At 42.6% G+C, this 72,089-nt stretch overlaps 1 protein-coding gene across 1 annotated transcript; it reads right to left on the bottom strand.

Annotated features, from left to right (window-relative positions):
• Positions 1–31,230: 31,230 nt before the first annotated feature.
• KLF15 (KLF transcription factor 15) lies at positions 31,231–61,668 on the bottom strand. Its single transcript, XM_077451754.1, has 3 exons — positions 61,499–61,668; positions 45,968–47,071; positions 31,231–35,556 (listed from the first exon to the last, which is right to left on the bottom strand). Exons 1-3 carry the CDS (start codon positions 61,651–61,653, stop codon positions 35,388–35,390), a joined length of 1,428 nt encoding a protein of 475 aa, XP_077307880.1. The 5' UTR covers positions 61,654–61,668; the 3' UTR covers positions 31,231–35,387.
• Between the last annotated feature and the right edge of the window lie 10,421 nt (positions 61,669–72,089).

Genomic DNA, 72,089 nt, shown 5'->3' with positions numbered 1-72,089 from the left:
AGGAGCGCACAGCTAGAGTCCTGGCATGGGGCGGCTGTACAGTCCAGAAAGACGAGTCATTAATTGTTGCCACGTTCGATAGCCGACAAGCAATTTTATAACACAAAGCCAAGGACTTTTTATTTATTGCATTTCTGATGTGCAAGATATGCGTGGGACGGCCAGACAGGCCACTGTTACTGGGCAGAGATGAGCGGTTCGGGATACAGTTGTTCCAACAGTCATTTTCAAGAGATAATAATACTTGGTCTTCCTCTAATTTTGCAGCCTCTTTTATAGGAAAGATGAGTGATTGTTCAATATCACTTGACCAGACTGGGCCAATGAAACTGATTGCCTTTTACCCACACATAGAATAAGGATATAATATAACGGATATGAAAGGGATTCAGACAGCAGTTTGAGGACACTCTCACTTCCATCCAGTATGGTGGTAAAGGAAGGGCCACCAATAGGGGAGTACAACCAAACGTCAGGTACTGGGCCCCCATTCTGACCCAATGAGGCCCGGACTTCAGCCTGTTCTGGGCCTGGATGTTATACTGGGCTCCAGGAGGGGGTCCTACATCATATCCATCCAATGTAAGCCTCTAGTGTCCAACAGAGATACCCCAGTCAGCGAGAGGGTGGTGGACATGGCCTTAGGAGCAAGTCGCTTACCAGTGGGTCTGTATGGTGGAGAAATGATGGAGGAGGCCGGGGAGGTGAATAATATTGTGCTGGAAGTGGGTGAAAAGGCCACTAGGGGTTGATTCTAGGGGGGACCGGCTGTAAAGGGTGCTGGCTGTAATCACAGATCCTTCCTTAGTACTGGCAGCTTTTTAGAGGTGTTGGCAGTTTTCTAATACTTATAATGCAGATTTGTATGTGTACTAATGACCTCTGCACTCGGTGTTCTGTACTACTGATCCCCTGCACTCTACGTTACTCCCAACAGGCACTGAATGAGATGGATACCACTGACTCCCGCACTATGCATAAACTGACTCCTGACCTTTGCAATGTGTGTTACTACTAACCTCTGCACTCAGTGTTACATGCTACTGACCCCAGCGCTGTATGTTGGTTACCCCTGACCTCTGCATTCTGTGTTACATACTACTGACCCCTGCACTCTGCGTTAATTACTATTAACCTCTGCACTCTGTGTTAATTACTACTGACCCCTGCACTAGGGTGGCCAAATTGCTTTTGCTGACCTCATCACCCTGCCCCCCAGTGATGCCGAACCTGGCCCCAGGCAGCCACCCGCAGCTCCCGGTGGCGGCAATAGATTTGTGTGTGACTATCTTGGTTACTTGGGGAGCCACAGCCCAGTCTGAATAATGTGCCTGGGTTTCAGACTGCTTGAAACCCGAACACTTGATTCAAAACGCAGACTGGGTGAATCCCGGACAGTTGGCAACCCTACCCTGCACTCTGTGTTAATTACCCTTGACCTCTGCTCTCTGTGTTTCATACTATTGACCCCTGAACTCTGTATTAATTGCTCCTGACCTCTGCACTTTTAGTTATGACTGACCTCTGTACTCTGTGTTACATATTACTGACCCCTGAACTCTGAGTTATTTATTTCTGACCCCTGCACTCTGTGTTACTTACTACAGACCTCTGAACTCTACATTACTCCAGACACCTGCACTCTGTACATTACATACTTCTGATATCTGCAAGCTTATGTTTGAACTGCCTCCAACTGTTGGTGCAATTTTTCTAAAGCCACAATTTGTGACATCATTCCTCTCCTCTGGGTGACCAAGGGGGAATCATGGCCCCTGCTAGGTAGGCTGTACAGGCCTCCATGATAGGCAGCCCTGGATATAGGAGCTGAGAATCATAGCAACGTGGATCTTTTTAAACACTTGATATGATATCATGATATGACCTCCTCCCGGAATGCACCTCAAGCGTGCCCCACGATATGTCTAGTGGCAAATGACAGATCACTGTATTGGGCCATTGCTGGTACCATGTGATCACTGCGGCCAATCACAGCAGATCACATGACAATTGTAAACAATGGATGTCTTCCTTTAATGCCATTCATTGTGTACAGTTGTGTTGCTAGCTGTAATTGGTCAAAATGATCACATAGTACAGACATGAAAAGGGGTTTCTGATAAAGAAAACTGTAGAGGGTGTGCCACATCCCAAATGTACCAAGAAAGAGGAAACAGCCGCCCCCTAGGGTGGGACTTTAAAGGCACTACCACATAAATATTGAGAAATAGTAGAAAAATATTGAACATTTATTAGAAAACATATAAAATATTGCACATGACCGTGGATACAGTGTATACAAAAATGCAAAGAAAGATATGACTTTCTGAATCCGATGCGTTTCAGAGATGGGTGCTGTCTCCTTCATCAGGGATAATGAGGCACCAAAAAAATAAGAAGAGTGTATATGAGCTCAGGCGAACATGTTGCCTGTAAGAAAATGCCCAACTACATTGAATCACAAGGTTTCCCCAGATTACTCGCTCTCCATGAATGTAGTCCAACGTCAGCCTCTCCAAGAATGTCCCGTCCAGAGCCCTGCCTGTCTGTCTATGAAGGGTTTAAAAAGCCCAGCACAGATGGCCGCAATGTCTACATAATATTATATCATAGTACAGACAGGGCAAATCACAGCCCATCTGTACCATGTAATTAGCTGTGGCCAATCACAGCTAATCACAATACACACTAAATGAATCAATTGTATTGAATACAAATGGTTGCTTATACCAGTGAAATTCACTAGTATAAGCAATCATTATGTTTAAAAAAAATCCTGATCACTTTCCCAGTGTATTACAATGTTACTATGGTAACACTGTATTGTTCTGGTCACAGTGTACTAAAAGAAATAGTTAAAACTAGAAAAGCTACAATTTCTTGGGAGATTGTGTGAAGTGTTCTTGCCTCCACCTGCTGGAGTGGGTGGAGTAATTGGGTGGAGTGGCTTGAGTAACTGTTGAGTGGTTGGAGTGGCTGGAGTAACTGTGAAAAGTGTTAAAAAGCTTAATATTTTAAAAAGTAGAAATAGTAGTAAAAAAAGTTGAAGAAGTCCCATCATTAGCTGAAAGAGCTGAACATTTTGTTCAAAAATAATATTTTTTTTTCAAAAAAAAATGTATTTAAATGTATTTAATTTTAGAATTTTTCCATAATACAAAAGAAATATAAAACAATTAGAATTACATTCAATCTTTAATCAAGAACCCCTGTTTTCCCCACCCGCCCTCAACCCCCCCCCCCCCCCGGTGCACCAAAATCTCTGTCCTATAAAACAGTCAAATCACTCTTTTCCCTTACTTTTCTTATTGTTATTCCAATTCCACTCTTCCCCTCCTATAACTCCAGTCTGCAAATTTTTTTTTTTTCAAAAATGTTTTTTTTTTTTTCAAAAATGATTTTTTCATTTTCATTTTTTTTTCAAAAATGATTTTTATTTTTCAAAAATGATTTTTATTTTTCAAAAATGATTTTTATTTTTTCCAAAAAAATTATATTTTTCAAATTTTTTTTTTTTTTATGGGGTGGTCATAATGTTTTGGCTGATTATGTTGTGGTCATAATGTTTTGGCTGACAATGGGGTGGTCATAAATGATTTGGCTGATTATGGGGTGGTCATAACGTTTTGGCTGATCATGCGGTGGTCATAATGTTTTGGCTGATTATGGGGTTGTCTGCTTTTGTCACCTCCCACTCTAGTTTTGAACATTTCGCCATTCATTCCTATGGGACCAATTTCGCTGCAAAAATGACGATATTTCGTGAACCATTCGGCGAAACATTCCGGGTATATTACTGTCTATGTAGTGTAAAAGCTGTGGGAGGAGTTAGGGTGGTACATTTGGCTATAATAATAATAATATATATGTGAGATAACAGTAAGTGGTCTTGCTATGCAAGAACACTTAAAAAAGGAAAAAAAAGTGTAATAAAAAAGAAAAAAAAATATCTTTTTTTTTAAATTTATTTTTTATTTACATACTGTCAGCAGTCAGTGTCCCTGATCACCTCCACACCGGTTATATGACAATGCTGTACTGGACTGATGACAGTATGTAAAATAAATAAATAAATAAATAAATAAACATTTTTGAAAACAATTTTTTTTTTTTACATTTCCTAATTTTCCAAAAAATTGTGCAAAAAGTTACAACTTCAAAAAACTTGCCATACCTCCTAATAAATACCTTGGACTGTCTGCTTTGCAAAAAGGGTTCATTTGGGGGATGATTTCACTGTCCTGGCATTTTAGGGTCTCAAGAAATGAGCTAGGCCATCAGTACATCAAAATTTGATCGATTTTCAGATATATACTATAGTTTGTGGACTCATTTTTGAAGAAAGGTTATTTTTCAGGGGTTGTTTTTAAGGCGTTGGGTTTGGCCCCTTAGTTCCCGTATAGGGAACTCTTACGGTGTCATCACACCAAGACATTTTGGACAATTTCATGTTCCCAACTTTGTGGAAACAGTTTGGGGATAGCTTCTTCCTATTATAACATGACTGCGCACCAGTGCACAAAGCAAGGTCCATAAAAACATGGGTGAGCGATTTTGTGGTGGAGGAACTTGACTAGCCTGCACAGAGTCCTGACCTCAACCCGATAGAACATCTTTGGGATGAATTAGAGTGGAAACTGCGAGCCAGGCCTTCTCATCCAACATCAGTGCCTGACCTCACAAATGCGCTTCTGGAAGAATGGTCAAACATTCCCATAGACACACTCCTAAACCTTGTGGACGGCCTTCCCAGAAGAGTTGAAGCTGTTATAGCTGTAAAGGGCGTGCCAACTCAATATTGAATTCTACGTACTAAGGTTCGATTCACACTAGCGCGTTTTTTGATGCATTTTGCAGAAATGCAAGGAAATTTTTTAACATGGGTTCCTATGGAACATGTACACATCAATGCATTTTTGTGCCTCTGCATTTTTGGAAAGGGTCGGGGACTTTTTTTCATGCAAAATGCAGCGTTTTGCATGTAATAGAAGTCAATGGACCTGCATCAAAAACGCAAGTACTGCGTTTGTACCGCTATTTTGCCGCAATTTTGCCACGATTTGCGTTTTATTTTTTTAATTTTTTTCACTGTATATATCTGGTTGCTAAGCAACCACAGTGTAAAAAAACAAAACAAAAAAACGCAAAACGCTGCAAAATTGCGGTAAAAACGCGTGTCCAAAAACGCGGCAAGCACCGCAAAAAGCACTGCAAAAACGCTCAAAAGCAACATGCATAGATGTGAATCGAGCCTAAAAGTTCATGTGTGTAAAGGCAGGTGTCCCAATACTTTTGACACAGTTTGACACACTTCTGAAACAAAGTATCAATACCGTGCTCAATACAAATACACAACTTTGTGTGATTTTTGTTACTTTGTTTCTCTTACTTTGAGCTGTTTTTGTTTTGTTTTTTGTTACAGATCTTGTTGTTAATTATCTGGGCAGGTGACGTCCATTGATGAGACGGGAGAACTGGACATCGGGAACAATGCGATAAGGAGAATTGTGCAAGATGAAAGTCAAAACTGTCTTGTTTGACATGGGACTGCTGACAGCACAGGACTGCGATCAGGTGACCGGCTTGTTTTTATAGTCTTCAGATTCCAGCGTTAGGGCCAGCGTGCAAACTTTATTTTTAAATCCAAATCATAACCATCATAGAAGCGCTAATATGTTCATTCCAAAAGCTCTCTTTTTTTTATATAAATCTGCAGCTTTCATTTAGGCAGAACTTCAGGACAAGTGAATGGCGTGTACACACGATTGGATTTTCAGAGGAAAAAAAAACATGGATTTGTTTTCAAAGGATGTTGGCTCACACTTGTCTTGCATACACACGGTTTCACAAATGTTGGCCCAAAATTCTGAACATGGGAATGCGGTGACGTACAAGACGCACGACGAGCCGAGAATAAGGAAGTTCAATAGCCAGTGCGGCGCCTTCTGCTTGGTTCCGAGCATGCGTGGACTTTTGTGCATCGGACTTCTGTACACACGGTCGGACTTTCCGACAACAACGTTTTGTTGGCGGAAAATTTGAGAACCTGCTCTCAAACATTTGTGGGCGGAAATTCCGACAGCAAATGTTCGATGGAGCATACACACGGTCGGAGTTTCCGTGCGCGCGTGTGCACGGCGAGAAATTCAAAGTAATGTACGGGTACATTACTTTGCTCAGCTGTGCCATTCTGCCGATGTAAAAGTACAGGAGTCGGTCGGCAAGCGGTTAAAATACCCCTATGATAAAAAAAATAAAGACTCTTCATTTCTTTGTAAGTGGGCAAACTTACAAAATCTGTAGGGGATTAAATCATTATTTTCCCTGCTGAACAAGCTGAAGCCTGTCTGAAACAGGCCTAACATCGGCCCAAGCTGGATCCAAGTAACTATGCAATAAAATAAAGTGTGTCTGTCTTTATCTTTTTGTTCTACTTATGGCAACAAAGTGACATTTGAAAACCAAATGTGTTGAAATTCTCTTTTTATCACCTTGTAAGATAGTGGGTTGCATGCTTGACCTCTGACCTGGATGTGCTTTCTTTAAGTAATGGCCGAATCTGTATCCTCATTTAAAGTACATTAACTGCAGGGTTGTAAAAGGAAAACTCTTTGACACATTGAGCAACCCATCTGCGTTTATTTATTTTTAAGGATTTTTTATTACACCCTGGAGCATGATTGAATGTTTGGAAAATGCCCCTTCTGGTTTGGGCTCAGCAGAAATATGTCACAACGCAATGGGTAAGGCGACTGCGGCATTACCAGAAAAAAAACGATTGTCTAACTTTAAAGAGCTACTGAAAGTAAATTACAGGTCAGTTTATTGGAAACATGTCCTCTTGGTCTCAAGAGCCTGCTGTCGGCTACTCTGCAGACCACTGTGGTGGTTCCACCAGGGACCATATGTGGATCCGGCTGCCCAGCCCTGGATGTGCCCACTTCTCTACTGACCATGGTCCAAGCAGCCCACTTAGAGTAGATCCAAACCTAATCACTAAAATCTCATATAAGCTTTAATACTGTGATCCCCAAACTATGGCCTGCTACTTGCCATAAACCGACCCTTCCAAAGAGAAGGTCATGTATGGATGTACAGTATAGTCAAAGGTCATGATGTCACAACAAGCAGCGTAGTAGAATATTCCCACTGACACCAGTTCTGGGGGCCTTTTACTACTCTCACTGACACCAATGCTACAGGGCCTTTTGCTACTCCCACTGACAACAAAACTGCATGGCATTTTACTATTCCCACTGACACCAATACTTGGGGGGCCTTTTACTACTCCTCACACTGATGGCAGTGCTGTGGGACCTTTTAATACTCCCATTGACACCAATGCTGGGGAGCATTTTACTACTCCTCACACTGACGCCAATGCTGTGGGACCTTTTAATGCTCTCACTGACACCAGTGCTTGGGGGGGGGGGGTTTACTACTTCCACTGACACCAATGATGGGGAGCCTTTTACTACTCCTACTGCCATTAAGACTGGGGGCTTTTTTACTATACCCATTACCCACCAATGCTTGGGAAGCTTTAACTACTCCTACTGACACCAATGCCGGGGGGGGGGGGGGGGGTCCTACACTACTCCCACTGAAACCAATGCTGGGGGGACATCTGTATTCCAACTGATACCAATCCCATGGGGCCTTTTACTACACCTGCTGGCATCTGTGTTTGGGGAGCTTTTACTACCCCCACTGACACCAATGAAGGAAGGATTTGCCACTCCTACTGACACCAATACTGGGGGGGCTTTTACTACTTCCAATAACAAAAATGCTGGGGGAACTTTACCATTCCCTCTGGCACCAATAATGGGGGCCTTTTACTCTTCGCACCAGCACCAATGCTTGGGGCCATTTACTCTTTGCACCAGCACCAATGCTTGGGGGCCTTTTGCTACTCACACTGATACCAATGCTGGGGGGGCTTTTTACATCTCTCACTGATACCAGTGCTGCAGAGCCTTTACTACTCTGATACCAATACCAGGGCACCTTTGCTACTCCCATTGACCCCAATGCAGGGGGCCTTTTACATCTCTCACTGACACCAATGCTGCAGAGCCTTTTACTACTCCCATTGACACTGATGCTGGGGGCCTTTTACTACTTCCAATGACACCAGTGCTGGGGGTTTTTACTACTTCCACTGATGCCAGTGCTGAGGGGGTCCTTTTACTACTTTCAGTGACCAGGAGCATAGGGGAATTCCTTTTTTCCCCATTAACCACCAATGAGGGGGTACTTGTTGCTCCCACTGGCAGCCAACATAGCAGTGTTCATTACTTCCACCATCCACCAATGCAGGTGCATTCATTGCTCCCACCGGTTACCAACTTATGCCGTGTACACACAACGGGACTTTCCGGTAGACTAGGTCCAATGGTCTTCCTAACGGACTTTCCGAACGAACGGACTTGGCCACACACAAGTACACCAAAGTCCGACGGATTTGAATGTGATGACATACGACCGGACTAGAATAAGGAAGTTCATAGCCAGTAGCCAATAGCTGCCCTAGTGTTGGTTTTTGTCCGTCGGACTAGCATACAGACTAACGGATTTTTCGACTGGACTCAAGTCCGTCGGAGAGATTTGAAACATGTTTTAAATCTAAAGTCTGTCTCATTTTTAGACAGCAAAGGTCCAATAAAGCCAACACATGATCGAATTGTCCGGCGGATTTGTTCCGTCGGACCTTTGCTGTCGAAAAGTCCGGTCTTGTGTATACGGCATTAGGAGTATTTATTACCCCCATTAATCTTGACATAGGGGCATTTATTACTCAAACTGATTACCCATTCAGGGGTATTTATTGCTCCTATTGATCAAAGATGTATGGGGTAAATGTTACTCCTACTATTCTCCAATGTAGGGACATTTATTAATCCCACTGACCTCCAACAATGGGGTATTTTTTCATTCCTACTGGCCACAGTCTGGCCTCCAAATAGTTTTGATTTAATGTGTATATGTCGTTTTAAAGGCTGCTTTCTTTTAAAAAAATAAATAAATAAAAATCATCAGCTTTATTACAAAGAAAGGGAAAAAAAAGGTTCATGTGCATTAAAAAGTATGTTGTGTTGCATTGGCGGGCCATATAGAATAATTGGCCGCCTTGTCCGGCTAGTGCATTACATGCAGAAATGCACCTTGACATTTTTCTAACTCTTTCATCGATTGTAATTCAGCTGGTTCACCAGGGACTGGCCTGGATTCATCCATCTATGGGCAGCCTGATTGTACCATCCATTGATCAACTTGGGTACAACCAGCCTGTTGGATTTTTTACATGATATTATTGCAATAACTGGAAGGAATGGACATCCCTCAACAGCCCCTGATGGACAAGAAGAGCCCCTAACCTGTCCACCTTTAGGAGATCCCTGAAAACTCACTTATTCAGGGAAGCCACACCCACCTACCACCCAACAACCCCATGAAATCATTCCCTTCATCTATTACCTTTTGTACCACCACCCCCTCCCTTTAGAATGTAAGCTCTATGAGCAGGGCCCTCCTGTCCCTTCTGTATTGCACTGTAATTGTGCTGCCCTCCCCTCTACATTGTAAAGCACTGCGTAAACTGTTGGCACCAGGGCTTTTTTTCTCAGAGAATAGGTGCAGGAACTCCGACCCTCACCCTTTGTTTCTGCTCCCTACCCGCCTCTAAGCACCGTTCCTTGGTGCCTCCTCCTACCAACCTCCCAGTACGGCCCCTTTTAGTGAATACAGAACCCAGTATAATTTTTGCTACTAAGTCATTTGCATGGAATTTGTTAATGATAACCAGAAAGACAGTAAAATAGATCCCCTGCAGTGAGCAACAATAGACCCATCCCAGCAACAGTAGCCCCACCCCTTCCCCAGCAATGATAGACCTCACCCCAGCAAATATATATCCCCCACACAACAATAGATGACCCCCCACAAAAAAATACCGCCCCAGCAACAATAGATGTCCCAGCAGACTGCATCAATAGACCCTCTAGGAGCCAGCAACAGTAGAACTCTCTCTCAACAGTAGATCCCTCCCAGAAACAATTGACCCACCCAGAAACATAAGACCCCCCCCCCACTCGCAACAATAGACCTCCACACAAAAATAGATCTCCCAGCAGCCAGCATCAATAGACCCTCCAGCATACCCCAGCAATCCTTGCCATTACGTACATTCATTGCTGGAGGTGCCGGAACTGGGTTCCCCCGGGTTCCTGGTGAAAAAAAGCCATGGTTGGCACTATATGAATCGTGAATAACAATAATAACATCGCTTGATCCGTTTGATCAGTTAATGTTAATGGAGGCATTCCTATTGTGTGCTGCCAGCAGGAAGGGGCATGGTGAGCTTTCCCTGCTGGCAGAACACAATGATTACTGCTAGAGTCTATAGTAATCAGATGTAAAAAATCCAACAGGCTGGTTGTCCCCAAGTCGATCTGTTGAGCACCCTACCTATAGATGGATTGAATCTCAGCCAGTCCCTGTTGATCCATGTACGGTTGGCTTTAGCACATGATCTGGTCAAGGCTCCTAAGACAATCTAAAAGGACCGCGCCATGCTGAAAGCGGTTGTATAGTCCAATTTTTGACTTCAACCTACAGGTAAGCCTATAATAAGGCTTACCTGTAGGTAAAATAATATCTCCTAAACCTGTACGGTTTAGGAGATATTCCACTCGCAATGAGCCGCTGACTTCAGCGGCGCATGCGCACAGGGGATTCTCCGCTGAAAGTCTTGGCAGACGCCAGACCTTGCTGGGAAGAAAACTCTGATGCGCATGTGCGGGAGTGACGACATTGTGGCTCCAGCCACTCACGGCGCCAGAGCCGCGATACCCGGAAGACATGCCGAGGGAACATGGACGTGGAGTGGACCGAGTGAGATGCCGGCGCCTCGTTCTAAGGTAAGTATTTCATAATGAGCTAGTATGCGGTGAATACTAGCTCATTATGCCTTTTCCCTTGCAAGTGTAAAAAAAAAAAAAAGTCAGCGGGTTTACTCCCGCTTGAAGTATGATTTGGACTTTGGAAGGGACTGCTTAGTTCTCTGTATCTCTGTGAAGGCAATCAAGAATCAGCGATTTAATCCATCATATAAATGAAAACATTTGGCTTGAGATTTCTGTCATTGAGATGCTTATCTATTTGAAGAATGGCTCTATAAACAGCAATAATTAAATAATAATTGATATAAAGCAACCGACAGCGGAAAAGGTCTCTGAAGATCGATGTTAATGCCATCACTGATGTCATGAATTAATGAAAGCAACGCCGGCCCTCAGAAACTCACAACTCATCCAAAACCCACCCGACCTCGCAGAATTTCCTAAAAATCTGTTTCATATTCATCTTTCAGCGAAGTGAATATATCAACTAATGTGCACCAGGCTAAACAAATTAATTCCGACCTCTTATTGATAGTCACAGAAAAGCTTGTGGCTTTCTAGATAGATTTTTGGAGCATATACTGTATTTACAAACTAGTAGAGCAGATCCAGAACGAGACTCCTTGTGGGGGTTTAACAAGAAAATTAAAAGCTAAGTTCACCTTTTGTTCACCTTTTTATTTATTTTTTTAAAATTCCATCTCCTCTATGTACCAATACAGTATTGATGTACTTTTGCAAACATAAAACAGCTTTCCATTAATTCTACACACGCTTACCTCACTCTCTTCATGGAGGTTTAAAAACACTGCTCCATTACTTCTGCCTTACTTCCTGAACAGACTGTAGGTCATGACACAGGAAGGAGTTGACCAGCTGATCACATTAGCACACACCCCCACATCATCTACCCTCAGCTGGTCAATTCCTTCCTGTTTCATGACCTGAAGTCTGTTCAGGAAGTAAGGCAGAAGTAATGGAGCCTGTTTGCCAGTTTGGCGAACACCCGAATTTGCGGGACGCTCAGGAGGATGTTCACCCGGCGAGTGCCCCACAAAACACTGTGCGCTGCCCAGTACATTCTAAGCCCTGATTGGGCAAAGCTTTGCCTAATCAGGGCACAGTGAGAAGCTGGTTGTTAAAGAGTGGGGCCAGAAAGCCGGCCACTGCGTCTTTAACAATAGATGAGTCATCAGCTGTCAACAGATTTCCCCGCTGACAGCTGAATAAAAAAAAAAAACATTGCCAGTCCCACCCAATCCATAGCAGACCCTATGCATCTGGTATGGATTTTAAAGGGAACCCCACATCAAAAAACAAACAAAAAAAGTGGGATAACCCCCAAAATCCATACTAGACCCTTATCCGAACATGGAGCCTGGCAGGACAGGAAAGGGGGGGAGAGGCAAATGCTCATTATCGGCACTGATGCCGATACTAGTATCGATATTGGTGCAACCCTAATAACAAGCATTCTTTACTGCATATAAAGACTGATTTTACTGTTGTGGGTTTAGTAACACTAATGTCTTGGTCCTTCTTTATTTAATAGAATTAGCCAGAAAGTACACTATGATTGCATCTAACAACGACTCCTCAACACACTCAATGGCAACTACCCTTTAAAATAATAGTCTGAATATGTAATAATAGCCAATCTGTAAAAAAAAAACAATTAATACGTGCCAATAATAGGGAAAATAATAAGAGGCAAGCTGTCAAATAATAAGCTGAATACTCACCTGTCCAGGGGGTGGCAGGGGAAATGTTTGCTCATTTTTGGAGCTCCTGATGCCACTGTTATCCGAGTGTGTTGGATGGTGTGCCCCCTGCTGGACGCTGTAGTGCCTCCTGAAAACCTACATTGCTTGAAGTAGGGGTAGTTGGGAGACACACTATCCAACACACCCAGAAGTGCTGGAGAGCAGCGCTATCAGGAGCTCCTAAAGTTCGCAAAGATTTCCCTTACTGCCCACCAGACAGGTAAGTATTTTTGATTATTTATGCACTGTTATTTTATGGTTTTACTTCTTCAGCCTTGTTTTTTTGGGGGGTTTTTTTTGGTCTGAAATTTTAAATTCTGCACAAATAACCTAAAAGGATGCGACTAATGAGGGGTAATTTTACTGTCCCAAGTAATCTTCAGGAGCTACTTTTTATTATAATTTTTTTGTCTTTATTCCATTACATTTTCATTCATTTTCATCATACAATATCTTTCCTTTTTTCTTTTTATTCTCCAGCAGTGGTGGCCTGTCCATTCGGGGCGCATGGGCACCGCCCCCTCATTCATGCACCCGGACCCCTGATCTACATACAGGGTGCCAGTCCATGGATTCCAATGGGGGGGGGGGGTGCTCTAATAGGCTTAAAAAAAGGTTGGGCTTTGGGACACAGGGAACTGTGCTCCGAGCCCATCCAGTCGCTATTATCACACTGATTCTCCTCCTGGCCAATCAGGAAGTGGATTGTGAGACCCGTTTCCTGATAGGCCGAAAGGAGAAGCCATCTTATTGGCCAAGGAGGAGGGTGGAATTGTACCGCCAAGGAGACGCATGGGCCTGACCAACGGAGCCGGGACATGGAGACTGAGGGGGAAAGCCGCCGCCGCCACCTGTCAGCAAGGTGAGTGAGCTGGCGACCGGGGGGGGGGGTGGTGCGGGTATGGTGAGTTCCCCCTCCAACCAATGGAGCACCAGCCACCTCTGTTCTCCAGCACATCAATTCGTTTCACCTATACTATTTTCACATATAACTTCACTCACATTCTCTACTTTTTTAAAACAGTTTATAACGCATAAGTTCCACATTGCTTTAAGTTCCCTCCTCTCTGACTAAGCCCCAAAGGGTGGGACGAAACGCGCCAGTGACGTAGTCTGTAGTTATTTTGGGAATTTTGATGTTTGTGACGTTATAATAAAACAACTTCTGAATTTGACCATTTTTTCTTTAGACTTTTCAGTTGATGTTTTTTTTCCCTTATTTGCTGTTTTAATTTACTATTTTTTTTTTTACTTTGTATGCAATACATTTTTTGTGCTAATTTAAACTAATTTAAACTTTCCCTGTTTTCTTTTGTGTTTTGTTAGTTTGTCAGCACAGCATTGCACTTTGCACATGTACCGCTCTTATTTATGAAGAGTTCCGTTACTTGTAGCAGGATATTTTCAGTTACTCATTAACTGTTTTCTCCTTCTCTGGCCTTCGCCTAGAACATTTTATGTGCCTCTGGAATGATTGGCAGTGCAGCACCAGGGACCTTGATAAGTGGAATTTGGAAATTGTTCCTGACATGTAACGAGCCCTTGAGACAAGGAAGGATGTGGAAGATCTGAGCGCTATTTAAAAAATTATATAAAAATATGTATTTCTCTGTGTTTTAAAAAAAGAATTTGGGCCAGTGTCAGTTTTTTTTGCTTTGTAAAAATTAAGCTTATCTAAACCCCAAATAATAGAGCAGTATATTGAAGCTTACTAGTCCTTAGTTGTGGCCGCTGCATTTGTTTTCTTTTTAAGACTTTTTTTCCTTTTATATATTTATTATACTGTGTATAGAACGCTTTAGTTTTCTTTTCATCTAAAACCAAGATGTAATATATAGCAGCTTACCAGTCCTTACATGTGATGGCTGCATTTGTTTTATTTTTTTCCCTTTATTATCAACTGGTGATCCTGCCAGTAACACACTTCCTGTCCTTGCTGTGTCTATGAAGGAGTATTCCCATAATCGGCTGCTCTCCTGATTTGACAAACACTTCCCCCTCTCCTCATTTTTATTACATAGGGAGGAGGTATCATGTAGCTTACAAAATTTAACTGGGAATTTCATATCAGTTCAGTACACAGGCAGTTACATGGACATAGGATTTCTGGCAGGATCAACGGCAGGATTACTATGTAACATCACCCGAGGCTATGTTACATAGTAACATAGTAGGTAAGGTTGAAAAAAGACACAAGTCCATCAAGTCCAACCTATGTGTGTGCTTTTATGTCAGTATTACATTGTATATCCCTGTATGTTGTGGTCGTTCAGGTGCTTATCTAATAGTTTTTTTAAATTATTGATGCTCCCCGCTAAGATCAACGCCTGTGGAAGGGAATTCCACATCCTTACTGTTCTTACCATAAAAGAACCCTCTACGCGGTTTCCGGTTAAACCTCTTTTCTTCTAATTTTGGTGAATGGCCACAAGTCTTTTTAAATGCCCTTTCACGGAAAAGTTTTATCCCTATTGTGGGGTCACCAGTCTGGTATTTATAAATTGAAATCCTATCCCCTCTCAAGTGTTTGTTCTTCAGAGAGAATAAGTTCAGTGTTCGCAACCTTTCCTCATAACGAATATCCTCCAGACCCTTTATTAGCTTTGTTGCCCTTCTTTGTACTCGCTCCATTTCCAGTACATCCTTCCTGAGGACTGGTGCCCAGAACTGGACAGCATACTCCAGGTGCGGCCGGACCAGAGTCTTGTAGAGCGGGAGAATTATCGTTTTATCTCTGGAATTGATCCCCTTTTGAATGCATGCCAATATTCTGTTTGCTTTGTTAGCAGCAGCTTGGCATTGCATGCCATTGCTGAGCCTATCTTCTACTAGGACCCCCAGGTCCCTTTCCATCCTAGATTCCCCCAGAGGTTCTCCCCCCATTGTATAGATTGCATTTATGTTTTTGTCACCTAAATGCATTATTTTACGTTTTTCTACATCAAACCTCGTTTGCCATGTAGTTGCCCACCCCATTCATTTGTTCAGATGTTCTAACAAGCTTTCCACATCCTGCGGAGAAGTTATTGCCCTGCTTAGCTTAGTGAAGATTAAATAGTGAACATAGCTATAAAGTTAATACCTGTTTAGATAAATTGACCACTAGTATATCATTATATTGAAAAAGGGGTAAATGATACATTTCAACCATAGGCTATGCACCAACACGGTTCTGTTTTAGGGAAAATAATTCCTCATCATAATCCTGACATAAATGCCTTTCATAAGGTGTTCATACATTTACAGAGTATCCCATGTGGGCGGACACCTTGGGGGGTTATTTACTAAGGGAAAATCCACTTTGCACTGCAAGTGCACTTGGATGTAAAGTCGCTGTAGGTCTGAGGGGGACATACAAGGAAAATAAAAAACAGCATTCTAGCTTGCACATGATTGGATGATAAAATCAGCAGAGCTTCCACTCATTTCAGATCTACCCCTTAGGCCGCGTACACACGGGCGGACTGTATGGCGTACCTAGTCCGTCGAAACACATTTCAGCGGACAATCCGCTCGTGTGTGGGCTTCAGCAGACTTTTTCAGCGTGCAGTCTGGCGTACTAAGTATTTCGGATTTTCCGTAATTCTGTCCGTCATACTTTGGTTTCAGCGGACAATCCGCTCGTCAGTAGGCTAGTTCGACGGACTAAGAATGGCGCATGCTCAGAAAGGATTTACACGGCGGAAGGGTGCATTGCTGTGTATTGGACTTCCTATTTCTAGTCCCGTCGTACGTGCTGTACACGTCATCGCGCAAGCTTTCGACGGACTGTTTGTGTATCCGTGTGTGGTCAAGTCCATTCATTCGAAAGTATGACGGACTGTCCGTCGGATTGTATGACGGACTAAGTAGGCCATACAGTCCGCTCGTGTGTACGCGGCCTTAGAGATAGACCTCTTTCACATCGAGCCGCCACCGGTAAAGCAGCGCTATTTTTAGCGCCATTTTACTATCATTTTAGCGGCGCTATTCGGCCATTAACGGGGTGGTTTTAACCCCCTGCTAGCGGCCGAAAAGGGTTTTAAATCCGCCCACAAAATGCCGCCAGAGTGGCGTTTTGCCAGCGTTATAGCAGAACTGCCCCATTGATTTCAATGGGGAGCAGCAGTGGAGTAGCGGTGGAGGAGCGGTGAGTTCACCGCTCCTTCACCGCCCCCAAGAAGCTGCTGGCAGGACTTTTTGTGACGCCCTGCCAGCGCACCACTCCATTGTGAAAGCCCTCGGGCTTTCCCACTAGAGTGAATGGAACCGCTTTTTTCAGGCGATATGCAGGTGCTATTTTTAGGGCTGTAGCACCTGAAAAACGCCGGCAGTGGGAAAGGGGTCTTAGAGCGACTGCACTTGCAGTGCAAAGTGGATTTGCCTTTTGTAAATAACACCCCTAGTGTCCGTGCGCCCATAGGTAACTGTAAATGGGTCGTCCAGGAATCAAGAGAGACATCCCACCGGTCCCTCAAAGGAAGGGCGCCGGTAAGATAGCACCTTATTGATTCCTGGTGGTTTGGTAGCCTCCAAGTGCTCAATCCAAAGAGTCTCTTTTTGGAAAATGCACTTGTCCCAGTTGCCACCCTGTGGGTCTTGGGGTATTACCTCCAAAACAAAAAAAGTGAACCATAGTGGTATCAAATTTGTGGTATAAGCCCAGGTGGCAGCTCACTGGGGTGAGCATTTTAGCAAATTGAGAATAATAGATATGATCATATATACGCTTTTTGAGCTGACGGATCATCTTTCCAATGTAGAAAGTCCCACATTTACACACCTTAAAGTAAATCACTCCTGGTGTAATGCAGGTGGTGTGAAAATGTAGGCTAAACATTTCCCCATTAGGCAGGCAAAACCTAGTGCCCATCTGTATCCATGGACAGTAAGTACACTGTCCACATGGATAGATCCCCCATGCCGGGGTATCAGTGTGATAATTGGGTCTATAATGGCTTGCTGTTAGCCTATCACCTATTGAGGATGTGCTGGTCTCCTGCTGTTTCGGCGCCTGGTCCTGTGGTCTTCCTCTCCTTTTGGAGAGGTGGTTGTTCAGCTGCTGTGTCGCACCGGTATGGTTGAACGTTGAGATCCTCTTAAGCACTATTCGTGGTGAGCGCATATATTTTATGTATATGGTCATGCATTTGTGTATCACAATAATTGTACATTCTGTCATCAATATCTTATTCTAACTGAAGTTTATTTCTTTAACCAGAATTACAGAATCTCCTGAAGAAGTGACAACTACAGTGGCGAAACATGTTGAGCAAATTGAAATTTATTAAGGACCTTCGAAAACCCAATAGTCAATGCCGTATCTCAGTGCAGGCTTTTTGATACGAACAGTATAGCCCCACGGGAAGCATACAAGTGGTATTCCCCATGGGTCAATCAATGGGTCTTTTTCTATGTATGAACTATGTGTTGTATTATTAATGTGTACTGTATACGTCTGTAATTTATATGAACTATTCAATTTTGTTATTTTTCTATAGGTTGCCGTTAAAGTAAATTTTTCCTCACTATTTAATCTTAAATTTGCTAGGATGTGGCACATGTATACTCAGGGTGTTTGATTGCCACCCCCAGGCCACAGCAATCAATCCTTACTCTGCTTAGCTTAGTATCGTCTGCCAATACAGAAATGTAACTGTTTATCCCATCCTCCAGATTATATATGAATAAATTAAATAGGATTAGTCCTAGGACAGAACCTATGGGTGTGCAACCACTTTAACCCCCTGCCACCAACCGTCCCCTGGAGATCTAAATGCCAGGAGGCAGAGGTGGGCTTTCCGATCTTATGACTGCTGTGCCTGACTGTCACAATGGACAAACAAGAAACAGTAAGTACCCCTCATTAGTGACCACCTGTGTCATGGTGGAGACCTCATGTTCTCCCATATAGAGAAGTATGGCTCCCATGGTTCAGAGAAGCAGGATCTCCTAGTCTATGGATAGTGTAGGACCCACTAATCATGGGGTACTTTGTCACAGTAAGTGGGCTTAAGCACCGTATAGCAATATGGTGTGACCAAATCCCCATATTTTTTTATAATATTTTTTGAAAATGTCTAGGTGTTTTTAAAAAGCCTTGCAGGAGGTAAATGTTAGTTTTGCATGTGTGCGCTGTAATATTTTTTTTCTGACTGTCACAATGGTCACATGAGTGGAAACTCCCCATCGCAAGTATGATTTGGGACTTGGCAATGACAGCTTATGCCGTGTACTCACGGCCGGGCTTTCCAGCAGACTAGGTCCAACGGTCTTCCCGACGGACTTTCGGTGGAGTTCCATCGGACTTCCGAACGATTGGACTTGGCCACACACGAACGGACTAAGTCTGTTCCAAAGTTTGTTTGTTTTGAACGTGATGACGTAAGACGGGACTAAAAAAGGAAGTTCAATAGTCAGTAGCCAATAGCTTCCCTTGCGTCGTATTTGGTCCAGCGGACCAGCATACTGACGAACGGTTGTCCCGATAGGAATTGAGTCCGTCGGACAGATTTGAAACATGTTCTATTTCTAGGTCCGTCTGATTTTTTTTTTACGAAAAACGATCGGATTAGCCCACACATGATCGGATTGTCTGACAGACTTATTCCGTCTGACCTAGTATGCTGGAAAGTCCGGTCATGTCTACGTGGCATTCGTTGCTGTTCTCTATGGGTGGATATATGGGGCTGCTCAGCATTAAAGTGGTTGTAAACCCTTACAACACACTTTGACCCACAGGTAAGCCTAGATTAAGGCTTACCTGTAGGTCCAAGAAATATCTCCTAAACCTACACAGTTTAGGAGATATTTGCCGAAAGACAGCAATGCGCTGTAGACAGCGGCGAGCAGGCGCACTGAGCGAGGCAACGACGAAGATGCCGAGCGTGTCGCTCCTGTGCGCATGCGTGGTAGTGACGTTATCGCGCCTTCGCTCAATGACAGCGGCTGAGCAGCGAGACCCACCGAGAAGATGGATGCGCCGGAGTACAGGGGACAGCGGTGACATCGCTGGCTCCTGTGTCAGGTAAGTGACACATAATGGGGTAGTATGCGATGCATAGTAGTCCATTATGCTTTACCTTTGCAGGGAATGAAAGAGGAAGTAAACTCATCAGGGTTTACTTCCTCTTTAAAGCCCACCGCCCAACACCCGCCTATACACTTACGACTGGTGGGAACAGGTTAAGGAAGTTAAAAGGGCAAGCTATGCTTGTCAGATGAGATAGTAGCGATAACCTGAAATGTTAAATGACCAATCTTAGTGCTTCTGTTTTGTAAGTAATAAAGTTCCCTTAGCTTTCGCCACGCTCTTCCATTCCGTTCAACTTTTAATCTTGTTGGCTGGCATTTAAGAAGGGGAGGGGGGACAGATTATTTCAACAGTTAATGAAGTATTTGGTGAAGTGTAGAAATTACGGATATCCATTTCCTGATGGCGTGCCAGCTGCTTGTCGGCAGTTTTTTAATTGAATCAGATAATTTGAAGAAAATGGCAAGTGAGGTACAGGAGGTACAGGGCAGAAAAGGCAACAGCTGAACCTTTCGGGAGATAACACTAACAAGTTTTGGCTTACCCATGACCCAAGATGTGCAAGATGGCCAGATAAAAGGAGGCACATTGTGTGGCCTGTCTAATCAAATAAAACCTGAGATGTGTGTGTGTGAGTATATATACAGTATCTCACAAAAGTAAGTACACCCCTCACATTTTTGTAAATATTTTATTCTATCTTTTCATGTGACAACGCTGTAGAAATGACACTTTGCTACAATGTAAAGTAGTGAGTGTACAGCTTGTATAACAGTGTAAATTTGCTGTCGCTTCAAAATAACTCAACACACAGCCCTTAATGTCTAAACCGCTGGCAACAAAAGTGAGTACACCCCTAAGTGAAAATGTCCAAATTGGGCCCAAAGTGTCAATATTTTGTGTGACCGCCATTATTTTCCAGCACTGCTTTAACCCTCTTGATAATGGAGTTCACCAGAGCTTCACAGGTTGGCACTGGAGTCCTCTTCCACTCCTCCATGACGACATTACAGAGCTGGTGGATCTTAGAGACCTTGCGCTCCTCCACCTTCCGTTTGAGGATGCTCCACAGATGCTCAATAGGGTTTAGGTCTGGTGACATGCTTGGCTATACATGGACTTAAACATTACATCACTCAACAGCCTCATACACACGACCGGATTTTCCGAAGGCTGATGGCTGAAAATCCGACCGTTTGTACGCTCCATCGGACAATTGTTGTCGGATTTTCCGCTGACAAATGTTGGATGGCAGGCTTTAAAATTTTGTGAGAACAGCGGTCTGTTGTCAGATTTTCCGATCGTGTGTACAAAAGTCAGTCGGACAAAAGTCCAAAGTACAAACATGCATGCTCGGAAGCAAGGATGAGCCAGAAGTGGTCGGTCTTGTAAACTAGCGTTCGTAATGGAGAATTAAGTGACGTGGCAAATTATGACATCTTGAAATGCAGCGCACATTCTCTTCTTTTTTTAATGAAATAATAATGAAGTTGCTTTGCTGGTGATACTGATGGAGTTATTGCTAACTAATTTTGAAAGGCTTTTTTTTTCTAGTGATATCAAGAATAATAAAATGTTGTTTTTTTTTTTGTTTTTTTTTATTTGGGCAAGTTACCACAACACCATTATCCCGTAGTTTAAAGATCAAAGATACAACTATGTTGGTGTCCCTTGTTAATTTTAGATTGTATTTTTTAAAATGTAACTGCCTACTCCCAAACTGTTATTTGAAGTAAAACACATAGCCAAGTATTATTCTACACATTTTTCTTATTGTGCATTAAAAAAATAAAAAATAAAATTAGACATGCTCTCTGCCAATAGAACTTAACCAAAAAGTGCATTCTATGCATCCAAAAATATAGAAAATATACCAAATCAAATAATTATTCAACCAAAAAAATAATGTCAAAGCAATAAATCCAAGGCCAATAATAAATAACACGTTATCTCCTCCGATTCCACAACATGGCTGGTTGACGAAATGAAAAGCGCGAAATGAAAAGTGCAAAATGAAAAGCACAAATCAACACTCACCAAACTTCTACCAACACAAAATTAGCAGAAGGAGCCCAAAGGGTGGCGTTAAAGAGCTGAAAAACAACATAGTACGTCACCACGTTCGTAACTGTTGGCCAACAATTGTGTGGCTTTGTGTATGCAAGACAAGTTTGGGCCAACACCCTTCAGACAAAATTCAACGGTTTTGTTGGCCAACAATCCGATTGTGTGTACGAGGCTAACCTCTTACAAGCCATTGGTGGACAAACCTCTCAGAATAAAGAACAGTTCAAGCACTCTCTTATAGGGCGCAGATTATTTTGAACCTCATCGGTCAAACTGCTTTGCTAGGAAAAAATAATCCTCTATAGGTCAATACAATAAAATATTAGCTTGAATTTTTATTTTTTTTAACATTCTTTTGTTAATCTATATATATATTTCAGAGTGACCTTCACCCCTTCATCAGGCTACTTGAACATGCTGCTAACAGATTCTCAGCAAACTCATTCACTAAAGTGATTCTAAAGGCAGAAGATGCACCCTGAAGGTAAGCAACCTTATGCATGAAGCTTTCCCTCTCAGCCCCCTAATACTTACTTTAGCCCAGTCCTGATTCAGCGATGTGCACAAGACCAGCTGCTTTCTCCCTCCTTATTGGCTCAGAAGCAACAGCAAGAGCCATTAGCTCCTGCTGCTGTCAATCACAGCCAGTGAGGAGTGAGAAGGGAGCGGGCCCAACCCCACTCTCTGTGTCTTATAAATACACAGAACTGGCTCGGCAGCCCCCTAATACCTTAGCCTGATCTTAATTCAACGTTTTGCATGAGGGAAGCTGCTCTCTCCCTCCTCATTGGCTCAGAGACAAAAGCAAGAGCCATTGGCGGGGAGGGAGCAGGGGCAGATCCAAGCCCTACTCTGTGTGTCTTATGGACACCAGTGGTGGCCTGTACATACAGGGCACAAGGGCGCCCCCCAATTATTATGTGTCTAGCCCCAATCTACATGTAGGGCACCAGACACATGGATTCCAATGTTTTTTTTTTTGTTTTTTTTTAGAAGCACGTGATTAGAGACAGAGGTTCTAATTGGCTTCAGAGCCCCCCAAGCCCACCCAGATGTGTGACAATAGCAAATTAATATTCGCTATATTTTCTTCCTGATTCTCCTCCTGGGCAATCAGGAAGGGGGTCCTGAGACCCGATTGACTGAGAGTAGAAGGAATCGTATTGGCTGCCGAGGATGACGAGAAGACGCAGGGAAAGCCCGTCGTGAAGCAGAAGAGGAGGAAACGCAGGGTAAAGCCGATGAGGAGGAAGAACTGTACATGACCTAGATGGGGTAAGATGCAGGGCAGGTGGGCTGAAGATCGAGCGAAGGGGGGGTTGACTGACTAACATAGGGGGCGATGGTCAGTTTTGCCCCCCCCAAAAATTTTTTTAGCACCAGCTGAAACGAATGGACTCACAGAGCTGGCTCGGGAGTGAGCATGCCAAGTGCCCCTATAGCAAGCAGCTTGCTATGGGGGCACTCAGTAGGAGGGAGGAGCCAGGAGCACAAGCGGGGGACCCAAGAAAAGGAGGATCAGGGCTGTTCTGTGCATAAGTATAACATGTTTGTTTTTTGTTTTTTTTAATTCTAACTTTAGTATTACTTTAAATCCGTTTAAAGGTGGTGGAGTACATCCATGAAATTCATTGGTTTTTGTAAACAATGTATCTTTGGAATACCGATACTGTATAGCTGGACTTGAGCATTATGGTGTGGTACTTCCATGCTAGGCTCATCCTCATGACAACCCAAAGTGATCATTGCCAATACACAGATTCTCCATAGTAATAGCACCATCACACCATTGGAGGAAAGCAACAATATAAAATAAATCTATAACATAACTCCAGGCTTCCAGTGCCTCTAACCCACTTTCTCAAGGCTTGCAAGATGTTGTCCTCAATTGCTGGGCCGGAAAGAAAAAAACAATATAAAAAAAAAAAAAAAACAGGTAAAGAAAACAAGTTATTTTAGAAATAATTTGAATGGAATTCACAAAACAAGTTGCTGTTCAGCGCGGCACAGGATAAGAAGAGCTGGATAAACAGCTAAGGGTCAATGTAATGATTAACCTCGAAGGTCTGACGCCATAAGCAGCTCGGCAGATTCACCTGTTTGTTTGGATGAACCATGACTAAACTGAATTTTTTTCTTTTTTACGATGGAAAACAGAAGAACTGAACAACAAGTGTGCTGCGGGCTTATTAGCCTCCAGGTCAAAGGCTTCCAGAGATGACCTGCTTAAATGTATGGTAATCACGAGATCCATTTTCCTTTGGTGCTTCCCGTCATCCCAAAGCGATAGTTATGCTGTTAAAAACTTTGCTTTGTATATTGTTGAAGCGACTTTGTCTTATTAGCCTCCCTGTCAGAGGCTTTCTGAGATGACCTGGGTCACCAGAAGCTTGATCGTTAATGTATGGCAATTATGGAATCCATTTTCCCTGGTGCTTCAGATAATTCCAAAGTGACAGTTAAGTTGTTGAAATTTCACTTTGTATATTGCTATAATGACTTTGTTGCATCTAAAGAACAGTGACCGTGTTGTACTAAAAGTAAAAAACAACCTTTCTCAAACTTTTTACCTTAAAATAACTTTCAGGTCTTAGGAAACCCCTACTAGTGGTTATTTTATATATATATATATATATATATATATATATATATATATATATATATATATATATATATATATATATATATATATATATATAGAGCTCATTTTACATTAGCCTGGGCAGTAAAGTCAGAAATATAAAAAAATTAGTAAGGAATGTGGCATGATTAGCACATTTGATACCCAAGGTTGTTCTATATGGGAAAAATATTTTCAGTAATAATAATGAAATTAAGCAAAAACTAGAGCTCAACAATGAAAGAGAAACCATGAAAATTATAGTGTTCTTGCACATTGGTGATCCATGAAGAACTGCCAAGTTGGTGGTCGGTAGAAGAAGGACCTTCTTACATTGGTGGACAGCAGAGAAGGACAAACTTACATTGGTGGACAGTGGAGAAGGACCCTCTTACATATGTGGACAGCGCAGAAGGACCCTCTTACATTGGTGAACAGTGGAGAAGGACCCTTTTACATAGGTGGACAGTGGAGAAGGACCCTCTTAAATTGGCGCACAGTTAAAAAAGGACCCTCTTAGATGGGTGGACAACAGAGAAGTACCCTCTTACAATAGTAGACAGCAGAGAAGGACCCTCTTATATTGGTGGAAAGTGGAAGAAGGACCCTCTTACATTGGTAGACAGTGAAGAAGGATCCTCTTGCATAGGTGGACAGCAGAGAAGTAGCCTCTTAAATTGGTGCACAGTGGCAAAGGACCCTCTTACATTGGTGGACAGCAGAGAAGTACCCTCTTACATTAGTAGACAGCAGAGAAGGACCCTCTTACATTGGTGGACAGTGGAGAAGGGCCCTCTTACATTGGTGGACAGTGGAGAAGGGCCCTCTTACATTTGTGGACAGTGAAGACGGACTCTCTCACATTGGTAGACAGTGAGAAGGATCCTTTTACATGGGTGGAAAGTGGGAGAAGGACCCTCTTACAATGGTGGGCAGTGGGAGAATGTTCCCCTTACATTATGGACAGTGGAAAAGAACCCTCTTAAATTTGTGGACTGTGGAGAAGGACCCTCTTACATTGGTGGACAGTGGGAGAAGGACCCTCTTACATTATGGACAGTGGAGAAGGACTCTCTCACATTGGTAGGCAGTGAAAAAGGACCCTCTTACATTGGTGGTCATTGAAAAGAATGCGCCCCTTACAGAGAGCTGAGAAGATTATATGTGTGAATGGTTACTTACCTGAGAGACAAAAGTTGTCTCTAGAGGAACCCTAGTTAAGATAAAATAAACTAGATAGAGAATAACCTTTTTTAGATCTTGAGGAACCCCTGCTTTCAGTTATTATATTTACAGCTCATGGTTCATTAGCATTGATATGATTTTTTTTATAGATTTTTTTTAATTCTATTTTTTATTGAGTTTTTGTAGAGTACAAAGAAAGCACGTCTGGGACATTAAAGGCAAAAAGAATCAAACATAGATCTAGTAACATCAAGCAGGTCTAGTACAAATGTATACCAAAATAGAAGATAATACATAGGAGAATATTCAAAGGGCTATAACCAATATATAGTTGAACAATGACGACAAGGGATTATGATGCTGGGTAGGTATGTGGGATCTAGGTGGAGTCTAGGGGTGAGGAGCCAAACTCAGATTTGACCCACAAGTCCCAAGCTCTGTCAAATCTGTCCACAGCATCTTCTACCTGGGCTGTCATGTGTTCCATTCTACATATATTTCAGCAATGACCTGTAGTAATTGATCCTGAGAAGGGGGGGGTTGAAGGACAATGAACAGATAGGAATAACTTGCTTGGCGGTCAGTAAAATATAGGAGGCTAATTTATTCAAAGCTTTCCCCAGACCAGGAAAGGGAAGGCCCAGAAGAAGGAGCAGAGACATCACCATGGACCAAAAAGGCACTATTAACTCGCATTGCCAGAAGATGTGGTAATGAGTGCCCCTGGTTTTACCACATCTCCAACAAATAGGGGAAATGGGGTTATAACAATGCAATATTTCAGGAGTCCTGTACCAGAAAAATAGTATTTTAAATGCTGTCTCTCTCTCTGCATTATGCACCTGGATACTTTGGACGTTGAAGTCCAGATCTTATCGCACTGAGGGAGGGAGATTGGTTGTTGAGTGATATGGACCCACTTTCGCATATAGGTGTTTAAATCTTCAGAAAGTGGAGAGAACTCCTGCAGTAGTTGATATATAGCAGATATTAATTACAATTGGGAGTGCCCTTGGGAACAGAGGAGTTCAAAGGCTGTTGGATTGGGTAGAGTATGGGTCAGAGAGAGGGTTGATAGATAATGGCTTACTTGGAGGTATGAGTAGAGCAGATTGTTGGGTATCTGGTGCTTGGGCTGAAGGACCCAAATTTACGGGTAATTGGATGAGTATATTGGCGGAGCTGGAACAGGCCTGCTTGTGCCCAGGGAAACATTTGAGTGTGTGAAAGGCTATCTGGGATTAAAGGATTGTAGAATACATTGGGGGGGGGGGGGGGCATGGCAAAGAGAGAGAACCTTGAGGTACATGTACGCCAAATCTTTAATGAGAATGACATGAGACCCAGATATAGACTTTGAAGTTTGGGATCCTGATGCAATGCAGGTGACCAGACAAGGGAGCAGGGAGGAATAGGGAACAGAGAGCACATCTCGATCTCCAACCACCTATTTGACAGCGAGAGACTGGACCAGGATACCACTGAGGTGAGAAGCCAGGTAATATTTGTGAATGTCCGGGGCCCTTAGACCATCTCAGTTTCTGGGAGAGAAAATCACTGAGTTTGCTACTCTATGTGCCTTATGTCTCCCGGTAACTTTAAGGAACCATCGCTTGGTCAAATTCAATTAAGGCATGGTAATAGGTACTGGCAAGGTCTCAAAAAAATATAACAATTTAGACATGACCAACACTTTTAACACATTGATTCTGCCTATCCAGGATATTGGACGTGGATTCCAGCGAGTCAGCATGGCATTGATGGGGTGTAGTTGGTTGAATATAGGGAAGAGTAGGCAGGGGTAATTCGTACACCTAGGTATTTGAGAGATGAGGTACACCAGTGGAGAGGGTATGGGTTTTTTAGGGATGCTAGATCTACCAGGGGGATATGTAGAGGCAAAGCTTCTGTTTTAGAGGTGTTGATTTTGTATCCAGATAGGGAGCTAAACTGGGATAGGAGAGCATGTAGGGATGAGAGGGAAATGTGGGGATTGGTGAGGGTCAACAAGATATCATCCGCAAATAGGGATAATTTATATTTCCTATGGCGCATGGGAACCCCTCGGATATCAGGGCGGGACTGTATAGCTTCCCCCAGGAGCTCCGGACATAGAACGAATAGGAGCGGGGATAAAGGGCAGGGGATTTCTTTCTTTTTTCCTTCAATACTGGACGTGGCACCAATTTTTGCTCAATATTGCTGGCTAAAAAAACTTTTTTGCAGCTATAACAGCTTCAACTCTTCTGGGAAGGCTGTCAACAAGGTTTTAGGAGTGTGTCTTTGGAAATGTTTACCAAGGGACAGGGAAGCTGGTCAGAGTTGATGGGCAGATGGATGGAGCCAAATACAGGGCAATCTTAGAAGAAAACCTGTTATGCCCTGTACACACGGTCGAACATTCCGACAACAAAATCGGATCAGATTTTTTCTGACGTATTTTGTGCCAAACTTGTCTTGCATACACACAGTCGGACAAAGTTGTCGGAAAATCTGATCGTTCTTAATGAGGTGACGTACAACACGTACGTCGGGACTATAAACGGGCCAGTAGCCAATAGCTGTGGTCTCTTAATTTATTCTGAGCATGCGTGGCACTTTGTCCATCGGAATTGTCTACACACGATCAGAATTTAAACAATCAGATTTTGTTGTCGGAAAATTTTAGATCCTGATCTCAAACTTTGTGTGTCGGAAATGCCGATGGAAAAAGTCTGATGGAGCCCACATACGATCAGATTTTCTGACAACACGATCCGATCGCACATTTTCCGTCGGAAATTCCGACCGTGTGTACAGGGCATTAGAGTCAGCAAAAGACTTGAGACTGAGGCGAAGGTTCACCTTCCAGAAGGACAACGACCCTAAACATACAGCCAGAGCTGCAATGGAATGGTTTAGATCAAAGCATATTTATGTGTTAGAATGGCCCAGCCAAAGTCCAGGCCTAAATTTAATTGAGAATCTGTGACAAGACTTGAAAATTGCTGTTCACAGAAGCTCTCCATCCAATATGACAGAACTTGAGCTATTTTTCAAAGAAGAATGGGCAAAAATGTCACTCTCTAGATGTGCAAAGCTGGTAGAGACATCCCCAAAAATATTTGCAGCTGTAATTGAAAAGTGAAAGGTGGTTCTACAAAGCATTGACTCGGGGTGCCTGAATACAAATGCCCCCCCACACTTTTCACATATTTATTTGTAAAAAAAATTGAAAACCATTTATCGTTTTCTTTCCACTTCACAATTATGTGCCACTTTGTGTTGGTCTATCACATAAAATCCCAATAAAGTACATTTACGTTTTTGGCTGTAACATGACAAAATGTGGAAAATTTCAAGGGGTATGAATACTTTTTCAAGGCACTGTATATTTAGCAGACCATAGGGCAGGGGTAGGTAATCTCGGCCCTGCAGCTTTGGTGAAACTACAAGTCCCATGAGACATTGCAAGACCCTGACAATCACAGGCATGACTCCTAGAGGCAGAGGCATGATGGGATTTGTAGTCACCACAGCTGGAGGGCCGAGGTTGCCTACCCCTGCCATAGGGGATAAAATAAGAGAAGTGGACCTTTATAATGAGAATTTTTTGGTGGCCCTTAAAAGAGTCCAACATGACTTGAATGAATGGGGGAATATGAATGTCTCGTGGTTCGGTCGTTCGGCCCTGTTGAAAATGATAGTTTTGCCTCGCCTTCTATACCTTATGCAGTGCATTCCGATTGCCCTACCAACCTCCTTTTTTAGTACCTTTAAGAAGGCCACGTCCATGTTTATTTGGAAGAACTCCCTCCCTCGCATTGGCTATCACCGCCTCACTCGTCCAAAAGCGGGGGGTGGTATTGGTCTACCGGACCTTTATAAATACTATTTAGCCAACCATCTTATGCGCCTGGTCGATTGGAACAGACATGAAAGTGGGAAAATTTGGGTATCCCTGGAACACTCAATGATGCGTGTTACTTTTGGATCTCTACCTTGGATGCCGCCTCGGCACTGTCCACCGGAGGCCAAGACACACCCCCTAATCCGCCCTGCCCTCGAGGTATTTAGACAGGCTGCAAAAAATAAAACGTTCTCCTCGATCCCGGGACCCCTCACCTCGTTAAGGGGTAACCCTGACTTCGCACCGGGAGTGTCCAACTCCTTTTTGGAGCGAGAATGGCCACACACACGAGTCCTGGCACATCAATTCTTCATCTGTGGCTCCCCGTACACGTACGAGGATTTAGTAGCCTTATCTCGCCATACCTCCTTTCCATTCTGGACATACAGACAAATCCGACATTTTTTGTCCACCAATGCCCCGACAGAGACATGGACGAGACAACTGACTCCGTTTGAATCGCTATGTTCAGGATCCTCCCCACAGAGACACCTGATCTCGTCAATCTACTCTATACTTACAGACGACATTCCTACTGCACCCGACTCAGCGCGGGTCGCATGGGAAGCTGACCTCGAGACCTCCCTCTCTGATGATGACTGGACCTGCATTAATGAATACACCCATAAAGGCTCTCTCAACGTAGCCATTCAGGAGAATTGCTATAAAATAGCAACACGATGGTACAGGACCCCGGCACTTTTACACAAATTTTCCCCAGCGATTCCAGACAAATGCTGGCGATGTGGCAACGCAAAGGGAACGATGCTCCACATCTGGTGGGCCTGTGAGGCCCTACAACCCTTCTGGAGGGAAGTACACCAGCTTATTACACATATTACCACGTACACCTTGGATTACTCCCCGGCCCAGTACTTGCTACACCACACAAGTCTACCCAAAACTACTTACTATAAGTCATTGGCCATGCACTTGGTAAATGCGGCCAGATTGTGTATTCCGGTACATTGGCGATCGAGGCACACTCCAACGATGAGAGAATGGTTTCAGAGGGTCTCGAAAATAGAAGAACTAGAGGAGCTAATTCACATCTCCCAAGAGCGTATTACGAAATTCACAAATACGTGGGCATGTTGGACCCACTTTAAACTGACACAACGTTTTCGAGCCTACAATTCTTAAACTAACTAGGGACTTTTCCTTGTATGGAGCGACAGCAAGTAGTGGTGGGCAGCTGGCCTGGCTGGAGAGCGACTGATGGGTACAGGAAGACCCCCCTTTTGCCCTGTCCCTCCCTCCTTTCCTCCCCCCGTTTTCCTTCTCTCCCACCCCCCCCCCCCCCCCCTTTTATTTTTTTTTTCTCTTTTCTTTCTCTTCTTCCCCTCTCTCTTCTCTCCCCTTTCTCTCTTTCCCCGCAACTTCTTCTCTCCCGTATCTGCTATATTTTTTCTATTAATTCCACTAGCTACTAAGGTGAAGCTGTAATGTGCATTTGTATACTTTGCATCTAGCTTGCTTCTGCAGGCCTTGTTAGGGAGCTGATATTTGTTTAGCGAGGCTCACCCCTTTACTTCAATAAGGTACTTTTGTATTTTGGACTCACGCACTGAAATGCTGCGTTGTACAGTGCACGATGTTTATCCTGTTCTGTTTTATTTCAATAAAATTATTATGTAAAAAAAAAATAAAAAAATAAGAGAAGTGTTCATGAGCAAGAATCTCAAGCTTATATATACATATACTATATTCACAAACCTAATAAAAATAAACATCTGTATATATATTCACAAATCCAATAAAAAATAAACTAATAAAAACAAGTAAACAAATTATTTTCTTTTAGTTTATTGTCAAAGTAAATATACTTTTTTATGAGGACCATAGAAGAAAAATACAGTATTGTTTTATGTACATGGCATCATAGAGATATTTTAACTTTTGAATTAATTTACATAAAATTCTGATACATTATTAAAGGCATTTTTTTTATATGGAGCTTTCTATATATATATATATATACAGTATTTACATACATTCATAAGAGGAGGAGTAAACTTCTTGTTCATAGGCAGACTGATAAGAAAGGAAGATGGCGGGGATCCTTGTCAACCCCAAACCCCCAAAAACTTGATACATAGGAGCATTTAAAGTGATAATTGATCTGGTTCCATGCTCCCTGCATTTATAGCTTGATATCCGAGCTGTACGAAGGGATCATTCAGCTGCACTTGGTAGAAGCTGCAATTTTGTTTGTGGTGGCCATGTTGGATATTGACCCAAAAATGGCTCGGATACATTTTTTTCTTTTCTGGAGAAGATGTAAGGGCTCGCTACTTTGACCATCAATGCAAACTGATAAGAGTCCATTTTAACTTTCGTTGGCGCCAATGAACAACTGTAGCGAACCTGCCTTTGATACAAGATTGTCTGATACACACATACATCTACATTGATAAGGAATGCACGGTTGATTAACCCCTTTGAAGCCAGAGATACCTATTTATGTCACAAAAGCAGCACTATTCAGAAAAAATCCAGCAACAAAACAGTTTAGGACAGCTTACAGAAAATATTTTTGTTTTTTTTTGTTGTTTTTTTGCTCTGTATACAGAAAATAAACACTTTCTATCTAATTTCCATTGTCTTCTATTAAGGCAGAATATGTCCTCAAAATAATTAACAGCAATATTTCAACCTCAGGACACAAACGCAAAAAAATAATTATTTTCGTTTCCCACACATGGGAAAAAGATAAAATTTTCCTGGCGATATTTTGTTCAGTGGTCATCGGTGAGGCACTGGAGGGGTGAAACATATTGGCTATAAAATAGTTCATACACATTGTTTTTGGTAGAAAACGAAACACCGCACTTGCAATATAAAAATAGATTTAATGAGGATACTGTTGTACTGTAACTAACACAATCATAAACGCACAGATTTTTTTTATAAAAAAAAAGGCCAAAAATCTGCAGTATTTGATATAATGTATATTATAAGAAGGAAGGCTTTTTTAAAAAAAAAAACAGAACCAGAGGCAATCACAGCTTAGTAACAAGTAAAAGAAAAAAAACAAAAACAAAATGGCAATATTGGAATACATTCTGTATATAATTTTTTTAATTGTCGTGGCGTATAACTCACCCACCAATGATTCTACCTTTGTAAATGTATTCTTTTGCATTATTTGTATTATTAATATTTTTATACATATTATTAAGATGTACTATCTAATTATTTGTTTATTACTGAAAGGCAAGGATTTTTAGGTAATGAAAATAAAGGATCCTCCTAGGTTTGTGCATATTTTCGGTGTAAAGGATATGTATATAAAGTATCAATATTTTTAAATAGCCTTGCAGTGAAAGGTTTTAATCTAATATTTTTTTTTAATTCATTCTTGTTTGCTTTTTTTTAATACAGGATTAAAAAATAGCAATTTTTTTTCTTCATCCTTTGAGATAACAGTGGCAAATTATTTGTGAAAAGTGTATTATTTTCAAGCTAACATGGACTTGGTTTACCCATCAGAAGAACACAGCAGATCCCTCATAAAACGTCAGACTGGTTTAGGATACGAAGGATGTTTTTTTGGCATATTGAGACCTTGCAAAGAATTTATAACATCCGATACGGTGATACATTCTTTGTTCACAAGAAAAGAATATAGGCCAAAATGTGCAAAAAAGTATTATAGTACATAGCAGTCATTTTATATAATTTATAAAAGTGATTTTTGCTAAGACTAATAAATACTGGTGTGGTTTCTGTTCCTAAGATGGTCTGCTTTCAGCCATAATGTCACAATATGATATCTTTTTTTTTCTACATCCTTATTTTGGGCGGGGGGGGGGGGGGGTATTTTTATTTACTGAGAAATGGAAAAGTTCCACTGAAAGGCTGAGATAAATAAAATCAAGAAATGGGACAGTAATTATCTTTTCATATCATAATTTAAGATAGACCAACTTTTTCATTGAGGCAAACCAACCAATGAGGTTTTTTTCTTCCAGTGAAATGCTTTTGATAAAAAAAAAAAAAATCTGATTGGCTGCAATGGGATTACTGCTCTTTGTATTGCCATCTTTAGGAAAAACCCTCATGTTTGGTGAAGACTTATTTGGCCTATATGTTGACCAAGGTAATGGTGAATCTTTGTTAGAAGTACGAAAATTGTCAGTTTGTTTCTCCAAGAATCCTATATTGAAAGACAGTCAATGGGAGATGTCTTTCTTGTGTTACCATTTAGTAGGGCTGATGTAAAAAAACTTTGGCAAGAATGGAGAAGCTGCCAATGGCAACCATGAGTTACCAATGTCTTGACCAGTTGCCATGGACAGCTTCCAAATTTTCCTCAATTTTTGTACAATTGCCCTGCAGTAACTCTCTACATATATTCTCTATACTTATATACACTCCCTGATCTTTGATGAGTGTGTATTCAGTTAGCAAAATGGCAGTCTTGTAGTGACTACTAACATGGTTGCCATTGCTTGTTTGTAAGGGTTTAGCCAAAAAGATGGGTTATGGAAGAAAGCAACAGCATAGCTGCCTGTGCTGGCTGAAGAGTATGAGCTTAACTAACAAAACAGGTGATGGTGGAAATCAACAACATGGCTGCCTCTGTTCACTTGAGAGTGTAGGCTTAGTTAGCTAATAGCTAGCAAGATGGTTGTAGGAACGATCAACATGGCTTGCTTTGTTTTCACAAGAGTGTAGGTTCAGCCAACCAGAAACATGGTTGAACCTGTTTTCTTAATAGTGTGGGTTCAGCCAACATGATAGCTAGCTAGCAATATGGCTGCCTGAAACTAACAACCTACATCCTCTGTTTTGAGAGTGTAGGTTCAGCTAACTGGTATCAACCAACAACATGGCTGCCTTTGTTTGCTTGAGAATGTGGGCTTAGCTAGCAAGATGATGCTTGGTAGTAACCAAAAGCATGACTGTTTCTGTTTACTTGAGAGTGTAGGCTTAGCTAGCAAGAAAGATGGTTACATAGTAGGAACCATCAACATGACTTGCTCTGTTTTATCAAGAGTATAGGTTCAGCCAACAAAATGGTGCCTAGAATTAACCAACAATATAGCTGTCTCTGTTTTATTGATAGTGTGGGTTCAGCCAACACGTTGGCTGCTGGTAGTAACCGACAACATGGCTTTCTCTGTTCACTTCATGGTGTAAGCTTAGCTAGCTAGCAAGATGGCTGCTTTGTAGTAACCAACAAAATTGCATCCTTTTTTTTTCTTGAGCATGTGGGTTTAGCAGCTGCTGGTAGTGGGAATCAACATGATCATCTCTGATGGCTTGATAGTGTGTGTGGGCTTAGCAATCAAGAGAGCTGCTTGTGTAAACCAATAAAATGGCTTGCGGGTGGGTTTAGCCAACAAGTTGTCTGCCTATTAGCAGCTTTTAAACAGTATAATATATGTGGATATTATATATAATCCTATAATTCCTTTATGCCACATTAAAAATATCTAAGCATATCGAACTTTTATAAAACCTGCCTTTTTAAAATGCACATTTTATATACACGTATTGCTATTTTTCTCTATATTTAGCACCTTTGCTGGGAGGACGCTTTTTGAGCCACAAGTGATTTCTATACAAAATGGCCAGCTGAAGTGGAGACCAGTTTTAAATAATGTTCTATTAAATGATCATTTGAACTGAAGATACTTCAAAAGATACACATTTACTGACCCAATAATTGGACTTCAAATGAGAAAAAAATAAATAACGGAATCAAGTTATTTAATACCCCCTCCCATATAACCGTTAACTTCCAGAATGTGACGCAGATGAATTCCCTGGTCCTTCCAGGATGCTCCATTCACAGCCATGGTAAATAAACGTGGAGTTACAACTGTCCAGTCGAAACCGAAAAAGGTCTTTTTTTTTATTACACACAATAAGTTACGATGGGGAGATGGACAAAGTGCTTTGGGCTTCAACTCTACGCAGGTTGCTGATACTATCGCGTTCAGTTTGATAAGCGGGTGGCGCGGCTGCTCCTTGGAAATCTGTGCACCTTGATGTGTTTGGACAGGTGGTCGCTGCGGGCAAATTTCTTTTCGCAGACAGCGCACTGGTAAGGCTTGACCCCAGAGTGAGACCGTCGGTGTCGGGACAGCTCATCAGACCGGGAAAACCTACAAAAAAGAGGAAAAAAAAAAACATTTCAACATAAAAACTCAACCAAGAATACAATCCATTATCACAACAATGTCCAACGTTCTGAACCCCAGGAAACAACTACATACACTGATGGAGTGTCTGTTTTACTTTTAAAAAGATTTGTATTTCTGTCCATTCAGTTCTATAATGTAAACAGCTCTGCCACACAGAACAACCTTATCTGCAGGTTGGGAGACTTGATTTTTAAAACCAAGTACTATGGTCACATGTACCTATTATCAGCATTGGTTCATTAGAACAGGGTGGACTTATGAAGTGTGTCTATTGAATCCAATGAACAACATTGAAACCTTGCTCATTGCTGGGTCAAGGGTATTTGTAGAGCTGGTCATGCTTTACAGCAGTCTTTTTTCAGTAGGGTTCCTCCAGAGCTTGCTAGTGCTTCCTTGAGCTGTGGCTGATTGACATCCCATTTGACAGTGCTGTATGGTTCCAGGACTAATCACTTGTGCCACCAGAACCACTTGACAGAGCCAGCAGCTCCAAGAATCTTTTTTAGCTATCTGCAGAGGTGGCATTCTGCCTACAACTGTAAGTGAGGCATTTTTCCACTGACCTCCACTGTAAGGAGCATTTATTTTTATCACTGACCCTCGATGATTTGCCTTTAGAATGGATAATTTAGAAGACCCAATAGTTTAGGAGACCTGAGCATTTTTTCTAGTCTTCCTCTAGGGTAAAAAGGTTGAGAAAGGATGTTTTACAGACTTGTGGGTTAAAAGCTTTATATATATGGACCACCGTCCCCATCATCAGATTCCAAAAACATATTAAATGCTACCTCCACTTACATGCATGCCAGCAGTCCCAGTTTTACCCCAAAAATATTTGTCTATGAAACAATTCCTGATTGTAAATGCTAATCAGCTCTATCACTAAAACTGTTCTTTTCCTACTAATGATAACCTTTTTGCTTTATGTGAACCAAGAAACCTGAACCATTCATCTCCTTGCTTAATAATAATAATGCCCCTGCCACACTCACAAGCACACATAGTGGTGCCAATTTAGCCAGAGGCAGATTCATTTATCAGAAGATTAATGAATTGTGGGAAGAAACAGGCACACCTAAATGACACCCACACACATAAAGAGAACATACAAACACATTGAGTCCATGATGGGACCTGAGCATAGGACCCCACCTTTGGAAGGTAAAAGCATTAATAATGTATCCGCCATGTTGACTAGTTTATGGTCCGATGTAATGGTTGGGTATGATGACCACACCTGTCATGCAAATGTGGATCCACTGCCCCAAAACCTAAATATTGGGTTCCTGGAGCTGGGGAATGTTCCCGGAGAGCACTTTAGAGATACTGTGGTGTCTCTTGTTTTAAAATGTCTTTATCTCTCTCACATTTGCATCTGTTTTTCTTGAAAGTGAATTTCAGATATATCGATGACATATTCAAAAGTTGGAAATGTTTAATAGAACAAAAAAGCCAAATCCCTTCTCTTGGCTGAATCTGTAATCCCTAATTGTAAGCAAAATGAAATAATCCATGATAATTTTTCTTAAGCCAGAATAGATATGTGCCAGATGTATTTAAAGGCACTGCTACAGTCTATGACAACATCCAAATGCAGCAGAAGAATAACATAGAGTTTTATGGAGACCTATGTAAGTATATATTTTCAGTCACTTACTGTTCTGTCAAATAGACAAGAAATAAGGAGAAATCTGCCTGATGGGAGCACAGACAGCAATAACAATGCACAAAGGCTCTAACCATTTCACACTGTATTTAAAGACTCATTTACATTAATGGCATCCCTTGCCACCCCTATAAAAATGGTTCATGGTGGGTTGCTTTACTGCAGTCATATAGGTGGCTGGGAGGTGATTTGCTGCCCCATAGGTGACTGGTATGCAATATATTACCTCCTCACCACCAGTTTAAAGTGGAGTTCCGCCTGAAAAAAAAAGAGACTTTTAAAAAAAGGACACTTACCTGTCCAGGGCACCCGCTATGTCATCACCCAAAGCTGACCCATTCCTCTGCTCCGGGTGGAGGTGTCAGCATCTTAAGTAAGGGAATCAGGAAGTGAAGTCTTGCTGCTTCACAACCTGCTTCCCTACTGCGCATGCGTGAGTCATGCTGCGCATTTTGAGTGGTCCCTGCTGTCTTCTGGGACCTGTGTGTCTCCGGGAAGACAGCGGGGGGGCGGAGGAGGGGCCAGACATGGCGTAGATCACCGCGGATAATGCGGCGATCTTTTGCCGGAAGTGGGGAATAATACCTGTATTAGACAGGTATCTGCTTCCCCCTTCCCCTGACAGGTGGCACATCTGACACCGGGGGGGGGGGGAATCCGGACAGCGAAAGTTTAATTTTTGAATGTAACTCCGCTTTAACCCTGATAAGCTGGCACCACCATGCTGCAACCAAACACATTGTACACGGTTGCAGGGCAGTTGCGCTGGGCCCCATTCACTTGCATTAAGTGGAGGTACCACCCACTGAACCCAACGGGAGTAAAAATTTGCTGCCACTGTGGCATGTGTATAACCCCCTCTGCTCGCTGTGTGAGGTTAAGATAAGCGTTTGGTAAAACTGCAACCCGACTGCCTATTTTTATTGCTTCCCAGCTGCAAGTGTGAACAAGACTTAACTCTGACCCCTTTCACACTAGAGGCAGTTTTCTGGCATTTAGCGCTAGAAATAGTGCCTGTAAAGTGCCTTAAAAAAAACTGCCTCCCATGCCGAGTGCTTTCAAACTGGGGCGGTGCACTTGCGGAACGTTAGAAATAGTCCTGCAAGCAGCATCTCTGGGCGGTTTGGGATCGGTGTCTACACCGCTCCCAACGCCCCTGCCCTTTAGAATGAATGGGAAGCACTTCCGAAGCGCCGTAACATGGGCGCTTTTAACCCCATCTTCAGCCGCTAATGCGGCCGCAGACCCAATGTGAAGGTAGCCTTAGGCTGGGTAGAAAGGGATATCATTGTGTACATTTTTGCTACTTTTGATTATGCTGTAAATTAGTGGTTTTGGTTGACCGCAAGGGGATAGCATCAAAGGTTGCTTTAATTGAACCCCATAGAAAATCCTAATGTCTGTATTTATTTCTGGTTTTGATTGATTGATTCATTCCAATTTTGGAGGTGTCCTTTACACCAATGTTGTACAGAATGTCTTCAGGTTGCCATATCACATTGAATTTTACAGAAAATGACAGCACTGCAGTACACACATCATATTGTAACATTAAATTACAATATGACTTGTGTAGCAATTGTATATGTTATTTTTGTTTTATTTGCTTTTTTTTTTTTTATGAAAGTGGAGTTATCCTTCAAAAGAGAAATATGGTCAAAGTTTTTTTTCCTCATACTTCTCTTTTGGGTCACAGAAGTTCACTTACCTTTGCCCAGAATCAGCCGACAGCAGGCTAAAGTCTGCTGTCAGCTGAGATCACAGAGCCGCTCCAGCTTCTGGACCAATGTTGACAGTATTGTTAGGTTCCACCCAGCTGCCTGATTGACAGCTGGCTCCATCTCTCAGCACTCAGCAGAGAGCCGAAGCCAGCTGCGCCTGCCCCTTTTCCCAGTTAGTGCTGGAGGGGCAGAGTGGAGAGCAACGAGTGACAGTCACTGCTCTCAGCTCTGAAAGACCGAGAGCTGAGCAAATCAACCGTCATGTGATGGCATAGTTCTCAGTCTTAGAGCCGGCAGGGGACAGCTGCAGCATAGAGGTGAGTATATATGTTTGTTTTTTAAACCCCATACTTCTCCTTTAATGTTTTATTGTTGTTTTTGTTTCTAGTATTTTCTTGCTTTAATTTTTATTTTTTCTCGTTTAACATAGTTTTGCTTTATGTTATAGTATTGTGATTTTTTTTTATACTAAAATATCCTAAACTTAAAACACATTAACATTTATGCAAAACAGTTATGTTTTGTGCTTATGTTTTTCACATATATGTATTTTAATTCTTTAAACATTTTATTTACATTTGTTATATAGTAAAGCCCTGTTTGCCATAGAAAATTGGGCAGGAAATGAGCTCTGTCTAGAGAAAGCTCTCTCATCAAGGCCAAAACTTTCCCCGAAATTTCTTTCAGTCCTTTACCTTATGAATTACTCTTTTATAGGAACCAAGTTGTACTTTAGGTTTGTTGGCCTTTGTCGTATCCTATCCTATATAAGACTATATACTCATTCTACTGTATATTGCTAGGTGGGAGTACAGATGAAACATGATTTGACACACTGTATCATATGTTCTTCCATGCCAGCAAACATTGTGACAATAGATTTCGCGTCTCTTGTTGCAACACAGAGCAATGTGACACTGCTCCTCAAACCAGCTGCTACTGACTCATCTGGTAACAATCCCACCTATTCTCCAGAACTGGAGTTACATTGCACATAGACAACTTCTCCTAATATATTCAGTGTCCAAAAATGTAATCTTCAGCCGCCAGGTGCCCTTTTCCTGACCTCCAGAGATAGGCACAGAGTCAAAATGTCTTCTTTCTGCTCTTCCTAACCTACAGATTATGGCATAGAATGTATTTTTCATGGTAGTATATTACAAGGAAAAATGCTAGAGTCCCCCATCGTTTGTAATTTTTCTGATAATGTGTCCAACCACAAGCGCATGTCCAAAAACAAGCCTTAGTTGGTGACTCTGGTGAGGAAAATAGCAGGGAGGAATCCACTTGGAATCACAGTTCAAGTAAAGAGCAGTTCTGGGCCTACAAGCAGTGATCGCTTCTCTGTTTTTGGTTAAGATTAAAATAAAGATAGTATCTTTAGTAATCAGTTTTCTGGGCTTTTTTTCCAGAGCTCTTCCTAAGTACTAATGCCTTGCTGGTAGGAATTGGGCTGCATTTGTCTGTTCTGGGGCTGAGAGATGCAAGGAGCTCCCAGTGAAGTGCCCCCCTAGGAGCGTTATCACAGGGGTGTTGGCACTTGGTCATGTCCCTTTTGTGCTTTTTTTGCACACGCTTCTTGAAATGGCCTTTTTGCCAGCTTGGAGCAATTTTTACACCGGCCGAAATGCCAGCGGTGTGTACTTTTGTTATGTTTTTATATTCATGCACCCGGACTAAGGGTTCAGATTACCAGGACCTGCCCTGATGTTGAGGCCTTTGGGGCTTTTTCCTCTCCCCAACCAGGAGGTCTCTCTTCAGGACAGCCCCTGCATTAAGTACTTGGAGGACAGGCTTTGGCAGGTCCCAAAGAAATGGGGTCCAACTGGCTTTGGCCTAGGTAGACCATGGAGCACCTTGCCCTGCCAGGACTCTTGTGGCCCAGAGGGGTTAAGGTCTGAGGGAGAGCCCCCCTCCAAGTACTTGGATGACCAACACTAAGCAGCCTATGTAGACTATGGAGTGCCTTGTCCCTGTCAGGGGCCTTGTACCCTGGTGGGGGGGGGGGAGTTCAGGGTTCGAATTGCCCCCTTCGGAGGTTTGGCAGTCTCTGTAGTCACATGTGCATTTTTGTGTGTTGTGATTTTACGGTTCACTTTTTTTGTTTTACAGGGGTTCAATAAGCACTGAAATGTGGAGCTCTGAATAAAAAATAAAAAAAAATTCAATTGAGAACAGTGAACGGCTCATTTTGTTCAGCAAACACTGCTGATGCCGCAAATTACTCTCAGTTTACTTTACTGTAAACTCTACATAATCCACTGAGTCCAGAGACCTCCTTAAATGTAAAATGGATGGATTTGACTTCTGAATCTGTGCCATTTAACTACCTGATTTGGCTACATTGTTTCTAAATATTATGAGCAATAACACTAGAGACTGTTGATATGGGGAATATTCGATTGCCTTGGGGGTTAGTAAGGATTTCTTTCTCCCGGTGAAGCAATTTGGACCATGATTTATAAGAGCTTTTTTTTTTCTTCGTCTGGATCAACTGCAAGTTTAGGGATCTGTATACGGAGGTTTTATATCTATCTATCTATCTATCTATCTATCTATCTATCTAGCTATCTATCTATCTATTTTTTCCGTTAGTTGAGCTTGAAAGACTTGTGTGTGTTTCCTCTCCTGCTGGACTATAGAACAACTCCGAGTCCTCCTTATGTTCTAAAAATGAGGAAAAGGCAACGTTGTCAGCTAAAACAGAAAGTTGGGAGCTCGCTTGACTTCTTTCAGATCAACAGATATTTTGTATCAGATATTTGTACTGTATTTTAGGATAAAACATGGGGAGATGTGCATATAAATTGCAAAGATTTACTAAATATGTCTTTGTTTACCTATTTTAAAGGGCCAATCCACCCAAAACAGGAGGTAGTGTTGTGATCGGGCTCTTTGCAGACATCCAGCTAATTCTCTTTCCACTCCTATTCCTTGGTAATTGAATTTCTCCTCATGTATAAGTAACACGGAGTTGAGCACATCAATTAGGCTAAATAAATAATGTATAAAATAAGGCATGGCACAACGTACAGCGCCAGGGAGGGGTGCGACAAACGCCTGTCAACATGCAGTATTGCTGATGAAGAGCCTACAAATCAACACAGTGTGACATCATTGGCAGAAGGGATCGTACAATATTAATGTGAAATTTAATTGTCTAATCTATCTGTGCTCAGTCTCCTTTTACAGGACTGTGTCACTCTCCCTGCAATGGGCAGGTTGTGCTTTCAGAATTGAAAGTTGTGAAAGACATGTAGGTTTTCGTCGTTAAGAATTAGGGCTCAACACATAAAGCTTACCTAGCTAAGGAAGCTCCTACAGAACAAGTTACATCAGAAAAATTATGTATAATATGTATATATATATATATATATATATATATATATATATATATACACACACACAGGATATATATGTATAATATACTCTGTTGTCAAATGTATTGTGACACCTGCCTTTACACGTACATTAACTTTAATGGTACCCCAAACTCACTCATCCATGTCTTTATGGACCTTACTTTGTGCAGTCATGTTGGAACAGGAAGGGGCCATCCCCAAACTGTTCCCACAAAGTTGGGAGCATGAAATTGTCCAAAATGCCTTGGTATGCTGATGCCTTAAGAGTTCCCTTCACTAGAACTGAGGGGCCAAGCCCAAGCCCTGAAAAGCAACCCCACACCATAATCCCCCCTCCACCAAATGATTTTGACCAGTGCACAGAGCAAGGTCCATAAAGACATGGATGAGCGAGTTTACGGTGGAGGAACCTGACTGGCCTGCACAGAGTTCTGACTTCAACCTGATAAAACACCTTTAGGATGAATTAGAGTGGACACTGCAAGCCAGGCCTTCTCGCCCACATCAGTGCCTGACCTCACAAATGCGCATCTAAAAAAATAATCAAAAATAATCAAACATTCCCATAGACACACTCCTAAACCTTGTGGACAGCCTTCTCAGAAGAGTTGAAGCTGTTATAGCTGCAAAGGGCGGGCCAACTCAATATTGAACCCTACGGACTAAGACTGGGATGCCATTAAAGTTCATGTGTGTGTAAAGGCAGGCATTCTCCTCAATATTTTTGAATATGTTCGTGGGAATTAGTCCCCATTCAGCCAAATGAACATTTGTAAGGTCAGGCACTGATGGTGGATGAGAAGACCTGGCTCATAATCAGCATTCAAATGTATCCTAAATGTGTTCAATAGGGTTGAGGTCAGGGCATTGTGTAGGCCACTTAAGTTTCTCTACACCGGACTCATCAACCCATGGAGCTGGCTTTGTGCACAGGGGTACAGTCATGGAACATAAAAGGGCCCTCCCCAAACTGTTACCATAAGGTTGGAAGTACACAATTGTCTAAAACGTCTTTGGATGATGTAGCATTATTACTACTCTTCACTAGAAAAACCTAACCTCAAATCATTTGGTGGGTTGTTCACATATTTTTGCCTGTATAGAATGGGTATAATAGCCAGTTGGCTGCAGGTGATGGCTTTCTTGGTTGGGCAGAGTTTACAGATATACAAAAATAAGGGTTCATATCAAGTGGCCTGTGGATACCTTATGAGCTAGGGTGGTAGAGTAGTAGAAGTCATGGTCACATGCCCATAAGCAGTTGTGCCCACCATACTTGTACCCTTGACAGTAAGATATGTAATGACCGAAGGTCCTTTAAAAAAAAATGTTCATGCATCATGGCATTATGTCCATCCACTCAGTAGAGCTATCACAGGCACAAGAGCAGTGGTGCCCACCATACTTGCACACCATAATTGATCGTGAGATATATAATGACCTGAGGTCCTTTAAAAAAATGTCCATGCATCATGATATTATGGAGTTGATTTACTAAAACTGGAAAGTGCAAAATCTGGTGCAGCTCTGCATAGAAATCAGCTTCCCAGCTTCCATTTTTTTGTCAAAGCTTAATTGATCAAGCTAAAGTTAGAAGCTGATTTGGCTACCATACACAGCTACATCAGATTGTACTTCCCTGGTGTAGTAAACAAGCCCTATGTTCATCAACTATTACAGGCCCAAAAAGCAATTGTGCCCACCATACTTGCACCCTTGACAATGAGATATGTAATGATCTGACGTCCTTTAAAAAATATCTATGCATCATGACATTATGTTCATCAACTCAGCAGAACTATCCTTTTAAACTTAGCTATGCATATGATTGACCATAAAACAGATCATTGAAATTTGGCACGCATAGGTCCACATGGTGTTTAAGTCATAGACAATTTTTCACAAGACCACAACCTGCGTAAGAATGACTTTACAGTCACGCCTGACCTTGCAGGCTGAAAATCCATACCGCCGGTCAGGAGATCTGTACAGTAATATGTGTAACCTGTTTCCACAGCAAGTCCATTCTGCAGCTTATTTAAGTTACACATCACGCGCCCCCTATTTTTGGCAGATTTTAAGCTTGGTCATGTTAGGCATGAGCACTGACCCCCCTACAACTACCTTCACTTTTCAAAGACAAACTTTGAAAGTCAATGAATTGGCAGGTTGCTGTCATCTCGGGAGTTAAAGTCACTTATGAGTCACTAGAATACCATGTTCCCTGACATTACAGGTCACATGTTATAACAGGTTGTAAGGATGCAGGCAAAAGCAGATCTAATCTGATCCTGTTAATACAACAACACTGAGAGTGTACTACAGGTTACAAACACAAGTATCCTCTCCAACACACCCAGAGCAATTATCTGTTAGGTATGTGTATTATAAGGGAAAGTACCATTGATTTACTCTTGTAGAAAGTTCTATTCACACACCCCTGGAATCTGGATTTGTATACTAAAGGTAATTATTAAAGTTATTCCATTGATGGGGCTAATTCTCTCCCAGTTGTTTTTACAGAAAAGGTCCAGCAATGGGGTCATTGAGAAGGCCTTCATCACAAAGTTGGGTTCCAGGCATGTTTTTTACTGTTCTTTTTTGGATAAAGGTTGGAGGCGTTAAGCTGGCCATAGATTAATATTTTTTTCCCATTCAACCAGCAGGTTGAACAAAACAAAAAAACCTGACCCGATTCCCCCATCCCCCATTGAGGTGGATGAGATAATCCTCCTCACTGTGTCATTGTATTCTGACAGCAGGGAGAATTACCCACCATCAAAATACACAGATTGGCAATGCAATTGATAACCTGCAGCGCTGATTGAGCAGCTAAAATCCAACAGGGTGGGTGAACAGTAGATCAACCTCTGTTCAACCACAGTGGCCATACATGGATCAAAATGTGTCAGTTCCTGCTGAACAAACACAATTTTGATTCATCTATGACCAGCTTTAGAACCACTATTCAAGATTTAACCTCATTTCCTGTTTTGTCAATAAGATAGAACATGAAAGGAAACCATCTTGGTTTTGTTGCTGTTTGGGTGGTATGCAGGACAGGAACAGAGGGGGTAGCATTAACAACCATTGGGGGAGAAGGTCAGTGCACCATGCACATGAAAAAAGGTGCACGGAAGTTCCATTTGAGTCCAAACCAAGGGGTCCTCTTTTTCAAGTTGACAAAACAGATCAGGTAACCCCATATCTCCAAAATGTTAGTTTGGTTATAGATGGGACTTTAGTAAATAATCTTTCATGCACATGGTGTTGTGGCTTGCTCTTGCAATACATTTTTGACAGTGGCCCTGATTGCCTAGCAGCCCCTATACCGTAGTAATTTCACGACAGTGTGGAATTTATTGTTGATTCTAAGCAATTAGAACCAGACAGAGGTCCACAACTTTCTAAAAGTCTATCAATATTCTCTCAGGGACTTCCCTCGTAAGATCTCTTTTCTTACATTCTTCTTTATACTTGCCATGCTGGTTAGTAGGGGTCCAGCAATCAAAATCACAGGTACACAATAAAGAACTTTTGAACGTTTTCATGAATGTGCATGCATATTATTGATTATGCATTCACTAAACATTGGCAAAAGGATTTTTAAAAATGATACTGACCTCCAACCACAGCCAGGCCAAGTACAAGCAAAGGGCTTTTCCCCAGTATGTCTCCGTAGGTGAGCTTTGAGATGGCTGCTCTTGGTATACATTTTGGTACATCCAGGAAAGGAACATTTGTGCATTTTTATCAGTTCAGCAGCTGGGTTTTTTGGGAATTTCTGACCCGACATGTGCCCAGATTGTCCCTGAGCTCCACCTCCAGGGCCCATGGGTTTAGCAGCAATGGGTACTGGGGCGATACGAACAAATTTAGAGGACAAGTTTGATGACTGGACCAGCTGTGGGACCAGTGCAAATGTCTGGCCTTGGATGTTGACCAGAAGTTGGGCCACTTTAATATTCTCTGGAAACTGTGTTGGTGAGGCTTGGCTGGTGTTTGACTCTTGTTTGATCTCTATAGGCTGGATCTGAAGTATAACTGGTATCCCTCCTTCCACAGCGAGGGTGCCTGAGCATTTACTGCTAGACTCTTCTTGTGAAAAGCTTTTGGACTCCTCATTTGTATCCTCTCTCATATTATTGGCGACCACCATAGAGGTCTGTTTGAGCTGCTCAGAAAACAAATGACCACAGTTCCTCAGCTCTCTAACTTCATGTTGAGTTTCGGCCTTGAAGTCTGTGCTCATTTTTTCCTCCAGAAACTCCTGGATTTCATCCAAGGTGGGATGAAACAATGGCGTCTCCTCTAAGTCCACCCCAAACTCCGGAACTCTGAAGAACTCCTCTTTGACCATTGTCTGTTGATTTCTTTTGTCCCACCAAGACAATGAGGTGTTGCTCAAAGAAGTTTGGGACAGAAGGTAGTCTAGAATGCTATCCTGGCTTTCGGCGCTACATGTGCTGCCATAACTGGAGCTTAGGACTTGAGAGTCTGGACTGGAACAGGATCGAAAGCTGGAAGAGTCACTATCATCCTCTGAAGTGGGGGAAGGCAACATCTGGTAGACCCTTCCACCCATTAACATGTCGGTGGTGAAACCAACAGCAGATGGATTGGTTGAAAAGCGCTCATCTCTAAGAAGCAAATGATCCACCATTCCTAGAGGAGCTTCTGAGAAGGTCCCAGCGGCATAAGCAAAGTGGCAAAAGTGGGTGGGGACTCTGAAAAAGAAAAAAGCATATATGTCAAATAGGGTGATAACAAATGATGCTAATCCAGTCAATGTTATATGCTCTTCAGCAGTAAACCAATTAATATGAGCCCTACCCAAGTAAATATTGTAGCTTATTAGTCCTTAGATGTAGTGTTTGATTTTTTTTCTTCTTAATATTAACCTGGTGATCCTGTTAGTAACACACTTCCTGTCCCAGGGCGACAATGCACCCTCACTCTACTGTAATGTATCTATGGAACAGCAGCATTATCACCATAGGACAAGATGAATGTTAAAACTACAGAATACCTCCCACTCTACTCGTCTCTATAACAGAGGCGAGGTGTTCTGTAGTCCACAGAAAACCCAAGGCAGGGCTGATAACTACTGCTTGAATTTCCGAATTTCCAAATCTACGAATTTATGAATTTTCAAATATTTGAATTTAGGAATATTTGGAAAAATTTTTTGAATATTTGGAAAAATTTTAATTTGTTCATTTTGATATTTCCGAATTAACAAATTTGTTGAAATTAGTTAAAAAACAAATTCAGAACAAAACTAATTGCACGTGTCTACCAGCTCCTTACTTCCCATCTGGTAAAGCATTATATGCCGGACAGGAAGTGAGTAAATCCCATAAATGGAGTCCCGTATAAAAACCCAACAGGAATTCTGACCCTTCCCTACTCAACCAAAAAACAAAGGAAAAAAGTTTTGGCTGGACACCTTTTTTTTTTTTTTTTTTTTGTATTTAGTAAAAGTCACACTGAGAGTGAATTTCATACTGGAACATTATTCCGGCCACTCACAGAACCAACAAAAACATTTCTTTATATGACGGGGGGACCTGCTGCATGTCAAAGCTCTCACTTCTTGGAGCCAGGTTCCCTTTAAATAAACTCTAGAAGTCATCGCTGCTTACAGCAGCCAGGAGAACTCTGAGTACATTCTGTATCGCTATTCCCTTTGGCCCCAAAAAGCGGTAAATGAAAGGAGGAATGTCTTGTTAATGAGACGGCTTGATGCAGGGACATACGGACCAAGCTGGAACTGGCTATCAGCTCCGAGCACGGGGCGAGATTGCTGGCTCCACTGGGGCGCGCAGATAAAGGGCCCTTTCTGAGGAAAATTGTGAGCATTACAAGAGTACCAGTCATACCCCCCCCCCCATCATATGAGGGCCGTGACTGTGCATGTATGAAAACCCCAGTCATGTTGCCTCCAGCACAGGCCCCAATTCTTCATGCTAACACCGCTGATCCTGAACATGAATAGTCAATGGAGAGTTATAGACGGCCTTAACCCCCCCCCCCCCCCCCCACTCCGTTTCCAGGGTCAGCCTCTGCTGAGTTCAAGTTAAAGAAGAACGCGGCAAAACATTGTTTTCACCTCAACGAGTCAAATGGTAAAACAAAATAAAAAATCGTAAGAATTTGCAAAATTTGCAAAATTTGCAAAATTTAAAATCTGAGTGCGGCTATTGATCATCTTATCGTAGCCGGATGGGCATTTTCAATGAGGGTTCTGATTGGTTGCTTTGCAGCAGCACATACTGTATTTATTTCATATAACCGATATTGATCAAATAGAGTAAAAGAATTCCAGTGGAATATTTCACTTTTATGTCTCATATCTTTGTGATTTTTATATGTCCAAGTTATCTATGTTTTATATATATGCTGTTTATGTTAGCTTTCTTTTTACACATAATACTTGCCTTATGCCCTGTACACACGGTCGGACATTCCGACCACAAAATCTGTCAGATTTTTTCCAACGGATTTTGGTCGAAACTTGTGTTGCATACACACAGTCGGACAAAGTTGTCAGAAAATCCGATCGTTCGGAACGAAGTGACGTAAAAAATGTATGACGGGACTACGTAGAGGCTAGTAGCTAATAGCTTTGGTCTCATCATTTAATCTGAGCATGCGTGGCACATTGTCCGTTGGAATTCTTTACAAACGATCGGAAAAAGTCAGATAGTATTTTGCTGTCGGAAAATTTTAGATCCTGCTCTCAAACTTTTTCTATTGGGATTTCCGACGGAGCCCACACACGATCGGATTTTCCGAAAACATAATCCGATCGGACCTTTTCCATCGGAATTTCCGACCGTGTGTACAGGGCATTAAGCTTCTGAAGAAGCGCTCAGTGCGCAACATGTAGAGCGAGCCAAGTTTTACTACGCTACAACTTTACAAGACATCAAGCACACTGCGACAACCTTACTGTATAGAATGAGTTCTATTTTATGCAATGCGATAGTCTGATGTTATAGTGGTGATTACTATCGTCAATATGCACAAAAAGTTTGGAGGTAAGGGACTTTTGCGGCACCAAATATTGAAAATGAAAAACAAAGATTAATTAGAAAAAATGTACTAAAATAAATACAAGTTTATTTCACATATACTTCACAAAATATAAAGAAGTCAAACATTTAATACAATTCCCTATGGTCAATAATTGACACCTAGTCCATAAGTACAGGTGACATTCTCTTTAAAGACCAATAGAGGTTCCATCCCAGTACGTTCAACATGTTTCGCCTTGATCGGCTTCTTCAGGAACAAGGGACTCTACTTGAACGGCATTTCATTTGGACCGGATTTACCATTAGACACAGTAGGCACATGCCTATAGGCCAGGGGTTCTCAACTTATTGAGACCACGGCCCAGTAATGTCTTCCAAAGCATTCTGTGGCCAAAAAGCTATAAAACAAATATTTATACAGTACTGTTGTCAGATACTGTGAGACACTGTTGGAAGTTGAGGCCACTGTGAAGAGCTGGAGGAACTGGGGAGGCACTGTGGGGGCTAAGGGCTTTCAGGGGGCACTGTAGGAGGTTAGGTAGCACTGAAAGAGGTTAGGGGATTTGAAGCTGTGTGGAGGATCGGGAGCAATGAGGCTGCGGCCCAGCGGAGGTCCCTTGAGAACCACTGCTATACACTGCAAAGAAGTCGATTTCTCTGTAATGGGCGAATAGCTCTTTAAATAGTTTAATAAATATAACCTATAGTGTACAAGGTCCTTTAGCACCCAATGTGAAAAGGCCAGAATGCATACCCCTAGCATAAGTTGCAGGTCCTGTCCTTTTTGTGCCCTCCCGTTAAAGCGCCCAAGGCAGCTGCCTCTTCTGCCTATCCCTTGGCCCGGCCCCTGGTGTTATTAACTGGCTTACTAATAACCGAATATGATTTTCACAGCTGTCCCCAACCGATATTGGGATGCGGTAACAGCTGCACCTGTTTCTTTTCTAAAAAGCTACAAAAAATTTTCCGCTCTGGAAACTGGACAAACAAGAACTAATCAGCTGAGCCACCGATCCCCCCCCCCCCCCCCCCCCCCCCGCCAATGCCATGTGTGCTCGTTCCTGAGCTGGAAAGATTGTTCAAATGTTATCAGTGACTTTGAAGTGTTACTTATTAATCAGAGGCATGACCCTACCAGCATGCCGTGATCCCAGCTCAGCCAATCGGGATCCCTTGTTCTTTGTGACGGACGGTATTTTATTCCTCCCGTTAGGATACTTTCTTCTCCTTAGAAAAGCTGAGAAGTGCCAGTCACTCTACATTAGCAATATGGCGTTATTATTGAGCTTTGGGGGGAGTAATAGAGTTCTATCAGAGCTGCCGTAATCTCAGTACAGCAAATCCATCATTTTTTTTTTAAATGTAAAACTAAAAAATTTGCAAACACTTCAGGCTGTATAGCTTTATTAAACCCTAAGCTCACCACGTTACATTCCGATTTTATAGTCTCCTTTAGCTCTAGCAACAATTATGACTAAAGCAAGGGCCTGCATGAATGGATACAAATTAAGGTGAGTCCTTACACATACATAGATGACAGAAGGTCCCATGGAGATTGTACAATCAGGTTGTATAGTGTATGATCAGCTGTGCACTCAGGTTACTGTATCAGAGCCCTTACTTGCAATGCGGCTCTTTGCAATAGCTTTTCACCAAAGCCCGAAAATACCTTCCCTGTGCATTATGGGTAATAAACTTCACCTGCAGAAGTGCTAATATTATCAGCTGATACACTTGACAAGTGTCCCTTGTCAAGTGTATATATTCCTGCAGATATGAGGCTTGAACTTGTCGGATCGGAGATAAAAAAAACAGGAGTTGCAGACACCCAGCTGTGGAAAGGCGATGTTCCCTTTAAATTGTCTCAAATGTCTTTTGACTCTAGACTCTGGAGGCAATTAACATTTTTGTGTTTGGCAGGATCCATAACGGGAGGCCAAAATTACTTTCATCTGAAATTCTGTAATTCCTCCAGTTGGGGAACACACAGAAAGCAGCTGCGATACGCAAATCCATCATGGTAAAGGGTAATGTATTGGAAATACAGAGAACCATTTTAAGCAGGGGTCTCAAACTGGCGACCCTCCAGCTATTGCGAAGCTACAAGTCCCATCATGTCTCTGCCTGTAAGAGTCATGCTTGTAACTGTCAGCCTTGCAATGCCTCATGGGACTTGTAGTTTCACAACCGCTGGAGGGCCACCAGTTTGGGACCCCTGATATAAAGAGTAGCTTTTGCATGGTCATATGACACATGCCCCCAGCCTTACTGCATGCCTATAAAGCCATTTTGTTTTTAGACTGCGATGGGTGTGGAAGCATCAAGTAAATCAAAACCATGCACAAGATGTGTCACTGGTCCCTTCCTGAAGAGGAACGACTCTTCCCTTACCTCTAGAGTTGCAAGGCTCCTGACAAGGAGGCACACTGGTCCTTAGCACAAAGGCTTCGTGGACCCCTCTCCATATGGCTAGCTGAAGCCAACCACCAAGTAGCAGATGAGGGCTCTCTCAAAGCAAGGCTAGCACTCTCCCCCTTCCTTCCCAAGACAGCGAAGGAAAGAACCCCATGGCCACACATGATCCCCCTAGATTTCTGAGCAGATCTTTTTTCTCCTTTTCTTCTTTGGGCACACGGTGCCCAAAAAACGAACACCAAGTGAACCAAAAAAAGTGCATGTGATACACACACAAAAAAATGAACAGGGTGTGTCGCTGGTCCCCTACCAAAGAAGGATTTCCCTGACTCTCCATGGCAAAAGGTTCCTGACAGGGGCAAGGACACTCTGGTTCAACTTGCCTAAAATCCTGATGGACCCCTCTCCTCATTACCATCAGTCAAAGCCAACCACAGAGTACTAGGTGAAGGCTCTACCAAAGCGAGGCCCCCAAGACTGGGGAGGAACGAATCTAATGGCCACACATCTTCCCCCAAGACTTCAGGGTAGGAGGGTAAGATTCTTACCCTCTAACCAATGGAGTGAAAAAAAAAACACAAAAAAAGTGATAAACACATGGGAAAAATAAATAAGCTGCCAATGTGTGTGTTAATGGCTAGGCCTTGTAGCCTGGTAAACAAAATTGACCTTGTCTTGGCAAAAAGGCCTGAAGCCAATAAAAAATTTTTTTCGTTCAACCAAGCGGGATGGACAAAAAAAAAAAAACGAAGAGCTCGGGATGAGATCCAGTACTAGCAATCCGATGTTAGTACAGCGATCTTCCCCGCTGAGCTATTGTGTCCTAACAGAGGGATGGCCCCCCAGCCAGAACACACCGGTGAGCGCTCTCAGCCATTGGCCGAGAGTGCTGATCAACAGACGTTTTTCGGTCATGACCCTTCCACAGAAGCCAGATGCTCTGAGAGCTTCTGTCAGACCAGCTCCGGTACACACGGATCGAATGGCGGCCGGTTTCTATTGAACCAGCTGATACCGCCCGATATTCGGTCCATGTGTATGACCCTTAACTCATGAGGTGATGTGCAGAAAAGAAAAGACTAGTGGTGTTGTGGACTAATGCAGTTTCACACAGTGGGGTCCCAAACCCATAGTGTCACCCCCAGATCGCCACTCCCAGGTCAAATAACCCAATAATACCATTTTGCAAACCAAAGTTATTCCATTAGGATTTAGCAAGAGTTGGAGAGCTAACACTCTTTAGCAAAATGGCTGTTTGTTCCCTTTCTGGTCTACAGTCTAGCTGTTGCTTAACACCAAGTCTTTACAGGATGGGCTTCATATTGATACAGTTTGATCTATGCCTTCAGAAAAAATGGGTCTACTAAGGAAATTTTGCTATTACAATATTGATGATTTATACAGGAATTGCAATGGGCACAACATTGAGCTTATCTCTACAAGGCAGGCACACTGTTTGTACAGTAATCTATGTGGATTTGAACCGGAAAGGGGCACCAAATACATGTGATGAGAGTCTAAGTATGTATTTTATACATATATAGGTACTCTTTCTGGTTCACATACACATTGATTGCCCAACCCCAGTGAACCGGTGACTGGGAAGAGCCCTACTTGGAGGAGAGCTACCACACCAAAGCTCTTTTAGACCCAACTAAACACTTTACGTTAACTACAAAAGAACTTGTGTTTAGTGCCTTGCATCTACCCTCAGTTGGAACACTATTTGGGCAGACTGTGCAGTTGCACAGCAGCCCTTTGAGATTTAGGAACCCAATTACACAAGGTAGGGCAGAGAAATTGCTGGGACCCCCTCATGTTGTCCTATTAGATTTGGAACTGCTCACGTCTAGGGTAGGTGGGAACTGGGAATCGTTCATCATGATGGCCAAACATCACCAAGTTTGTAAAAGATCCACATCTGCAAAGCCATCAGGAAGATCAGAAAGTTACTAAACATTGACATGAATTTGTAATTAGACAAAGGGTCTTGAGTCAAAGAAGAATATCAAGCATGGAAAGTTGTGTTAGCTACAATCATTGCTTGACCTGCAGAGTTCCAATGGAGGATACCTATTTTTGCAAGATCAGATAGAAGTGGTTTCAGAACCAAGTGACAAGCTATGTCTATGAAGGTTCTCATTTTTCCAGGTAATGGTAGAGCTAGTGCTACTTATGCCGCGTACACACTATCAGACTACCCGGCGGACTTAGTCCGGCAGACAACCCGCCGGACTTTGCAGCGAAGGTCCACTGGACTTTTGGGAAGAAAAAGTCAGCCGGAGCCCACACGCGGGCGGATTTGTCTGGCGGACTCTGCTCTGCCAGATAATCCGATCGTGTGTACGTGGCATTAGTCATATTCAACTGGACTTGTTAAAGACATTGTGTGGCTTGGAGAAGCTACAAAATGTTTTTAGCTTTACAGAACAAGTCCAGTTGAATGTGACTTGCTACTACCAGGTAAGTGACCAGCTATGTCTATGAAGGTTCTCATTTGTCCAGGTTATGGTGCAGCTAGTAGTAGTTGTTCACATTCAACTGGACTTGTTCTGTAATGTTGAAGATATTGAGCGGCTTGGAGAAGTTACAAAATTCCTCCACCCTCTGGAAAAGTGTCTAGTTTACCATGATAAAACTACTACTAGATAAGTGACCAGCTATGTCTATTAAGTTTCTTATTTGTCCAGGTCATGGTAGAGCTAATAGTTGTTGGCCACATTCAACTGGACTTGTTCTGTAATGTTGAAGACATTGTGTGGCTTGGAGAAGTTACAAAATGTTGTCAACCTTATGGAACAGTGTCCACTTGAACATGAATAATTACTACTAGATAAGTGACCAGCTATGTCTATGAAGGTTCTCTGTTATCCAGCTCATGGTGGAGCTAGTAGTAGTCACATTCAATTGGACTTTTTATGTAATGTCGATGAGATTTTTAGGCTCGATGAAGCTATGCAATACCTTCATCATTACAGAACAAGTCTAGTTGAACGTGACTAACTACTACTAGATAAGTGAAGCTACCATAAGAAAAGCGAGCTACCATTGTACAACCTTGCCTGTAGCTCACTTTGCTAAGGGTTAACCACAACAAGGGTAACTAAGACACAGGAACACTACTCATGCCCCAGGCTTTTGCATTCCACAACTGCTATTCTGGAATTCTTCATCTAATCCTTCTTACAAAGCTTCTGCCCTTGAAAATGAATCTGCCACAAGCTGCAGTCCATCCCCGACCCATGTTCACGTAGTGGTCCTGTTAAAATAAAAGTCGTACAATTGAGAGCACGGGCCAAGTTCTGATGTTTGTGAAGATTTTCAGGGGTCCGTTTGAATTTTTGACACATTGCTGGGTGCCTGCACCACGCTGCTACAGATGCTGGTCTGTTAGTGTAAGCGGACATCTGTACAAACGTTGGAACACTGTGCTCACCACAAGCTTCAAGTTCTAAACCATGCAGCAAAGATCTAAACTTCTAAACTAGGATAGTTTGTGTCCTATCCTAACCTGACAGTTGGCAGGCAGCAAAAAAAAAAAAAAAAAAAAAGAAAACCTTTGATCAGGCATTTTTGAAAATCCAAAAACTGTTGTCCGTTTTTTAAAGTAAGATTGAACAAGTAGCTTGGCCTTGGACAAGCTATGCAACATCTTATTTTTATTTATCACAGGCATTTATATAGTACCATTCATTTTCATGGTGCTGTGCATATATTGTACATTGACATCAGTTCCTGTCCTCAACGAGTTTACAATCTAAGATCCTTAACTCCCATGCTTACTAGAGCCAAGAGACAATTACCTACCAGCTAGGGTTGCACCGATACCGGTTTATTGTCGCTGATACCGAGTACCGATACGTTGCATGCGATTTGTGTCATTACAAAATAAATGGGCGCAAATCACACTGCAATCAATCGCATGCTATTTGAACAGGAATCGTGCTATTCCTGTTTGCATCACATGTGATTTTCCCCATGGCTTCTGTGTGTGTGTGTATAGAAAGGGAAGTGCCATCTAGTGGGCAGTTTATTAAAAAAAAAAATTTAACTAACGCTTATTTGGCTGTACTTATCCTGTGGATCACAGGAGTGCAGTTCGTTCTGCACTCCTGTGACCCGTTCTCAGTAGACAGCTGGCCTAAATGGAGTCGGGATTCGCCCACATGCCTGGATCGGCCCCTCAGTGAGCCGCTAAGAGCCTGAGCTGCCCGCTCCTGCCCCCTCCACAGCCAAGCAATCCAGTGAGCAAAGAGGCGGCAGAAAGTTCTCTGCTCAAGGAGCTGTGAGAGCTGAGCGATCGGTGATGTATGATCGCTCGGTTCTCAGTGTTAGAGGCACTGGGGGACAAATGCAGTATTGGACCGATGCTACATCCAGCCAGGTAAGTATGATTCTTTTTCTTCAAAAGAAAAAAAAAATTGCATAAATTTTTTTAAAGAGGAAGTAACCCCTTGCTTAAAAAAAAAAATCTCCGTCCCTTGCAAAGTAAAGGTATAATGTGACACTTACCTGCAAACGAAGCCTGTGCCATCCCCACTGCAGGCCGCATCCATGTTTGCCCCTCTTCCTTCTGGGACTGGCCGGAGCCTCGTGACGTCACGCGAGTGGGAGCAACCTGTTCACGGCACTGATGGTCACGGCACTTGCTGCTGAAGAAAGGGCACGGGTGCGTGTTTCTTCAGAGCGCATACGGCGATGACATCATCAGCGCATGTTTAGGAGATATTTACAGTACCTATAGGTAAGCCTTATTCTAGCCCTACCTATAGGTACAAAGTGTAAAGGGAGGTTTACAACCTCTTTAAATACATACAGTATCTGGTCAAATTGAAAACCTACATAGGTGTCCCCAGTCCCGCTAATTATGATAGCAAATCACAGCTGCTGGAGGTGCTCACACAGCTGGAGCAGAAGTTCCAGGACCCCTGTGGGTATAGGGTGGAAGTGATGTCAGGTTGGAGGCGGACCCCCTCTACCTCTCCTCCAGCCCTATGAGCACCTCCAGCAGCTGTGATTTGCTATCATCGGCAGGACTGGGACACTATGCAGATTTTGCATTTGACAATCTATGTACTTAAAGGGGTTGTAAACCCTTGTGTTTTTTCACCTTAATTCATCCACAGTGGGGATGGTGTGTTCAGGGCGATGTGCAGTGTGCAATAGCTTTCCGCCATACATAGCGTTTTGCTTTTAGGCCAAAAAGTAAAATGTTGATCTCATCTGACCAGAGCACCTTCTTCCACGTTTGTTGTGTCCCCCACATGGCTTCTCACAAACTGCAAACTGCAAACAGGACTTCTTATGGCTTTCTATCACCAATGTCTTTCTTCTTGCCACTCCTCCATAAAGCCCAGATTTGTGGAGAGCACGACTAATAGTTGTCCTGTGGACAGATTCTCCCACCTGAGCTGTGGATCTCTGCAGCTCCTCCAGAGTTACCATGGACCTCTTGGCTGCTTCTCTGATGAATGCTCTCCTTGCCCGGCCTGTCAGTTTAGGTGGACGGCCATGTCTTGGTAGGTTTGCAGTTGTGCCATACTCCGTGAGATGTTCAAAGCTTGGGATATTTTTAGTTCTGCTAATCTCATCCCTCCCCCCTCCTGTGCCACAATCTGCACCCACTTCCGGGCAGACCGCCGCAGACCCCCGCTGACGCCCCCCCCCCCCCCCCCGTTGTGTTCTGGGAAAACACACAGTTCCCAGGACACAGCGGGGAACCAGAAGAGACGTGCAGCGCAACTCGCGCATGCGCAGTAGGGAACCGGGCAGTGAAGCCGCGATGCTTCACTTCCCGATTCCCTGACAGAGGATGGCGGCGGGGGCAGCAGCGAGACGAGCGATCGCTCGTCATCTGCCGCCGACATCGCTGGACCCTGGAACAGGTAAGTGTGATTTTTATTAAAAGTCAGCAGCTGCAATATTAGTAGCTGCTGGCTTTTAATATTTTTTTTTTAGGTGCAGAACCGCTTTAAACTGACCACCCAACTGTTGCTAGGCAGAAGTATGAACCACTCAGCCACCATGCTGCATATTGAGCAGGTGTGCTAACCACTAAGCTACCATATCTTCAACATTACACAGCACGTCAGGTTGAATGCGCTCATCTACTATTAGCTAAATGTCATGCTGGTAAGCTCATCTTTTTTAAAGTCACAGGCATGAAATCTTGCATCACTATGCTGTCATCAAGCAGGTGTGAAAAAGAACCCTTATCTCAAATGTATCCGTCTAGTAACATATGTAACAAAAATAGTTTCTGCTGCAAGAGAAAAGATCTTTGCATCTGCGAATGTTTAAAAAAAAATAATGGACAAAAATCAAAACTTTTGTTGGGATTTAGAAAAGTTTCTCCAATGCTCAGCTGGCCTTAGATGAAAAGCCTTTGATTTGGCCCCAGGGTACATACTCCCTGCCGCTAATCTCGCTGTTATTAAACACATATGAAAACGCACCACAAGTGACTGTGTGTTGATTGCGTGTTGCTGGGGCCTCTGCGACGCATACTTTACTATACCTTTTTATCATTGTTGTGTTGAATTTATACTGGAATCATAAAAAAATGCAAATTATCACTTGTTGAGAGATAAAGCACACGATAAAGTACACTAATAATGCCAGGTGTGAACATCTCAGAAAAGGAACAGAATGCTACAGAAAACTGGAATGACATTGCCGCTACGGCACTTCTACTCGCCGACCCAAGATTGCGCTCATAGGCAGCTTCTCATCTTCTGTTTATGATTATAATATTGCTGTTAAGTTTTAACTTTTCTTTGACAGTTGTTCTACGAAATGTCTGTTAATAGAATACGGCGGCTCCTGCTCCAAGCTGATGATTCTAGGAGTATAACAGAATATCCGATAACCCAGAACAGCCGAGAAACTGAACATTTTTGCCGAATTCCCAAGGTGAAGTGGCGTAGTGGCCTGTAAGGGGTTACGCGGCGGCAGTGTCATGGTTAAGGCAGATTAGCCTTGGTGCTGTTTGTGAATGGCTCATTGTACAGCCTGTTATTGAGTGCTTTAGCTGCTGTACTCCACTTCCCTCTCCCCGGCCTCTAGTACTGCACATGACCGATAATAACCCTCCTTCCCCCTCCCTTCCAACTCATACTGTCAACATTCTCCACAACAGCTCTGCCAACCTGTGGCCTCTCACTGCTGCCACCAAGCCTGCGAGTGCCTGGCACTGCCACAGTTAAATACCCCCTCCCGCATTACACATAGAACAAATGCAGCACAACGTATTGAATTTATTGCTCCAATAGATCTCTTGCCAATATCTGGTTACATAACACATAGCGATATATTATTGATCATTTCTTAACTATTTAGAGGGTTGTAGAAGATACAAAAAATCAGATGTCAGATGTATCCATAAATGTAAAGTGTCAGAAAGAAGCAAAAATATCCATATAGAATTATACTATACATGGTCATTACTATCTATCTATCTATCTATCTATCTATCTATCTATCTATCTATCTATCTATCTATCTATCTATCTATCTATCTATCTATTCTTCAATCAATGAATCAAACTATCTATGTATGTATCTATCTACCAATCAATCTCTCTTTTATCTATCTACCTACCTATCTACCTATCTATCTTCCATCATCTATCAACCAATCTATAGATCATATCTATCATCTGTATTTGTACCCCTCAATCAATGTATCTCTCTATCTATCTTCTATCAATCATTCTATGTGTCTGTCTGTCTATCTATATAGCACATCTGTATTTATATCCTTCAATCAATCTATTTATCTATCTAGCTTAACCCACGCATGTCTATAGTGCACTTTTTGGGATCTATTCACCAATGTTTTCACCTAAGATTCAGACATTTTTCTAATTGAATCCTATTTGCCTAATGTCTAAATCTTGGGTGAAAACATGAACAAACAAAACCTTTAATCTTTGGGGGGGGGGGGGGATAAATCTTGGGTGAAAGTTGCATGAATCTTGGGGGAGAGGTGTGTGAATATTGGGTGAAAGGTGTGTAAATCTTGGGGGAAAGGTGTGTAAATCTTGGGGGAAAGGTGTGTGAATCTTGGGTGAAATTTGTGTAAATCTTGGGATGAAAGTCATGTGAATTTTGGGTGAAAGGTGTGTGAATCTTGGGTGAAATTTGAGTAAATCTTAGGTGAAAGGTGTGTGAACTTTGGGTGAAAGGTGTGTAAACTTTGGGTGAAAGATGTGTAAACTTTGGGTGATAGATGTGCAAATCTTGGGTGAAAGGTGTGTGAACTTTGGGTGAAAGGTGTGTAAACTTTGGGTGAAAGGTGTGTAAATCTTGGGTGAAAGGTGTGTGAATCTTGGGTGAAAGTTGTGTAAACCTTGGGTGAAAGGTGTGTGAATCTTGAGTGAAAGGTGTGTAAACTTTGGGTGAAAGGTGTGTAAATCTTGGGCGAAAGGTGTGTAAATCTTGGGTGAATGGTGTGTGAATCTTGGGTGAAAGGTGTGTAAATCTTGGGCAGAAACATTGATAAATATTCCCCAATGATAGCACATACATAAAAAATATATATATATATATATATTGATGAATCTAAACTCAAACCTTGCAAAAAAAAAAAAAAATGTTGCTAAATTATTTTAGAAGAGTGGTATATATTTAAGCATAAGTGTGTAAATATTTTATTATATATACAGGAGGTGTACATGGTTAGATAGATAGATACATACATACATACATAGATTGATTGATTGATTGATTGAAGGATAGAAATACAGATGATAGGTAGATAGATAGATAGAAAGATAGATACATAGATTTATAAAATAAATATAGATATGTATATATTTACATAGAGATCTATCAATCTATTTATCTATCTATCTATAAATCATCTGTATTTCTATCCCTCAATCAATGTATTTATTTATTTATGTTTGTTTGTTTGTTTGTAAGTAGGGTATGTATGACTGTATGTATCTATCATCTGTATTTCTATCCCTCAATTAATTAATGTATTTATGTATTTATTTATTATGTTTGTATGTATACAGAGTATGTTTGAATCTATCTATTGATTTATATATCTATTGATCTATCATCTGTATTTGTATCCCTCAATCAATTCATGTATTTTTTATATATTTTTTTATATTTGTTTGTATGTATTTGTCTGTCTGTCTGTCTTTCTCTATCTGTCATGGGACAGGCTGTGGCATTGTATATTCCTCTATATCATATATACATCTGAAATTCCACACTGTCACAAAGTATGTCGCCCTATAGAAGGGAATGCCGCCCCTGTCATCCTATAGGCTGAGTGTATAGTAAACAACCTCTCTCTGGACTTTTAAAGAACTAAACAAGTGAAAACAAAACGAATAAAAATAAAAAACACAAATATTGACAATCTATGGCAATCTATGGCAAACCGATCTGCAGCATGCTGTGCTAGTTTGTAGATGCAATCAATAAATACATAAGGACATTTTGTATCCAGGATTACCAGGTTTGGCAAAAAACTATCCTCTGCAGAAAAGACAGATCTACAAGTTACAGAATTGCTACTCTGTGATAGGCAGAGAGAATTTTTTATTTTTTTTATATTGCATGCAAGGGACACAAATGAAAAGGTCCCCCTTCCCCTCCATGTAAGCAGCAGAAGGTCACCATATGCTAGGGAGAGAAGTGCAGAGGCAGCCCAGAATATCCTGCAATCCTGCTCCTTACCTGCCAGTCCAGCAACACAGCAGATCCCAGAGAATTGCCCACAGATTTGAACTTGACCCTTTACTTGTCCTTGGTGGGCAGTGACAGGCGCAGGGACAGCAGCACCACTCACCCTCACTGTGTGCCTGCAGATCAGGAATACTACTTGGGATCATCACATGACTGTGTATGGATCAGGGAAGGCTTGTAGAAGGCTCGACCGCAGCTCGGCGCCTCATTGGCTCCTGGGGCCACTGGGGGAGTGGCTTGGGCTTTTGTCGTCAATGAGAGTTTTGAGCTCCCCCCTCCCCTCCTTTCTTTTTAGCCTTGCTTTGTAGCCAAGAAATGTACAGGAATGTTTCCTTTCTGCATGCCCCAGGCATGTGACGAGGGATCGTCTTCGCCGACGACTTTCTACGCTCCGGCTCGCCGCGTGTCGGAAAAAGAGAGGAGGCAAAAATAAAAAGTGCGCTTCACCTGCATCGCATTGAGGCGCCATTCCCACCTGAGCGTCGCGTTTCTGAGAATTTTTTAAGCGTTTATTAGCTTTGGAGTTTTTGTTTTTTTATTGGCCAATAGAGAAAAATATCATCCGTTTCATCATTTGTTGCTATGTTTTTCAGCTTTTTCATCCACTTTTATTTATTATTTAGTTATTATTTATTTATTTATTTATTTATTGGGGGGGGGGGGGGGGGGGTTGTTAGGCATTTAAGGTTGGGGTCAATCCATTTATTTGTTTATTACTTATTTATTTACTTATTATGATATTGTAGGGCTAGAGATAAATATAAGGGGTTGGGATTAATATTAGGGTTAGGTGTTAGGGTTAGTGATTAATATTAAGGTTTGGGGTTAGTATTATGGATAGGGGTAAGGGATTCATATTAGGGTTAGGTGTTAGGGATTAATATTAGGTGTTAGGGGTTAGGGATTAATATTAGGTGTTAGGGGTTATAAATTAATATTAGGTGTTAGGGATTAATATTAAGGTTAGGGGTTAGGGATTCATATTAGGGTTAGGTGTTAGGGTTAGGGATTAATATTAAGGTTAGGGGTTAGGGATTAATATTAGGGTTAGGTGTTAGGGTTAGGGATTAATATTAGGGTTGGGTGTTAGGGTTAGGGATTTATATGAGGGTTAGGGTTTAATTTTAGGGTTAGGGGTTAGGGTTAGGGATTAATATTATGGTTAGGGGTTAGGGATTCATATTAGGGTTAGGTATTAATATTAAGGTTAGGGGTTAGGGATTCATATTAGGGTTAGGTATTAATATTAAGGTTAGGGGTTAGGGATTCATATTAGGGTTAGGTATTAGGGTTAGGGATTAATATTAGGGTTAGGGATTAATATTAGGGTTAGGTGTTAGGGTTACATATTAATATTAGGGTTAGGGATTAATATTATAGCTAGGGCTAGGGATTAGGTTTAGGGTTAGGTGTTGGGGTTAGTGATTAATATTAAGGTTAGGGGTTAGGGTTAGGGATTGGTGTTAGGGTTAGGGATTAATATTAGTGTTAGGTGTTAGGGTTAGGGATTAATATTAGGGTTTGGGATTAATATTAAGGTTAGGGGTTAGGATTAGGGACTAATATTATGGTTAGGGTTTAATATTAGGTGTTAGGGTTAGGGATTAATATTAGGGTTAGGGATTGATATTATGGTTAAGGGTTAGGGTTATAGATTAATATTAGGGTTAGGGATTCATATTAGGGTTAGGGGTTAGGTATTAGTATTAGGGTTAGGGATTAATATTAAGGTTAGGGTTTAATATTAGGGTTAGGGGGTTAAAGGTTAGGGATTATTATTAGGGTAAAGGGTTGGGGTTAATTTATTTATTTTATTCATTTCTTTTTCATTTATAATGATTATTTATTTTATTTATTTATTACTTGACTATTTCTGGACTGCCCACCTTCAACGTACTGCAGATACAGGGCCAATACATACATACAGGCATAGCGACATGCTGGTACATAGCTGCATGTTTCCGGGTTTAGGGCTCTCGTATGATAATCAACACAGGGTTCTTTATGGAGAGAAAGATCTCTCTGTTTGTTTTTTCTCTCTGCTTTGCAGGGAGAAGAAACAAAGAGATCTTTAGTAAAAAGCAGCACACATTATACATTGTTAGGCACTTTTATTACCCAAGATGTTAACTCCTTTCGAGCCAGTGTCATTAGGACAGTGCATATTATTAGCACTGCCACTGGTGCCTGTGGCAGTTAGTCAGTTCCCAATATGGCAGTCCCATTATAAGTCACTGATCACCACCATTAGTAGTATAAAAAAAATCTAGCATATATACCATAGTTAGAAGATGGGATTAATTTACTAAAGGCAAATAGACTGTACACTCTACAATGTGCGGTTGCATTCTGCAAGTTCAATTTCTCCAGAGTTTAGTAAATAAGGTAAAGCTTCATTTTTCAAAAGAATACCCAATCACGTGCAAGGAAAATAAAAAAAAAAAACATAATTTTTGCTTGCACATGATTGGATGATGGAAGTCAGCACAGCTTCTGCTTATTTACTACGCTCTGGCGCAACTCCACTTTGCCAAGTACACAGTCTATTTGCCTTTACTAAATAAACACCTAGAACTTTCACCCAAACCAGTCAATATACACTTACTGGGGTTTGTTTTTCCAAAGACATCAGAATACATTTTGGCCAACATTTATGGAGAAATTCGATTTTTTTTATTTGAATTGTTTTTTTTTTAACAGAGTAGAAAATACTGTTTCCTGACAGACTTCATGGCAGTCTACGTGTGGGGTTAACCCCGCCTCCTCTCCAGCGCTATAGGACCCCATTCCCATAAATTTGAGCTCACCGGTAGGGACTGCGTTCCTTTTTTGTCCTCCTCTATGGACCTACATCACGTTTGTTCCTGTACGACATCCTGCTGGGATGATTTCTGCTCCTGATACCAGCTATGCAGTGCAACCCAGGGCCCAGCCATGGGCGGGCGAGTGGTTTTCAGGCATAAGATACCCCTATGGTGGAAGGGAGGTTGCCTGTGTATCCCCAGGATGGATGTCTGACAACTTCATCACGGCTGGCAAGGTCTGCGGTCTTTTCATTTACTCCATGGTCGTTGTTTTTGTTGTCTATGTGTCTGGTATTTCCCCCCTTCTCCTCTTAACTGTTTTTGGCCTCTCATGGTGCCTGGAACACTTCTGCGCTCCAGGACGCCACAGTATTTCCGGGTGACGGCCGCTGCGAGCATCTATGCTTGCATGAGGCCTTGGTGACATCAAGGCTTGGTTTACGCATGCGCAGAGCGCCCCGTAGCCGCACATGTTGCCCATTCTCCATGACAAAGACACGAGGTAGGGGGAAGCGGGTGATGTCATCCAGGCGGGAGATTCAAATAGCTGTCAGCCCCTGTCAGGTTGGGACCCTGCAGGCAGTGGGCAGCAGCTTACCCAAGTTCAGTACCACACAGGACAAGGTGAGCCTTAGCAGGAAAAGATTTTACTTCCTCTTAAAGGGGGAAAAAAACAGAGAAAATATGCTTTTTTTCCTTGTCTCCCCAGGTCATTCTAGGGTATCACCCAAGAGTGTGCGTGTTTCCGCTACCTGGATTGTACTTCCGTCCAGGGGTCATGGACATGTCACCGCCTTCATGGGGCCAGCCCTCATGCACAAGGTATGTGCAGATGAGGAGGAGGAACCCAAATTAAATGTCTTAAAGCGGAGGTCCACCCTAAAGTGGACCTTCCGCTCATTGGAATCCTCCCCCCCTCCGGCGCCACAATTGGCACCTTTCAGGGGGGAGGGGGGTGCAGGTACCTGTACAGTATGCCCCTTTCCGCAGAATCTACGCCCCTTTCCGAAAGTCCCCTGCTGCCTGCTGGGAAACACACGGATCCCAGAGACAGCGGGGACCATCCTTATTGCGCAGCGTGACTCGCGCATGCGCAGTAGGGAACCGGGAAATGAAGCCGAAAGGCTCCACTTCCTGATTCCCATACCCAAGATGGCGGCGGCAGAACCCGAGAGACGATCGAGAGATCGGCTTCGGGTGCCGACATCGCGGGCGCGCTGGACAGGTAAGTGTCACTATTTTAAAAGTCAGCAGCTGCAGTATTTGTAGCTGCTGGCTTTTAAAAAAAACAAAACGGCAGACTCCCGCTTTAAATATCTGTTTTTGCATTCAACAACACATGGAGTCTCTTGTTAAGCGTGTGGTGCAACAATCCCTAAAGGAGCGGGGTACATCCCGCACGTGGAGCCAGTCCACCACCCTATCTGGATCCCTGGCTCACGAGGTCCAGGAGGATCCGGCCCATTCCAGCCCTATGATGCCTCCCCTGACTCCTCGCATAGCAAGATGGAGGGAGATGAGTTTGTCTGAGGCTTCGACTACACCTTGGTTTCCCCACTAATTAAGGCGGTCAAAGAGACCCTCAATCTTTTTCACAAAACCCCTAGTGTCCATTCCAAACCTGCTTAAGGAACTAAAGACATATGAAGGTCTATCACAATACCGCATTAACTACCAGAAATCGGAAGCACTTGATGTGATTTGCCATCCTCTCTAAATACACTACTCCGGTCGGAGTTTCCTTTTAAATGGGCTCCCTCTCATATCAAATATTTGGGGATCCTGTTGCCCAGTAAGACAGAGCAGGGCCGTCTTTAATATTGATTGGACCCTGGGCAAAAATTTTCTTGTCCCCCCCCCCCCCCCGCCCCCATGCAATTTCCCTCTCCACCTGCTCTGAGACATACAATAAATAGCAGCTAGACTTAAAATCAGTTTACTGTATCAGATCAGGCAGCGATTGCTATTGGTTGCCAGTAGTTACAGCATTTCATTACTGCTTACTGACTGGTTGCTAGGGGTTACAGCACACATTACGGCTCACTGATTAGTTGCTAGAGGCTACAGCACATCATCTCCTCGCAGCAGGGGAGCATGATATACATATAAATGCCGCCTTTATTTACGCAGGTATTTACTTAGTATTGTCACCGCTATTTACATATGAATGCTGGTTATTTACATGTAAACACCGGGTTTGCAGGTGAGTCATCTGCACACAACAATAGGGCAGAGCTGGGCAACATTAGTACCAGCACTTCACACCGAGATACCGGGACACAGCACAGGACTAAAACTTCAAGGGACGAGGGAATTTAAACCTGGATAGTTGGCAAGTATGAGGCAGCTGTTATGGGCCCCACAACAAAGCCAGGGCCCAGGGCAGCTGCCCCTTTTGCCCTGCTTTAAAGAAGGCCCTGAGACAGAGGATATCTTTCCTCTCAACTTCCCCCCTCTGACAGCGATAAAAAAAGATCTGAAGGAATGGCAGCATGGTCCCTTTACCTGGCTCGGACGCTGTAGCATAGTGAAAATGAATATTAAGCCCAGACTCCTCTATCATTTTCAAACTCTCCTAATACAAATTCCTATTGCGTTTTTGAAAGCGGTAAATAGAGTTATAACTCACTTCGTCTGGGCTAGTAAACCCCCACGATTGGCACAAACAATACTCCGACTCCCAAAATCGAGTGGTGGCGTCGCCCTTCCTGACGCCATTCTCTACCACACAGCCTGTCATCTAACCCGCATACTGGACTGGAGCAGACACAAAACCTTGAAGCAATGGGTACAAATAGAAAACTTTGTAGCAGGGATCCATTTGAACCAACTGCCCTGGTGTCAACAACCTTTGCCAAAACAGATACTGTCTCACCCCATGGTTGGGGTGACAATCCGGACGACCTGGAAAGTTTTCTGGGAACTGTCCATCGCTCCACTTCCTTCCCCACTCACCCTAGTAGTGGGCAATCTGGCTTTTACTCCGGGACTTAAAGATCCCAGATTCCAAGATCTGAAACAAATTGAGAGATCACAGGCTAGACACTATCTCATTAACGGACAATGGAAAAATTAGACAGCAAATCATAGCCGACCCGGCCTTGCAAGCCCTCTCCTTCTGGCAAAAGATCCAATCGTCTCACTACATTAGTTCATTACCCCCACCAGACACATTCGGTAGGCAACTAACTCCCTTTGCCTGGATCAGTCATCACCGAGGCATGCAATCTCTCTAACATACCAGTTTCTGGTATCTCCACAGCCGGACGCTAGACCTCCCTACATTGACACTTGGGAGCGCGACCTGGGACTAAAATTCACAGTTAAACAGATTGAGCGGATCATTTTTTTCTCGCACAAAACCTTCATATGTGCAAGACACCAAGAAACGGGATACAAATTGTTCTCCCGGTGGTATTACACGCCAGTAAGGATCCACAAGATGTTCCCCCAGAGCACAGACCTGTGTTGGAGATGTGGGGAAGAGGTGGGGACCCTCCTGCGTGTTTTTTGGTCATGCAGGTTGCTACGACCCTTCTGGACTGAGGTCCACCGCATCCTCCAAAAGTTCACGGATCGGGTATTGCCGGAGTCCCCTGAGTTCTTCCTTTTGCAGCACCACGAGATCCCGATCAAGAGCTACAGGAAATCTATACTGCCATTCGTGCTCATGGCAGCAAAAGGCTGCATCCCACTGTATTGGAAACAGACCCACCCTCCGACAGTGGCTGCATGGCTTAAAAGAGTAGCAGACATACATGCAATGGAGGACTTGGTGGCCACGGAAAAAGGCTTAAATGAGAAATTCTCCAAAATGTTTTATTTTTGGCACAAGTTTATATATTCCGAGGAATATGGACAGCTAGTGAACTGATCCCCTTAAAGTGGTTGTAAACCCTTACAAACCACTTTGACCTACAGGTAAGCCTAGATTAAGGCTTACCTGTAGGTCCAAGAAATATCTCCTAAACCTATACAGTTTAGGAGATATTTACTAAAATACAGTTACAGTTGTCTACAGCGCATTTGCCATAGACAGCTGCACGCAGGCACACTTTCGCCGTCAGCAGCATGCCGCTGCTAACGGCGATATGCCGTTAGCGGCAGCTCCCGTGCGCATGCGCGGGAGTGACGTCATCCCTGCTCCGGCGCTGTGAGTGGCCGGAGCAGCGATACCTGGAAGAAGATGGACGCTCCGGACTACAGGGGACAGCGGTGACATCACTGGCTCCTGTGTCAGCTAAGTGAAACATAATGGGGTAGTATGCGATGCATAGTAGCCCATTATGCTTTACCTTTGCAGGGAGACAAAGAGGAAGTAAACCCATCAGGGTTTACTTCCTCTTTAAGGGGTAAAACTGTAAAGACTCACTGGGAGGGGGGGGGGCGGGCGTGACTGGACAGGGGCAAATATCCCTCCCCCCCTTTTTTTTTCTCTTTCCTTACCCCCTTCTTTCACTCCTCTATTCCCCCAATTCCCCCGATCCTCCTACCCCACCCCCCTCTCCTCCGCCTCTCTATTTTTTCAACACTTTATGTTTCTGTTTCTGGTCCTTTTGAGTGCTAACGCATTGGATATCGACCTTTGGGGGTCGGTGATATCTGGCCCCATTCCCCTAACCCCTCCCCTAAAGCACGGCATATTCCAGGGAAATTAAAGGGGTCATGCGGGGCACGGGGGACCCCTATTCAATAGTCATGCATCCTGCTTCTATTCCATCGGGAGATTTCAAGGAATCGGCTCTCATGTTCTTGTAAACTTCCATCATCCTTGAACCTTGAAGAAGGGGACATACCCCGAAAGCTTGTCCTGAAAAATTGTTTTAGTTCAAATAAAAAAAAGTATCACGGACAGTCCTCAATTTTCTCTATGCCCTTGTAAAAAAAAAATAGATAAAGTGATGTATAGCCTGTACTGTTATTGTATTTTACCTTGGTGGATGTTCTGTGTCTCCGCCGTGCTCTGACTTGTTAAATAAAGAATTAAAAAAAAAAAAAAAAAAAAAGAGGCCTTCAAGTGGGAAGAGGCTACTACTCCCCCGGCTAAGCAGAGGAAGTTCTTTAAACATACCTATAATTGGATAACACCTCAAATTTATTGGGATTTTTAAGGCAATATAGAAAAAAATAATACCAAAATATATATGAAAAAATATATAAATTTGTATTACAACTATCAAAAGAAGTTCTTTAAACATTCGGGGAAGAAACTTCCAATTCTCCGCTCCTTTCCGAATTGAAGGACGTCATTGACGAGGAGTGGAGCAAGGTAGATAAGAAGACCTCTATGGCAAGCAAAACCTCCAGATTGTACCCCTTCAAGGCTGAGGAAGTGAAACAAGTATATTCTCCCAGTCAAAGCCCCTCCCCCACAGTTAGTAATCACTCCCAGGGAGCACGCTTAACCCTTTGATCGCCCCTGATGTTAACCCCTTCCCAGCCAGCGTCACTAGTACAGTGACAGTGCATATTTTTTTTAGCACTGATCACTGTATTGGTGTCACTGGTCCCCAAAAAGTGTCAGCTAGGTGTTCGATTTGTCCACCGCAATATCGCAGTCCCGCTATAAGTCGCTGATCGCCACCATTACTTGTAAAATAAATAATTTAACATATCCCATGGTTTGTAGACGCTATAACTTTTGCTCAAACCGATCAATATATACTTAAAAATATGTAGCAGAATACATATTGGCCTAAATTGATGAAGACATTAGATTTTTTTTTTAATTGTATTGGATATTTTTTATAGCAGAAAATGTAATTCATTTCAATGGAGCTTCAGATTTACTGCCTCTTGGTCATCCCGCAGGCATAACCAACATTTAACCCTTGCAGTGCGGGGGGGGGGGGGGTAACTGCAAGGGGTAGATTTGGATTAATTGGCAGAGTTGGGCTTTAGGCTTCTTGCCAAAATTGAAATGCAGAGCGGAGGGCAGCGTCTGTGTGAATATTGTTCAAGTTACGGATGTGGCCACCAAGGTCTGTCTGAAGCTGATTCAACAAAACATGTACAGGTCATGAATACTATTAGTAAAGTTTATTGACCCCCCTCCCCCCCCCTCCCGCTCTGCCTTACAATATAGAATTTAGTAAATGGGACACAATGCATACTGCAGTAAGGACAGACATCCCCGTGTAGACCTGTAATCAACAACGTGTGGAAACATAGTCCATTTTGGATCGTTGTGTTGGTTTGCATTGGCTAACTGACCCCAAAACTCACGAAGGTGCCACTTTTTCGAGCTGCAACAGCACTGAAGGAGTGCTAAAATGTCACTAAACCCAAATCACAAAAAATACCAATAAATGGTGTATTACATGCTGTTCATATTCAGTCTGTAATCTGCACAAAACCCAGTTGATCCTGCTGCTCTCTATCTCCCCCTTCTGTCCCCAATTCAGCTATGGATTTTTCAAAGCAATGTTAGCAGCTCTGCACATGCTCAGTTCTCAGTGAGTTTCTATACTGAGCATTTCCTACCTATCACATCTGAGCAGCCCATGTGACTATAGAGTCACACATGTAGGCGTATACAATGAGAACCCACTCCCTCCCTCCTATTCCATGCCCACTAACCAGCTAAACACAATAGGGGCGGGATATTATTTGTAGATTGATGGAGGCTTCACCTCCCTCTTATTCTTGGACAAAGGCGGAAGAGGCGCGACACAGCCTGTGACTGGCAGAAACTGACGTGTTTGTGGTGGTAATTGCACCCAAAACACAGCTAGCAGACACACAGCTTGTCGCACAAGGCTCATCCCTCGAAAAAGGTGCGGGAGCTTCTTTGGCACCTTTGTCCTGTGGGGCCCAGGGGTCACTATGCATGATACAATCTGACCAGACAATCTTTGTATAATCAACTTTAGGTTTGCAAAAACTATGCAATAAGAGGGTCTACCTAATCTATTTGTATCCAATCAGGCAGGCCCTTGCACTACATGGTGGATCTAAAGGAATATTGTAAAATTTTTCACAGGGGCAGCAATAGATGGCTAAGCTGTGGTTAGAGGGCACCTTGATTGCCCCCCCCCCCCCCCCATTACAGCTATAGTGGGCTGTTCACATGTCAAATTTACCATGGTATGTCAAGTTAAAGAGGAAGTAAACCCTCTCTATTAAAAAACAAAAACCCTGCAGGACAAAGGCATAATGAGCTAGTATGCACAGCATACTAGCTCATTATGAATTACTTACCTGAGATCGAGTTGCTCCACAACCTCTAGGCAAACACTTGGCCATTATAAATTGCCGTTCTCAATTCAGAGCATTTACTAGCGTGAACCGATCCCAACTATCTGTCAAATGCCTATACAATCATAGTTACGTAGTTAGTAAGGTTGAAGAAAGACAACAGTCCAACCTGAGTGAGTGTCTACATTAGACCCTATCCCTGTACATTGTGTCTCATTAAGAAGCTAATCTATTATATTATTATTTATAGCACTGTCAATTTACACAGCGCTCCACACATACTGTACATTGCACACTCACATCAGTCCCTACCCTCAAGGAGCCCACAATCCAAGGTCCCCAACTCACATTCATATACTATGCCTAATTTTGGACAGAAGCCAAATTAATCTACCAGCATGTCTTTGGCGTGTGGGAGGAAATCAGTGTACCCGGAACAAACCCACGCAGAGAGAACATGCAAACTTCAGGCAGGTAGTGTCATGGTTGGGTTTTGAACCAACGACCCTTTTTACTGCTAGGTGAGAGTGCTACCCACAGGGGCGGACTGAAAATTTGGCCACTCGGCCACTGCCGAGGGC

This window comes from Lithobates pipiens, unplaced genomic scaffold (assembly GCF_037356315.1).
Source record: "Lithobates pipiens isolate NorthernLeopardFrog02 unplaced genomic scaffold, aLitPip1_a1.2 Scaffold_23, whole genome shotgun sequence".
In the NCBI taxonomy this organism is placed as follows: Eukaryota; Metazoa; Chordata; class Amphibia; order Anura; family Ranidae; genus Lithobates; species Lithobates pipiens.
The sequence above is the reverse complement of the archived record's forward strand: the minus strand, read 5'-3'. Positions and strand labels throughout refer to the sequence as shown.

What these genes read in the sequence shown, in the direction of transcription:
- KLF15 (XM_077451754.1), bottom strand. Translation starts at nt 61,653, where the DNA reads ATGATCCCAAGTAGTATTCCTGATCTGCAGGCACACAGTGAGGGTGAG. An exon ending in CTGTGTTGCTGGACTGGCAG is followed by an intron (nt 47,072 to 61,498) that starts GTAAGGAGCAGG and finishes TTTCTTTTTCAG; the next exon opens with AGTCCCCACCCACTTTTGCC. An exon ending in TGGCCTGGCTGTGGTTGGAG is followed by an intron (nt 35,557 to 45,967) that starts GTCAGTATCATT and finishes TCTTTTTTGTAG; the next exon opens with GTTTTCCCGGTCTGATGAGC.